General features: G+C 39.2%; 7 protein-coding genes across 9 annotated transcripts in view; 5 read left to right on the top strand and 2 right to left on the bottom strand.

Moving 5' to 3' along the window:
* The first annotated feature begins 704 nt into the window (after window positions 1-704).
* Window positions 705-2,071, top strand: vkorc1 (vitamin K epoxide reductase complex, subunit 1). The gene is made up of 3 exons (XM_079660829.1): window positions 705-965; window positions 1,327-1,436; window positions 1,633-2,071. Exons 1-3 carry the CDS (start codon window positions 796-798, stop codon window positions 1,842-1,844), a joined length of 492 nt encoding a protein of 163 aa, XP_079516955.1. The 5' UTR covers window positions 705-795; the 3' UTR covers window positions 1,845-2,071.
* Window positions 2,072-6,951: 4,880 nt separating this feature from the next.
* On the top strand, window positions 6,952-14,044 carry LOC307024395 (transmembrane protease serine 9-like; the record flags this gene model as incomplete). The annotated part of the gene is made up of 11 exons (XM_079658463.1): window positions 6,952-7,003; window positions 8,002-8,022; window positions 9,986-10,148; window positions 10,262-10,530; window positions 10,627-10,772; window positions 10,854-11,166; window positions 11,850-11,948; window positions 12,053-12,224; window positions 12,310-12,574; window positions 12,664-12,774; window positions 12,873-14,044. 11 exons carry the CDS (start codon window positions 6,952-6,954, stop codon window positions 13,128-13,130), a joined length of 1,869 nt encoding a protein of 622 aa, XP_079514589.1. The 3' UTR covers window positions 13,131-14,044.
* A 312-nt stretch (window positions 14,045-14,356) lies between these two features.
* On the bottom strand, window positions 14,357-33,917 carry LOC307025109 (integrin alpha-M-like). The gene is made up of 30 exons (XM_079659699.1): window positions 33,752-33,917; window positions 31,034-31,136; window positions 30,758-30,861; window positions 29,938-30,008; window positions 29,688-29,802; window positions 28,124-28,248; window positions 27,818-27,966; window positions 27,038-27,188; window positions 26,806-26,953; window positions 26,533-26,606; window positions 26,166-26,286; window positions 25,596-25,732; window positions 25,365-25,511; window positions 25,056-25,274; window positions 24,846-24,979; window positions 24,539-24,681; window positions 24,303-24,457; window positions 24,067-24,192; window positions 23,810-23,883; window positions 18,001-18,142; window positions 17,810-17,908; window positions 17,654-17,733; window positions 17,472-17,558; window positions 17,309-17,378; window positions 17,087-17,185; window positions 16,817-16,897; window positions 16,580-16,690; window positions 15,841-15,954; window positions 15,654-15,764; window positions 14,357-15,279 (listed from the first exon to the last, which is right to left on the bottom strand). The coding sequence occupies exons 1-30, from the start codon at window positions 33,780-33,782 to the stop codon at window positions 15,190-15,192; spliced, it is 3,411 nt and encodes a 1,136-aa protein (XP_079515825.1). The 5' UTR covers window positions 33,783-33,917; the 3' UTR covers window positions 14,357-15,189.
* A 1,689-nt stretch (window positions 33,918-35,606) lies between these two features.
* On the top strand, window positions 35,607-39,740 carry aldoab (aldolase a, fructose-bisphosphate, b). The gene is made up of 7 exons (XM_079659700.1): window positions 35,607-35,755; window positions 36,906-37,024; window positions 37,693-37,959; window positions 38,051-38,211; window positions 38,590-38,848; window positions 38,941-39,140; window positions 39,298-39,740. The coding sequence occupies exons 2-7, from the start codon at window positions 36,913-36,915 to the stop codon at window positions 39,388-39,390; spliced, it is 1,092 nt and encodes a 363-aa protein (XP_079515826.1). The 5' UTR covers window positions 35,607-35,755; window positions 36,906-36,912; the 3' UTR covers window positions 39,391-39,740.
* On the bottom strand, window positions 39,498-50,913 carry LOC307025111 (chymotrypsin-like protease CTRL-1). Its single transcript, XM_079659701.1, has 6 exons — window positions 50,813-50,913; window positions 45,952-45,966; window positions 44,322-44,487; window positions 42,236-42,504; window positions 41,587-41,729; window positions 39,498-41,283 (listed from the first exon to the last, which is right to left on the bottom strand). The coding sequence occupies exons 1-6, from the start codon at window positions 50,865-50,867 to the stop codon at window positions 40,969-40,971; spliced, it is 963 nt and encodes a 320-aa protein (XP_079515827.1). The 5' UTR covers window positions 50,868-50,913; the 3' UTR covers window positions 39,498-40,968.
* Window positions 50,914-55,851: 4,938 nt separating this feature from the next.
* LOC307025579 (uncharacterized protein) lies at window positions 55,852-67,125 on the top strand. Of its 3 annotated transcripts, XM_079660313.1 has the most exons (14): window positions 55,852-55,987; window positions 57,589-57,729; window positions 60,353-60,679; window positions 61,325-61,618; window positions 61,774-62,079; window positions 62,351-62,461; window positions 62,826-62,987; window positions 64,050-64,364; window positions 64,455-64,505; window positions 64,598-64,852; window positions 64,926-65,267; window positions 65,392-65,664; window positions 66,355-66,630; window positions 66,806-67,125. In XM_079660313.1, exons 2-14 carry the CDS (start codon window positions 57,678-57,680, stop codon window positions 66,835-66,837), a joined length of 2,796 nt encoding a protein of 931 aa, XP_079516439.1. In that variant the 5' UTR covers window positions 55,852-55,987; window positions 57,589-57,677; the 3' UTR covers window positions 66,838-67,125. The 3 variants fall into 3 exon arrangements, with proteins under 3 accessions (XP_079516439.1, XP_079516438.1, XP_079516440.1); XM_079660312.1 differs by lacking the exon at window positions 55,852-55,987 and having other exon boundaries at window positions 56,845-57,729; XM_079660314.1 differs by lacking the exon at window positions 55,852-55,987 and having other exon boundaries at window positions 56,849-57,729; window positions 64,134-64,364; window positions 66,806-67,124.
* A 1,064-nt stretch (window positions 67,126-68,189) lies between these two features.
* LOC307024396 (uncharacterized protein) overlaps window positions 68,190-70,546 on the top strand; it is a 6,588-nt gene continuing 4,231 nt past the window's right edge. Inside the window, exons 1-2 of the mRNA XM_079658464.1 lie at window positions 68,190-68,612; window positions 70,105-70,546. The exon at window positions 70,105-70,546 is cut by the window's right edge and continues 3,185 nt beyond it. Of these exons, the coding sequence (XP_079514590.1) occupies window positions 68,556-68,612; window positions 70,105-70,546 (499 nt within the window). The 5' untranslated portion in view covers window positions 68,190-68,555. The remainder of the gene's footprint in view (window positions 68,613-70,104) is intronic.

A 70,546-nucleotide genomic window follows, 5' to 3' on the forward strand; every position in this document is an offset into this window, starting at 1 on the left:
AAAAACTTTAGTTGTTGCGTAAATTAATTATGCACATTGATGGCTAGTACAGTCTTAATGCTTACATTCATTAACTTATTTTATTATCCATATTTTTTGATAGTTTATACTTACAATACTTATTTGACATCTTCATATCCTCTATAAATCAAGAATCAAATAATCAAACTTCTCCTATCACAATAAGGGTTAAATAGTCTATGTATCATGGCATAGCTGGCACTTCAATTTAACACAACTTTAATTAGTAATTTGGTCATGTAAACAGATGTGAACACATAATTTATTAACAAGGTTGACACAACGACCTTTTTGTTTATAATTTGCTCTAGTGATGAAGGCATGTAAAAAGAATAAAGTAGTTAACATTAGTTATAGGCTATGTACGGATAAAAGCGTCAACTAAATGCTATGTAATGTAATGTAATGTACAAAAACAACATTAAACATGTCATATTTTTCCAGCTGATAATATAATGTACTATGTATAACATTTGAATGCAGGCCTGCTACTTTAAATTGATTTTTGGTGTAAATTAGTACTTCTTCCAGCAGTGATTTTCTAACACCAAACAGACTGAAGTCCACATTAAATACACAGTAAAGTTAACAGTCCTCCTGGCTGGTCCGTATCCGGCTGTCCAATGAGAGGCCGAGACAAAAACCACCGGACCAATCAAAACCGAGAACCCAACTTTTTAACACGTCGGTTCCCAGGAGAGCAATTTAGTGAAGTTTGGAAGGCAACCGAATCGGACATCTACAGTCATATCAATAAACTGAACTGTAATAAACATGGCATTGCCGAAATGGGAGAGAAAGACGCGGGTATTTCTCTGCGTGTTCGGTTTGTTGTTGTCTGTTTATGCGCTTCACGTCGAGCTGTCCCGAGAAAGTAACCCAGATTACAGAGCGATGTGCGACCTGGGGGAGTCGGTGAGCTGCTCCAAGGTTTTCACCTCCAGGTATGTTAGCTATTTCTCGTGTGTTTACTCATACCTGCTCAATTGTGCATAATCCCTATAACGCGACTTGTACTTCAGCGACAATTGAATGATTTTGTGCTTTTACATGATCTTGTTAAATCTGCATCTCCAGCCCAATACATTATTGCCACGTGTTAAAATCCTTTAAATGCTTTAAACCCCTTAAATAAGATACTGATCTACAATACCAAGTAGAACATCTTCTTTACATTTTTTGTTTTATAAGCTGCATGCCTGATTGTTTTACAGGAGATATAAACCATTATGTAGGCTATCTATTTACTTTGTTTTCAATATGTCCTTGTTATGTCCTGACTGTCCCTTTTTTCTTTTTTGGCAGATGGGGACGTGGTTTTGGTTTGGTCCAGTTCTTTGTTGCCGCAGATAACCCTCTGAACCAGCCCAACAGTGTGCTTGGCATCATATTTTACACTATGCAGATGGGCCTGGGTTAGTTTGTCATTATCCCCTGCAAATTACAGTGCAGTTTTGAGTGTTTTTGTATATGCAAATGAATGTAACATTCAGAATGTTAGTCAACCATAGCTGCGCCTGCCTCAACATTTTTTAAGCAATCATATAAGTCATGCAGGATTTCAACAACATTACTTATCTAACATATATCTTAACATTTTTTTTATTTCAGGTCTGTCTCTGTCCAAAAAAGCAGCAATGTTGTTGGTCTTCTTCTCCTGGGTGTCTGTGGCCGGCTCACTCTACCTTGCATCTATTCTCACCTTTGTTCTGGCGGATTTCTGCATGGTCTGCGTCTCAACATATATTGTCAATTTTGTGTTGCTCTTCACCAACATCAAACGTAGGAGAGCAATTGAAGGAGTGAAGGAAAAGGCTGGATAAAAAGGGACACTTGTGAAATTTTAAACCTGAAGCCTCACTGGATCTGAAAGCACGTTGTCTTCCACAGTTCTTCTGCATGCTGTTAAGACCTTTCAGAGAAACAGGACTGGATATGCATCAATGAAAATGTTCAAGATGATTTTTAGTACAGAAACCTGTAAGAGCTGCTGTCATTTTTGTATAAGAATGTGCATTTGTGATGATGAATACACATCTTTGAACACTAACTCTTGTCTCATGTGATTAAGGCCTGGCTTGTTGTAAGATCCTAAAAATGGGAATACATGAATCCACATTCTAAAATACTAGGTGGTAAAACAATGAAGAGACATGCAGTTACTCAGTGTACCCAGGAGATAGAGCCAAAGAGCACGAGATAATCGTGGTGAATGTAGAGGTAAAGTGTTATTTTGAAACCACAGTATTCACATGGTTAAACAAACCCATGTAATGTGATATGGTCTTCAGAAATAAAATGGCTAACTGCTTGCTTAACAGGTAGGATTTTTTTTTTTTAAGTTTCTGTTGCCAACTTGTGTTGTTTGGATGGTTAATTATTTGCTATGATCTCAAGAATCTTTTTGAGATGAAGAACAAACATGAAAGCTGCAGGATAATGGGATAAATCAGGCCTTTTGTGCCGAACAAACATAGCTAATGTTAGCTAACTTCAACTGGGTGTAAACTGAAAATTGAGGAGTATAAAAGTAAGTTGATGAGACCGGCTATGCGCCAAGCCAGTCACATTTATCTGAAATGGCACATAATGTAAGATTTTATAATTTTCTGGTTTTGCATCCGTCCAATTTGTTGCCGAAACATTTTTCACTCCCTACAGTCTTACCACCAACACCATTTCACGTCCTATTCAGCAAGTCTAAATTAGTACTGCTGCTATTGATTTTCTGGATGCAGTGAAAGGTTCAAGATGCCCCACCTGTTGAGACACAGCGTAGTTTGTCACTAGTGTTCATTTACTGGGCCAAATTGATTGATTTCGTTGTGGCACAGAATCTGTCCTCCTGTCATTCCATCAGTTTTCAGTCAAACCGTAGGACTTAATTCCTGCTGCCACTGTGACCTTCATCAAACATCTGATAAAGAAAAAATGAAGACAAATGTCATTTTCCACGTGTCCATTCACTTTACAGGTAACTACAGTGTCCAAAACAATACCTTGCTCAATTCAATGACAGCCTAATAGAAACACAAAAGAAAGTGTCAATCCTTTACAAATGTGTAGAAAGGAGAGAGTTTGTTTCACAATACAGTATTGTTTCAGCAGCTTGATTGAGTGAGGACACACTGCGTCGCAAACAGACATTCTTCCTCATAAGAGGCAGCTTCCTTCCTCATAAGGTAGTCTTCTACATTTCTACATATTCTGAAAAGCCAATGAATTAGTCAGTTGTGTTTATCCCATTATTCCTTTGACCATTTTTTTATTTCACATTCTTACTTTTACTTCTTATGTTTATTTAGACATCTTTATTATATTTTTGATCTATATTTATTTCTATGTTTTCTAAAATGGAGCAACTGTGATATCCTCTGATTGATCATTTAACGCTTTAAAACATGGCAGCAATGTTATATGTTAATTTTAACAGTATCCATCCTGCAAGGGTCTAATTATCAAATGTGGTGTTGATAGCTGAAAACCAAAAGACTACACTTCTGTATTTACAAGCCATTCATTCGATGAGCTGGCTGTGTCAAATGTTCAGACATCATTCAAGTTGGACTTCAGCATATTTTCTTCCTTTTTGTTACCTTTATTTAACCAGGATAGGTCTCATTGAGATTAAAATTATCTTTTTCAAGAGAGTCCTGGTCCTGGCCCAAGAATGGTTACATCACAGTTACAGACAATTTTAACACACAATCAAAACACAATCATACACCAAGTTTAGCCAAAGCATTTACAGACACAGCGGCCTGCTTCAATGTCAGTTATGGTAGCTTTTAGTCAGTTTAATGAGACCAGCTCTCTGAGTTTCAGCGCGGTTTGAAGCTGGTTCCATGCTTCAGGAGCAGCGTAACTGAACGCCCTCCTCCCCACTTCAGTACGGACTTTTGGTACAGTTAAAAGGAAAAAGTCCCCGGAGTGAAGCCGATAAGATCCTGTGCATTTTCTGTTCATGTAGATCCTTAGATAAGGAGGAAGAGCACCAAGAATAGCCTTATAGAGCGTATAGGTTGCAGTGGTGCGTCAAGGTTTTGAGGTTTGTGATTAATCTCAGTGCACCATGGTAGACGGTATCCAGCGAGTGAAGGCACTGAGAAGATGCATAAACCACATCTCCATAATCCAGCACAGACAGAAAGGTTGCAGACACTAGTCTATTTTTGACCTCATAAGAAAAACAGGACTTGTTTCTAAAGAAAAAACCTAATTTTATTCTTAGTTTTTTCAAAAGTTCCACAATGTGTGTTTAGAAAGAAAGCTAATTTATATAGCACTTCTGCCGCAGGCACTTGTTTTGTTTAAAACCATAGAAGTTGAAGTTGCTTTCTCTACCACAGAAAATGTAGTAGAAAAACATATTGTGAACTTCAATTGATAGTATGATATTTAGTTTCACCTTCCATTGCAAGAGGCTAAAGATAGGATCAAGAGAGTTACACAGAGTAAATACCATGTTTTGCAAACTGTTAAAGCCACAGATAAAATCTTATTCTACTCTTTGTTTTACCTTTCTCTCTTACCACAGTGGCTCCGGATTAACTCTGCAATGCAGTGTACCAATACAGGTCCATTTAATGTAGGGATGTTGGACTACTTGGTTCTGAGGTCAGTGAATCAATTCTCTATTTGGACAAGAAAATATGTGTGATCAAATCTTGCTTTAAAGTTTGCCGTCTCACTAAGATTGAAAGAAGAAATCCTAATGCAATCATTTAAATTGACTGTAGTTACAGCTCAAAGGCTCTTCTCTGGTGCCAGACCATGCCATCATTTCAGGAATTAGGAAAGCATTACAACTTGGCCTTTTTGGCAGAGAATTTGTAGCAACAAAGATCTGAAGTTGTACAGTAATATTATTTCTAGAGTGTTGTATGTCTTTTAAAAATGGACCTTGATGATGATGATGATGATTACCTGACAAAATGTTGACTTGCCTTAAATACTTTAATGTATGAAACATCAACCAGAAAACATGCATCAATGACACTAAAGCATACATCCCTATACTTCTAATAGATAGACGGATAGACGGATAGACAGACGGATAGACAGACTGATAGACAGACAGATAGACAGACGGAAAGACAGATTGATAGACAGACAGATAGACAGACGGATAGACAGACGGATAGACAGACGGATAGACAGACAGACAGACAGACAGACAGACAGACAGACAGACAGACTTTATGTATCCCAAGTTGGGAAATTGTTTAAAGCTACTGTAGGGTGTTGTGGATAATATTCCCTGCTGTTGGATGCTTTAATAGCACAGTTTAAACCTTTTTGTAGTAAATTATTTTAGTAACTTTTGTGTCCTGACATGACTGTGGACATACATTTAATCCGTTCTGCTGAGAACAATGGTAGAACAATATTAATCAAGTTCACTTCCTGCTGTGTTGTTTTCAAATGTTACATAACTGCCTTCGAAAAGGCTCTTTCTCCTTACTTCCATGACGCATATTTGTACCTAAAGGCTTGACAGAAAATGATGGATTAAGTGTACAGTTTGCAGACCTGACATGAATGTATGTAACTGTGTAGTATTGTTGTTCCTGCGTAAGCCATGTCATGAACTTGTCAGCAAGAGCTATTCATAACTTAGGTTGAGATCTTTACCTTTTGTTGAGATTATTATCGGTGATGAGCTATAGAGTCAAGGTAGTGGAGGAAAGGTTTTTGTTGAAACTCTGGATGACGAATTTCTTCATGTTATGTTTTGATATGAAAAAGCTGCGGCTGAACGACTGATCTTGCCGAACCAACCCAATATCCGGTTTGAATGTATAATATCTTTCTTTTATTATGATAAATAACACCATTGTTTTTCAGATGGGTTGAGAATAGACTGCTTTGGATAAATTGATAGGGAGAAAAAAAGGTACATTTTGATAATTGATCCATTGTCAATATGGCACAAAATGCTGTTTAGACTGCTTTTATCTGTTTTGTATCTAATTATCTTAATATCTTTACGTTTTAGACAGACACAAAAACAAATTTAAAGATATCGCCAAGGGATTTGAGAAAAAGCGATTGACATTTTTCACATTTTTCTGAAATTGTATTGACAAAAGGATTAATGGATTAATAGAGAAAATAATGTTGCAGTTCAATCAACTATGAAAGTAATCCTTAGTTGCAGCCCTACTTTGGGGTACTAAGCAACTATGATTAAAGGACGTAGTAATTATTGCAGCTGACATCGTACTGTAGATACAGTATATGCTTTTTAACCTTTTTTGAGTAGCCTTAATGCTACGTCACATCATTAGCAGGACAATAGCTAGACAGCAGTGTCAAAACAAGGATGGAAGTGAACTCTGAAATACCCTTTTCTTCTACACCAAGTTGGCCAAGGTGATTAAATACATAATGCAGACAATGACAACAGACAGTTTAGTCACATCTTGTAAGAATGTTCCACTGCTGTCGATTTTTCAACTACAAACATGTTCGATCTGTACCTTATCTGCGTTTGCAAAAGTGTAATTCAAGGGAACACAAAAGAAGCGTAGTAGCAATATAGATTTATTCAGATCGATTGGACTGTGAAAGGGGAAGTTCGGTCTTCAAACCAAGTACTCATATTCCAATTTGATATAAAATTGTTTTAATTGTCAAATAAAATTGGAGTAATAATCTTTACTTTGTTTTAATCTAGTTTTTCACTAATAAAACATTACAGATTAAACTATTACAGTTAAGGGACTTATAGTCAGGACAGTGGCCTCTTAACTCTGTATAAAAGGACATTCATGGATCATCGTAGTCATTTATTCACAAAAGTTTAGCAATACAAACAAGGAAACTATAACTATTTTAGATGATGCGGGGGGTGCTTGATGGGAGCGGCAGGTGACAGGTCACAGTGAGTATATAAAGAGTGACAAACAGGAGTCTAGCAGTCGCAAAATGGCTTCAGGAAAGTGGATCTGTGTATTGACTTTTTGCATTTTAACTGCAGGTAAGTCACACTTACATTTGAGGATAGGCCTTATTGAAAAAAAGGTCTTAAAATGATTTAACTTTCTATTAAGATGATTTTTAAATCTTTCTGAACTGTTTGTTACCATTATCTTGTGATTAAGGAACATTCATTTCAACTGATGAACAGTATGATTTGAAAACCTGAATATATTTTAAATTGTAAATTAAGATTAGCCTACAATAAAAACATATGAATAGCTAGATGCGTATCATGATGAAATAGTAATAAGTAGACATTTTACCACTGTAATGTATTTTCAGGTTTCCTCTAAAAGAAGTGCCCGACATTTTGTATTTTGGCATCCATTTCTGTAATTCCCATGAATTTTTGTTACCCCAAAAGTATTTTCTGTGGCATTGTAAATCATTTTTAAATGCCAACTTTAAGAATAAAGCATTGTATTACATTTTTATAATGTATCTTTTTATTAAATGCCATTAAAAAATATTATTATTATATTTTACAGTACATTTTGTTTTGTATTCATGATTGTTTTAACTATAAGGTAGCTGTATTACATGTAAAATAATTGCAGCCAGTTTGCTCAAGTGCTATATAACTAAAGAATGGAATATATATATAAAAAATGGCAAGATCTTTAATGAAGAGACATACTTTAGGACTTTCTTCATTGATAAATCAGATTATAATTGTATATCCTTTCGAATAAAAGTTGTAAGTTATACAATTTAAAATAAAAATGACTTTATTAAAAATAAATATATTTACAATAACATTATCTGTTTAGCTCTGAAATTAGTTCATCAGTAAAAGATAAATCCATAAATCACAAATTGTAATGTTTTTATTTTCGAGATGCATTATTTGACAGTGGTAAATAAACATGACAAATAATTTAAATGTTTTTGTACAATATAAGTAGAATATATTGTTTGTGTGTTTGCCTTATATTGTAATACCCAGTATTTTTGTCCAATTGATAAAACAAGTCGATTTGTTGTTCTCTTTCCCAGAATCACATGCTCAGCTTGATGGTGAGTTCAATATTTAATTAAATCAATTTAATCAGTTTAATTATCTGGATTATCTGCAGTCAGTGCCTCTGCATCAGGTACAGCAAATGTGTTGTCCCTATGTCAACCTAATATCAATTCAGACATCATGACACAATTCCATCAGATTAATGATAAAAACCTGGAGGACATTATTCAACTTCTGAAATCCTCCTCCTGCTGCCTTGATATTATTCCAACAGGATTTTTCAAAGATGTTTTGCCTCTTTACTCAGGTATTTTTCCACAGGCCCTGAAAACTGCAGTCATTAAAACGCTCTTAAAAAAGAATAATCTAGATGCTTCGGTAATGAACAATTACAGGCCCATATCAAACCTCCCATTTCTAGGCAAAATCATTGAAAAAGTTGTGTTTCAACAGTTGAGTAACTTCTCGCATTTAAATAACTGTTTTGATGTGTTCCAGTCAGGCTTTCGTCCAAACCACAGCACTGAGACTGCTCTTGTAAAGGTCTTCAATTACATCCACTTAAACACAGACAGTGGCAGAACTTCAGTGTTAGTATTATTAGATCTCAGTGCTGCGTTTGACACTGTTGACCACAACGTATTACTAGACCGACTGGAAAACTGGATGGGACTTTCGGAAACAGTTTTAAATTGGTTTGAATCCTACTTAAAGGACAGAAACAACTTTGTTTCTATAGGTAAATACACATCTGAGTTGACAAATATGACATGTGGGGTACCTCAAGGCTCCATCTTGGGGCCTCTTCTCTTTAACATCTACATGCTACCACTGGCTCAGATAATGAAGAACAACAAAATAAGTTACCATAGCTATGCAGATGACACACAAATTTAAGTAACAATTTCACCAGGAGACTATGCTCCGATTCAAACACTGAGTGCTTTGAACAAATCAATGACTGGATGTGTCAGAACTGTCTCCAATTAAACAAAGATAAAACTGAGGTAATGGATTTTGGAGCCAAGGCAGAACGTATAAAAGTTAACGCTGAGCTTCAGTCTGCAATGTTCAAAGCAACAGATAAAGCCAGAAATCTAGGTGTCATGGACTCTGACCTGAGTTTCAACAGTCACATTAAAACAGTTACTAAATCAGCTTACTATCACCTAAAGAACATATCTAGGATTAAAAGACTAATGTCACAGCAGGCTCTGGAAAAACTTGTCCATGCTTTTATCTTCAGTAGACTCGACTACTGTAACGGTGTCTTCACAGGTCTCACTAAAACATCTATTAGAAAGCTGCAGCTGATTCAGAACACCGCTGCTCGAGTCCTCACTAACACTAAGAAAGTGGATCACATCACTCCTGTTCTGAAGTCTTTACACTGGCTTCCTGTGTGTCAAATAATAGATTTCAAAAATACTGCTGCTGGTTTATAAAGCTTTGAATGGTTCAGGCCCAAAATACATTTCTGACCCCCTGCTAAATTATGAACCATCCAGAACTCTCAGGTCTTCAGGGACTGGTCAGCTTTCTGTCCCCAGAGTCAGAACTAAACATGGAGAAGCAGCGTTCAGTTATTATGCTCCAAATATCTGGAACAAACTCCCAGAAACCTGCAGGTCCGCTGCAACTCTCGCTACTTTTAAATCCAGGCTGAAGACTTTTCTTTTTGTCGCTGCTTTTAATTGAACTATTCATATCTTAGACTGCACTGTAACTTTTATCCACGTATTTTTCTTTTAATGTTTATTTTATTAGCTTTTCTTTTTAATGACTGTTTTTAAATGCCATTTGCTTAATGTCTTTCATTTTTTGTAAAGCACTTTGAATTGCCTTGTGTTGAAAAGTGCTATATAAATAAACTTGCCTTGCCTTGGATTACCGCATCTTCTTATTTAGGCATTTTTAAAGTTAAACTAATTGGATTTTCTAACTTTTTAAATACACAGACACAAACTCTAAACTGACTTTTTTTCTAATGTATTGCCATAATGATCTGTTTTCCAGTATGTGGCACTACTCCACTCAACACCAGGATAGTTGGAGGTGAAGAAGCTCCAGCTGGAAGTTGGCCCTGGCAGGTTAGTCTGCAGAGATTTGGCAGCCATGTTTGTGGTGGATCCCTCATCAACAGAGAGTGGGTGATGTCTGCTGCTCACTGCTTCTCCAGGTGGGTAACTGCAAAGTATAAAAAGATCAAATGTTCATTGTCTCTGACTACGGTTATCCTTTTAGTCCATGTTTCTCCCAAGCCAATACAAGTTTTTGTCATTTTCAATTTAGTGCGGATAGCTCTGGATGGCGGGTTTCTCTGGGCCGTCAGAACCTGCAGGGCAATAACCCAAATGAAGTGTCCAGCACTGTTGCTGAGATAGTGTTGCACCCAGCCTATGACAGTGACACCAGCAACAATGACATAGCTCTGCTCAGACTCTCATCCCCAGTCAAATTCACAGACTACATCAGACCTGTGTGTCTGGCAGCCGCTGACAGTGTGTTCAACAGCGGCACTGATAGCTGGGTCACGGGCTGGGGTGCAGTCAAGGAAGGAGGTGAGTCTGCTTGTTGCTGACAAAGAGTTTGGTTTCATAGTCTTTATAAACCGTATATGGATTTGTGAGTAATCTCTCTTGTTATTGTTCTCTCAGAGTCATTACCGTTCCCTGAAACCCTTCAAGAAGTGGAGGTGCCAATTCTGGGAAACAGACAGTGTAACTGTCTCAATGGAGTCGGTACAATCACAGACAACATGATCTGTGCTGGTCTTCTGGCAGGAGGCAAAGACTCATGTCAGGTAGGCTGCTTCCTTGAATCCGTCACTTGTTGGTAAAATGTGTTGAGGAAATGCTCAGACGTCTCCTTCAAATGTTCTCAGGGTGACTCAGGAGGTCCAATGGTGAACCAGCAGGGCTCCGTCTGGGTCCAGTCTGGAATTGTTAGCTTTGGTTTTGGCTGTGCTCGGCCCAAACTTCCAGGAGTCTACTCCAGAGTGTCCAACTACCAGTCCTGGATCAACTCCCACATCAAATCTGATAAGCCAGGCTTTGTCCAGTTCAGCTCCAGTGGGCTGGATGCTGATAACAGCTACACCTGTCCTGGTCTGCTACCTCCCCCTGTCACTGCTGCAACTATTACTACTGCAGAACCAGACTCTGCTACTGACCCAGGATCCACAAAAAGCGCTGAATGTAAAGTTCTTTCTCAAACCTTCACATAAACTCAAGTTTCCATTATATTATCCAACCCACATATATTATTATGTTCTGTCGATAATTTAAGACTCTTTTTTAACCAAGGTTCGTCATGTCATTTTTAATTAAGTGTCTATAATTGTTATGATTATATTGTATACCTTTTTAACTGGAGACCCTACATATGAAAAGTGTTCTCTCTTTAAAATAATATGTTTAAACAAGTGAATGAGACAAAATGTTATGTGTCTATAGCGCTACCGCCAACCTTACCAAAGACAAGCCAAGTATTGCAAAAACAATTGTAACCTGTCTTGTATTTCAGACACTTCTGAAGAGCTTTTGTCGTTGGCACCACAAGTTTTATAAAATTATATTTATAAATATGCAATTAAAGCCACATTTAACTTAATATGTTTCCAGCTACCACAATACCTACGACAACCCCAAGTACTACAACAGAAACTGTAACCACTCCTTCACGGGAGTGTCCTGATTTTTTATTATTAAATAATTCAAATAAAATCATACACATTTGGGTTTGTTGGGAGAGACACTACAGGTTAATAAAAACATTTAAAAAATAGGTATGTCCCTTAATTGTCAGTTGATTTCTTAACATTAGTCAATCATTTTTGGTGTTACAATTTGCCTAATTGTACTTAATATGTGTCTTCCAGCTACCTCAACGACTACGCCAACAACAACAACAACAACACCAAAACCAACAACAACAACAACCACAAGCACCACGACACAAACTGTAACCACTGCTGCACGTGAGTGTCCGGAAAAAATACTAGATAAAAATGGATCGTTTTATTTTTCTCTACCTGTCGTTTATTTCAGATTATTTTTATTTCGCAATTTGTTTCTCATACAGCGCCAATGTGTGGCAAAGCTCCCCTGAACAGCCATGCTTCCGGGGACAGTGGTCGTGTACCTGGAGGGATGTGGCCCTGGATGGTTAGTCTCTACAAAAATGGGGTCTACACATGTGGAGGAACCCTGATATCTAAAAACTTTGTCCTCACTTCTGCCCAGTGCTTCTCCACGTAAGTATAAAAGCGTTTTTTTGTTTATAAAAGTTTCATTTAGCAGTGAAATAATGCAATATGTTGCTCTTCATCCTCCTGACAGCTCAAATCCAGATAAGCGTGAGTGGAGAGTGTTGCTGGGCCCGCGCCTAGTGAATGGAAATGAGGAGTTTGTGATGACTCGGGGCGTTAAGAAAATTATTCTGAGCAAATTTACGGGCCCCAATATTGCTCTGCTGAAGCTGACTAAGCGAGCCAGCACAGGAGATTTTATCCAGCCTGTGTGTATGGACGTTAGCAAAGCCCGAAGCTTCCCTGTTGGAACTCAATGCTGGGTGGCAGGCTGGGATAAGGGCATCAAGAGCGGAGGTAAGCTTCTATCATACTTTTTTGCTCACTTAATCTGTATTATTCAGTAGATCTTAATCTTCATCAATACATATTACAAATGTTTTCCGCCACTCAAAAAGCCGGTTTAGGTCTTCGGGATATAGAAACTCAAGTGGCAAGCTGTGGGACTGGGTCTGGTTCTGACAACATTTGCACTTATGCCATGAACCTTCAACAGGTAAATAGAGTTTTCAAATCTAGCAATCAGTTTTCCTTGTAATTGGACAGATGTTTTCAGTAACCCACTGATGATGATTCCTGTTTGTTTTTTTGCAGGGGGATCATGGCGGCCCTCTGCTCTGCAAGTCAGACTCGTCTTGGTTCCAGGTGGCCGTTGTATCTATGAGTGGAAATAAATCAGTCCGTGCTGATCCGCAGGTCTTTGCCAAAGCTTCAAGATTCAGCTCTTTCTTAAAGGAGACAGTTGGGGACATGCCGTCTCCAGCAACAGGAAATGCAGCAAGTTTCTCAATTTCATTAGTCCTTTCTTTCGCTATCCCATTTACCTCACTGTTTCTGGTGTCAGGATGTTAGTACTGTTGTGAAGTAGTTCATTGTTGCACTTAAAAGTTGAACAAATCATCCAAAGCCAATGCATGATCTGTTTGGTATTTTGAAAACAGAAACGTATAAATATACCTGATATAGGTATGGCCCTACAATATATAATTTAAATATAGCATGATAGGTGTCCTTTAAGATACTAAGGTCACTTGTCCAAATAAGTTAATATATTTATAACAACAAATATATTTTATCGTAGTATGATACAGGGAAATGTATTTTTTATAACGTACCTCGCTGAATCCAGTTAAATGAATGACAACTTTGAAGTTCTAATATATTCTATATGCCGTTCTACCGCTTGTGTCTTTCTACATAAAAAATGTGGTGATGGGTCATGTGTGAGTTTACTAAAATGTTAAGACAAATAAAAAGTCATTTTAATCACATGCATAATAAATACTGATGAAGCATAACAAATGTCTCTTTGTATAACATACTTCGATCAATATTGCAGTTTCAATGTCAGCAGTTTAACAGTACAATATGTGATGAACAACAGAATCCAGGGGATCATAATGGTCAACATTAACAACAGCACAGCTTGCAGAAATATAAAAGGAATGTTTCATTTAAAGGACTTTTTGGATAACACAAATCTCATTTTGTAAAGCGTCTTGTCACATTACATCACATGGCTGTACAGTGCACTAAATTCCACCCCGCCATTCAATTTAATCATTGCATGACTATGACCTTTTTTTATGTGGTTTTCACCCCTTAATAAGAACCGATGTCTACTTGTAATTGTCACATGGTGCATGTTAATATATCAGGGACCTTTGCCAATTCAACTGTTACAATTGAATCGTGTAAGATTTTTTAAACTATATATACTTACAATTACCTCCTAAGTCTGATAATCATCAGAATGGTATGACGGATGTCTTCCATAAAAAACATTTACATTACAGATAATACCAAAAAGTTAAAAAATAAAGCCCAACTTTGAGTTATGGTAACAGATAAACTCACATATACATACATACATATCCTGTCTGACTGCAATAATCCTGTCTGACTGCAATAAAATCCTGGATGCAACACAACTTCCTCAAACTCAACAGCAATAAAACTGAACTCCTCCTCATCGGCTCCAAATCCACCCTCAGCAAAACCCCCAACCTGACACTCACCAACGATGGCACCCCTGTTTCCCCCTCCACCCCCCCCCCCCCCCTCTCCCTCGACCCCCACATCCGCCAAGTTGTAAAAACCTCATTTTTCCACCTCCGCAATATCACCAAACTCCGTCCCTCTCTCACCCGCCCCACAGCTGATCGACTCATTCACGCCTTCATCTCCTCCCGCCTTGACTATTGCAACTCACTCCTCTTCGGTATCAGCACAACATCCCTCAACAGACTCCAGCGTGTCCAGAACGCAGCCGCCAGACTCCTCACCCACACCAAATCATGGCATCACATCACCCCGGTCCTCAAAGAACTCCACTGGCTCCCCGTCTCACACCGCATTCACTACAAACTCCTGGTCCTCACCTATAAAGCCCTCCACCATCTGGCCCCCCCCTACCTCACTGACCTCCTCATCCTCTACCAACCACCCCGGTCCCTCAGATCCACCTCAGCCGGTTTGCTTTCAATCCCCAAGGCCAAACTCCGGAGCTTCGGGGACAGAGCCTTCTCTGCGGCAGCCCCGAAGCTCTGCAACTCCCTCCCCCAAGACCTCCGTGAGTCTGATTCCCTCACCCTGTTCCAGTCCCGTCTCAAAACCCACCTCTTCAACTCTGCTTATCCTTAAACCCGCCCCTCCCCCCTCTGAACCAACATCCTCCTGACTGCTTTTCTGTTTTTGTTTGTGTTTTTGTTCTTGTTTTGTTTGTCGACCTTACTCGTAATGTAAAGCGTCTTTGGGTCTAGAAAAGCGCTATATAAATCCCATTTATTATTATACATGTTGAAACAGTTTGGTTTTGTTGCGGTCAGCTGCAACCAGCAAGCTCAATATTAAGAATGTATTAGAACTAAAACAGTGGGTCTCTGTGGGACATTCACTGATGAGATATTTCTTATTCTGGTGCGGGTGCGCCTCCTTCGACCCCAGGATCTGCTGCATCCCCGTTAATCATCTGATTGTATTTGCTCTTGAAAAATCCAGCCTGAAAGTACGAAACAAATAACGTTACATAAAAAGATGCAATATAAATGAATGAACAGATAATACACTTTATTTGCATAGCACCTTTCATGCACAAAGCAGCCCCGAAGTGCTTTACAGAAAACATAACAACAATATTAAAATGAATACAGAACAAGATAAAACATCTACAGTAATAATATGTTAAAATGAAACAATTGAAAGCTAACCCAAATTAAAAGCCATATTAAAAAGATAGGTTTTTAATTTGCTTTTAAACATTTCAAGGGAGTTTGCTGTTCTAAGATCCGTTTTTAAATGTGCGTATTTAAAATAATACCACAACTCAAAATGGCCTTGTTACATAATAATGTGAAACTATGTTCAGGGTCTCACCTTATACAGGCCAGCGGTGAGTAAGGCCAGGAGAGCCAGTCCTCCCAGGGATCCTCCCACAATCTCTTTGGTGAAGTCTGGCTCAGGATACACTTCTACCTCTGCCTCAATCTGAGAGGGGAAAAGTCGGTTCAATTCAAGCTTGTTTAAAACACACATCATTTAAAAAGATAAAACGTGTAGTCACCTTGCGAACAGGAGGGTTGTTGTTGGAGCCCGACGTAAAGAAGATGTACTGGTTTCTGTCGTACTCCAACATGGCTGTGCTGGTCAAGAGGAATTTGGCAGATTTAAGTCCGATCTGTTTAGGGGGAAACATTGGTTAGTAAAATACTGATTGTGGAATAATGTTACCTCAGTTTAGCCAGCAACAGTAATTAAATGTGGATCAAATCGTTTGGGACAACCGTTCCTGTAAAAAATGCGGTTCAGTAATCAAGTTGTCGGATTTTACATTTTGAATATTTTCATACATACAATATATGGAAGGTTTTTTGTATATATTAATATAACACAGTATTAGGAATTGGGAGACATGCAACGCCAAGATGGCTTATGAGCTTATTTGCACAACCCTAATTATATTTTGACGTAAAGTAAACTATCTTTATATACACAATTATTTTTACTACAGCGTATTTGAGTCATACACAGTACATTAGTTTAATTTCTTTGGTAATTTAAAAGCATTTGTAACACTCTCAAAAAACGTCAATAGTGAAGCAATCACTTAGTTCATATTCATTTCATAACGTCAAGTAAACAATAAATAAAATACTTTTTTAAATGAATAATTATCTGCTTTTAGTAATCCTCTTTTATACCTGGTCAGATGTGAAACTATAAGATGTTTCAAATGCAGCACGTGAAATAAACAAGTCAGTTAGTTTATTATTATTCACATTACATTACATTCAAATTATTACCTGCTCTATCCATGCCGAACTAAGGTGTGCAGAAATGTAGTACGTTTGGCTGTTCAGTCTTCCAATGAAGTGACTGCACTTGAACACTCTGCAGCTGGCCACTGAGCAGTCCTGTGGGTCATTAAAATAAAACAGAGCAGAGAAAGCTGTGTTCAGGCCTGCACACTCCAGTGGAATGAAACCATAATAGTTATATCAATCTAAAACGTTGCAATTACTCATAAAGCGCATACTTACCACCAACTTATTTTTCTTTATCTCTGCAACAAAATCTGTGACAGTGGGTTTTTCATCGCTGTGTCTTGTGCAGTCTGGAATCTGAAATGGAGCCGATTTATGGTGCATTAGTTGCATTATTGATATTTGTCCATGTAGATTTAGCAAATGGAGCTGCTGTGATGCAAGTCAAATGTCAGACTTGATCTGTTTAAGTATTATTGTATCGTATAAAATAATCTATTTTTGATAGATATTTGGGTGTTCAAGGACAAGCAGTTTCCGTGTTACCTGCAAACTGCCTGAATCCACCCAGATGTCTTTATCTCCGAGCTTCACCGGCACCCTGATCACCACAGTGAGTTTCAGCGCTCTGAAATCATTTGTAACCTGAAAGAAGAGCAGAATAGAAAACATGGTAGGCATCAAATCATTGTGATGAGCATTAAGGAAAAGTCTGGACTAAAGTTTATGATTTCAAATAGATAACTTGTATTATTATAACTTTTTTACCACAATTGATTGCCGCAATGGTTTCTGCAAATTATTCTTTCCATGAGAGAAGTTGCTGTAGCTGAGGGAACTAAACAGACGTATTAAACATTTGATAGATATTAGGTACTAAAATGCCAGTTTTAAAAAATATATCTTTAGTTTCACATAAAACAACACAAACCTTTCAATTGTAGCAAAAATGCTGTACTTCACATTGATCTCTTTCTTTTGGTACAGTTCACTTGAGTTGGAGTGCTGATTATTCCCACTAGAGAAAGAGAAAAATATATGTGTACAAATGATAAAAGCAGTAATGCACACGTGCCTGTTGGTGTGCTTATAATGCATGTTGCTTAGCAGTACCTGGTAGCATTTGCAGAAACAAAAATCGTCCTTTCAAGTTGACTATTGGTTTCAACCCCATAGGAGACGATGAATAGGACCTGAAATGACATGAATTAAGATCAGATAGGCTATTATATGTCTGTAGCAGTACAACACTCGGTGCAAAAGACAAACCTTAGCATTGCTCTTCAAAATAGGCTTGTCAACTGTGCAGTCTGTTCTTCCTCGCATTAAACCGTCTTCAGTGTCCAAGGAGTTGCACTCAATTCTTCCCTGTAGTTCAAAAGAATTGAAGAAAATCGCAAAATTAAGTGAGAATGGGATGACTGGAGATTAAATGAAGCAGATTTGATTTGATGCCTTACCTGCAGAATTGTAAACTTCCTATAAGAGAGTCCAGGTGGGTATGTGAGAATGACGTGGCTGTTATAAGAGTTTTCCCCACTGTTCTCCATGAAGACAGTGACATCCAGCAGTTCATCAATACCCACTCTGACCTCTGAGGATCTGACAGATTATAAAGAAAAATTAAGGTAGATTACATTACGTTAAGGTGCGTTCCAATAATCATATTACAACTATATGTGTCAATACATGGTAGGCTAATTGTCAAATGCAGCATGCCAAAAATAGCAGGATGTCATACTGCATCTGGTAGCATTTAGCAGTGAGCAGCATACTTTTCTGGCTATCCTCCTGACCCAGACCCGAGGGTTCAAAAAGTTTGTATTTGTAAGCATAGTGCATTCAACAGTACTTTGTACAGGCAGCTACATTAATTACTGAAGTGAAAAGGCATGCTGTTTGAAGCAGCCAAGAGTCTAAAGCTACAGTATGCTAGCAGCTCTGTGAGCTGAGGCACAGCAAGACCACCTAGTGTCAGCAAAAAGTATTACAAATAATGATTACAACAAAATGCAAAAAAATAAAATATATTTTAAGATCATCTTTAATCATCTGATTCGTCTGTACATTGCTGTACATCGCTCTTCGGTCTCACCGGAAGTTGATTTGTCTGCGCAATCTTGAGTAGCGTCCCAATCATAGATATAAACACTAGATGGCTCATGGGAGATTTTCCAGCGTAGCTCACCGGCCGCCATCTTGCTACAGTCAACAGCTACTCTGGTACGCGCTATGGCAGCTGTTGTAAGGTGAGTGATCTGCACAAAAATACTCTTAACTCGCTGAAATCTTGACTGATTTACAAACGGTTTGGTTTATTATAAACATTATTAGCATGGCTATGATACAGGATGCGCGGACATGTTGAAATTGCAGCTTTTCTTTGTGTATGTGGTTCATATTTATTAGCTGGCTAATAACAAGAGGCTGTGAGTGAGACCTAGTATTACAAAGTTGACCCAGCAACTTTAACGACACCAGTGGGAGAGGCAGAACTGCTCTTTCCATTCAACATAACTTAAAGAGCCTGTGACAGCCTCCCAACAACTGTTGTGCAATGACATATTGGGCTACTAGTCATCTCGAACCGTCAGTTTAAAAAAGAAGGTGCGATACCGTTCCGATAAATATCAATAATTTCGAACATCGCAGGGAAATTCTTTCGACTCATTTTGAAGTTTTGGGGGAAGCCGAAAGTGACGTCAATGCGGGAACGCTTCACTGTGCGGCGAGAGAGCCAAACACGGACAAAGTGTGTTGTCATGCGTAGAAATGGTGAACTACTGAGTTTAGGCACGTTAATAACGTTTTAATGAAGTTGAATACAGTATATTCATATTTGTCAGTGCTTTCATGTCAATTCGGCGAACATAAACATAAATGATCGTGGTGAAGATGATGATTAAATTAGGATTACAAATCGGTAGTGAGAGCTGCTGAATTTCCTCCCGTGGGATGTGATATAAAAGCAAATCGATTGTTTTTGTAGTTGTAAACTCAAGTGGATGAAACTACGTTTATTAGTGCTTTCATGTCAATTCGGTGAACATATGATACATTAAATTATCGTGAGGATGTTTGTTTGAACCGATCTGCATTTCCTGATGAGAAAACAAACCGATGCTTTTTGTAGTTGTAGTATAGGCTACACCAACATGGATTAAACGTGTGTTTTTTTTACCACAATGTTGGGGAAATTAATGGATAAAAGGCACAGATTATTATTATTATTATTATTTCCACTCCGATTGGGACACTAGGTCCACCTTTTCCCCACAGCGAGGCTCCCCCTGTTGACAGTTTATGTGGGAGGCAGTGGGAAGTTGCCCTAAGAAGGGAGGGTTTTGTTTCCTCTGGCAGGACATTGCTCTGCAGTGAGCACTTCAGGAGTGAGGACTTTGACAGGACGGGGCAGACTGTCCGGCTCAAAGATGGTGTTGTACCAACAGTATTCAACTGCTGCTATGCTGCTCTTCAAAGTAGGGATGCCAGAAACTGACTATGATCAAAATCGAAAATCAGACAGCCCTGGCGAATAATAATTGATTCCTCCAAGTTTACAGTAAAACAAACTGGTGGTGTGCAATGGCCATTTACAATTATTAATACTATTACTATTATTAGCATTAGTCTATATTTTGGTTGAAATTAAGCCAGGAAAAAAAAATAGTAGGAAGTAGGGATGCCAGCAAATAATCGCTGGCATCCCTACTTCAAAGGGTGTATAATTGGCCAACAAGAATTCAAGGCGTATAAGATTGATATATAAATATGTGATTAAATGTCACACTTTAGTTTTTCTTTCTGCAAGTTTAGGAATAAATAATGTGTTGTGTATTACAGCACATTTTAAACACTCAAAATGTCTTTAATTATGTTTGTTTTAGCCGGAAGCAACAAGAAGCACAACCACTTCTAGAAGAACGGAAGATGACCTGCCAATGGACTTGTCTCAGGATGAACCTCGATGAGGACAAATATGTCCGCACGGAGTGGCTAACTGGAAGCGCTAAATTTCAGCGTCTATTTTGCTGGCCATGTCTTCTTTTTGACAAGGATTCGTGCTCCCTGAGCAATTCTTGGGCAACTTCAGGATTCATCGACCTTGCCAACCTGTCACGGGCTATTGAGAGGTACGGTAAATCCAAAAATCACTTAGATTGTGCTGTGAAATTGAAGCTTTTTGGACGCGTCAGGATTGACGAGGCTCTGGATTTAGCAAAAATAATTAGCACAAAGAAGCACAATGAACAAGTTGTCTGCATAAATTAATAAGTAAAATGCTTAAATTAATAAGACGAGAGAGTTTCAGCTGGAGAGTGGGTGCGGACCTGTCGGTTAGATAACAGGCGTGTGCAAGTCCTGCATCTGTGTGATACAAATGTGTGTAAAATGATACCGGGCACTGTAATCACTCATCTGGTGACGTTATTGACCACCCCCCACCCCCCGACCCAAAAAAATGGGCTTCCCCTACATTTTTCCCCACGTCACGCTACTGGAGAGATGGTCATTGATTTCAGGAGGGTGAGGACGTCTCCTCTACACCTGTGCATTCTGGGACAGGATGTGGCTGTTGTGGAGGATTACAAATACCTGGGAGTGCACTTAGACAACGGACCAGTTACGTGTATTGTTGTTGTTAGCATCTGGTGCTAGCTAGCTGCGCTAACGGATATAATGAGCTGTCAACAAGGTGGAGGAGAGTCCTCTCCTGTCAGACTGAGAGACTGATAACTACAGCTCAGAGTCTTTGGATAGTAACCTTAGTCTAAAGGCCCTGACACACCAAGCAGTCACCAGAGAACTCGCCGATGCCAACGCCGACTGTTGCGTCGCCGTGTTCTCCTGCATCTTGGCCATGTGTCGCACTGGAACACACCGCAAAGACTTCAGCCGAGTACGTACGAACTGCGCATGCGTGAGTGCCAATAACTCTCCTTACCAGCAGGCGGCGGTAGTGTGTATTCATCATTCAAAAGAGGCAACAACCCGGAAGACAGAGAAGAAGAACAGACTACGTGATTTAAACAAACAACAAATAGCGTGTGCGTTCCATTTTCACTCTCGTCCATCGAAAACATGTTTCGTGCGGTACTGGAGCTATCAGCCATTGGAGTGTTGCTTGTGGAAGACATTCTCAAGCAACCATTTCACTTCTCATGCACTGATTCGCTAGCTGAACAGCCAATCAGAGTGATTTCTTTGTCCGACTGCCTGTGGCCGACGCACGGCCGATTCCACATGTTGAATCGGCCGTGCGTCGGCCATGAGAAGCCAAATAAGGCGTGTCACGGCCGACAGGACGTTAGTTTGGGCGACAGGACACGCTTCGTCGTCCGACTAACAAAAATGGCCGATTTCGGCCTGGTGTGTCAGGGCCTTAAGTTCTCTGTGGGTCTCAAACGGATTGGTCACCATTTATGTAAACACATATTTCCATTTGAAGGGGGAGTGATTAGTAAAATACGCATGAATAATAAAAAAAAAGTTAAGTAGGTGAAAAAAGGGAAGGTAAACTTTAAAAACTTGTTGAGAGCTAAGGAGAAGGGGGGAGAGGGGGGAGACAGGTGAGGCTGGTTCAGGAGCCCAGACACACTCACAACTATAAATGAACCAAAAATAAATAAATAAACAAGTTTCAATGTTTTTTCATATTGGATATGGTATGTTATTTGTTATGGCTATTGCCTTGTCCTTTACGCTGCTGTAACTAAAAAATGTTTCTCAAATTGGGATCAATAAAGTACCATCTTATCTTATCTTATCTGCATGTGGAATGTCACTAACAAATGAGAGCATCATATGGCTTGTCATATTAAATCCTTTATCTCCGTGTTACCCAGGAAGGTCTATGATGCACCGTGCTGTGAAGTGGTAACGTATTTCAAAGGTTCTGGATTGGATTTCTGTTTACAAATCCAGAAACTAAATACAAAACTAGGACGATATGAAGATCTCATGTCAAAATAATTGTGATAAATGACACAGAACTGGCCAGGACCTACTGTCCGTGAGATAATTTTATGTTGGTTTGGTTCTTCTGATAAAGGTGTGAATATCTAAATAATATACCATCATATGCTTTTTTCATTAGTTGTGTCCCTGTTCTTCAAGCTAAGGCATTGCTAAATTAACAACACTTGGTTTACAGAGTGGTAACATGAGACTGATTTTTATATATAAAATATAAATATATTTTAATTTTATAATTTATTTTAAATATTAACAATCTAATAAAATAAATGAAAATATATATGTATTTCTATCAACACGTAATGAAATAAGACCCCACGGTTTGATGAGTGATAGGTGTGTGGGCTGTCTTTCATTTTGACACACAGAAAAATGTTATAATAAACATACATGTATACTGTATGTTAAATGGATATATCCGCCTTCTTTCATTTATCTTTCCATTTCCACAACAATATACCTATTTTGGACATAGTTTGAATGGTGATTAATCATGATTAATACATTTTTAAGATGTGATTAATCTGATGAATCTTTTTTTAATAGTTTGACAGTCCTAATATATATATATACCGGTAAACATAAATACCTAGCTATTGCTTTATCTGCTTAATGTTATTTTCATATGAAAGTCCATGATTATAAGTATGCAGTATAATAACTACATCTTTGATGTTTATAAAAAACCAAACCATTTGAAATTTGGTTGAAAATTGAGCAATCTATGGTTATTTAAATAGTAAAGCATAATGTTATGAATGAGAGCACTGCCTGTAGCAAGATGGCGGCCATGTGGCAACGTCGGTCTCCATTGGCCAGCAGCGCGGGTGAGTCATCTAGTGTTTATATATATCTATGGTCCCAATGGCCTTATTTTTGCCGGAGGAGCGAGGAGCGATAATGGAGGAGCTATAATCGAGGAACCACCAGACCATCCTTCGATGAAATCCTCAGACACTTGCCCCGCCCCCTTACTGTGTATCGCTCACTGATTGGACGATGCAATGCATGCACTGATCTGATGCTTCTTGACATGAGAGCAGTTTCCAAGCGGAGTGAAGAAAATACATGAACCTCACGGGAGTCACTCCTCAGTTTATACCGTGTTTTGTTTCAATCAATGTATCATTTAGTTACAAATATGTGATATATCTGAAAAACAAAGTGTGCAATCCAAGGAATGTTAATCTAACTGGGTTTTGATAGATAACATATCTCTTTTTCTTTTGTAGGGGCAACGCAGCATTACACTTACAGAAAACACCAAAGTTAAGCTAAACGTTTGTAACTCACTTGGTAAAGTTGAAATCCACTTTCATGGTATCTACACACACATTGTCCGTGCCGCAGTTGATCTCAAACCCTAACTGTGGAAGAGAGAATGAAGTAAAACACGTTTGTTTAGAAAGATTAGACACCACATTTAAAAGTCGGACATCCATAAAATAACAATTGACTGGTGTTAAGAAGGACACTGAAGCGTTGTTAAAATAATATTCTGACAGACAATGAAGACAATGTGTAAGACGTGTTAGCATCCCTTTACTTACGCGATGAAACGTTGTTGTCTGAGCCTGCAGGGCGAGACTCGGCCTGAGCCTTTGGGCAGACGGCAATCCTTCAAAGGTGAATTTGAGTTCATTGTCCAGCGCATTGAGAGAATCTTCTGGACAAGCCTGCAAGACGAGGGCACTATTATGAAATGTTTTTTGTCAATGCAGCGTGGGTTGAACTCATCGGCATCAAACATGGCATTTGTCAGCATTTTGTATTTCTAACAACTCACCTCAACTAAGAATTGTTCTGTGTTGCATGTCTGCCTAGTCAAGTCGAGAGAAATGTTTCTAGACACCTCTCGTTGTTTCCCAACAACGTAAGCTCGGTTGTTTGGGACTTTGCGGGTGGCATCCAGTGTTAAAACATAATTAATCTTTGCTTGAGCTGTAAACGATCAGAGTTTCATTTAGAGTTTATTCATGTTAACAGTTATTTAAATGCATGGAAAGGGGGAGTATGGGGTACCTTGCAGGACTCCAGAGCGTCTTGTCATGCTGAAGCAGATTTTAGCTTGGATCTCCAAAGGTTTTGTGCAGTCTGAGTTTTGAGTAGAGATTTGGCTTGGGTCGAACGACACTCTAGCTTCTACCATTACTATAGGCTTTGATCTGGGAAATTGAAGGAGCAGGAAAACATAGTTGGATAACTTCCGTCTTTCTGATCAATAGTCCAGCAAATCATATCTTATCTGCCTGATACAAACCATTACTGGTGAAGAGCTAAAATGTGTAACAAAAGGTTTAACTCATCTTTGCAGTAGAATTACACTTACCTGAGTAAGACAACACTGCCCTTTGAACCCACCGCTAAATCGGGCAGATTGTCACTACTTTGGTCAAAAGACGACTGGCTGATCGACATGCCGAAGAATTTTAGTCCTTGTTTGACTTCAGAGCCAGCGATCCTCTAAATAAATGGAAACATTTTGATTAGTTTTTGATATGGCGTAAGCCACAACTACTGGGTCATGTTTCTCGCTCACCTGTGTGTAGGTAGAACTGATCCTTTTCCTTATTCCACCTTCGCCGTGGAAAATGTAGATGCTGCCTTGACCGTCGTTCTCCAAAGGCGCTCCAACTGCCAAATCCCTAAGACCATCTGTGTCCAGATCCGGCAGTACAGCAAGGGAAGACCCAAACCTTCCTCTTTGAGATGCATCCCCTCTCAGTACTGATGGAGAATCTAAGTGGCACTCAACATCCTGGTAGAAATATAGGGATGAGTGTCAATGTTTGCATTGTATTTAAAGAAACCGATTCATTCAATGGCACCAGATGAAACTGTCATTTACCAAACGAGATACGGTGCAAACGTAAACCCTTCCCTCTCGATCAGAGTCAATGTACATTGGGGCGGATATGAGGATAAGGTCAGAGTATCCGTCTTTATTCACGTCCATCGCACAAACAACGGCACCAAAATATTCACCAACCTGAAACTGTGAAAGCAACAAATACATACATAAAACAATAAATTGCTTTCTTTCAGGACTGTTGGATCATTTTGAAAGATAAGCACATACCTGCCATTGAGAGGGGTCAATAGTTTTGTAGTTCTGTTGGTCGTAAACTACCCTCACAACTCCTCGGTGTTTATATCGTGGAGCACCCATAATTGTCAATGTGCCTCTTTTCGTCCTGGCAACAGCCATGGAGTACCCTGAAATTAAAGCTCATTGGTCAAAAGTCTGAGAAAACTGTGCAGATCTTAGTTTTTTTAATTACCACTGCAGAAAATGAATATGCACAATAAATTATTTAGAAAATATTGATCCTTACATAAAAATACTTAATTTAGATAGAGATCACTAGATTACAAATTGTAATCTTTAAACTATAAAGTATCATACATACATAGAGACACTTTATTATCAGCTTCCGTTAAGACATTTGTAAAAACACAATACTGACTTTTTCTGACTGATAATGCTTTTTGAACAACAATAATATTAATAACTTAACAACAGAGAGGACACACATTCGCAGTGGAGCAGTACAAGTACAAGATGTACATTTTGAATTTGTATTTATATATATATATATATATATATATATATATGTGTGTGTGTGTATACTATATGTATTTAGCTTACCCACGTAACTGTCTTCCTCTATCTTGGCCTCAAATGAGCCTGTCTTCTGGAGTGTGCCCATTGAGTATTGCAGGTAGCCTCCCTTCCACACATTCGCCCCAACCATACCGATCTGAACTCCCTTCAATTCAAACAGATGTTAAATTAAACAGGCTTTCCAAAAAAAAACATTCCACTATTTGCTAAACTTATTGAATGAAGTTAAATAAGTAGTAAGTAACTTGTGTCCCAAACATCTCCCAAAAAACATGATGCATATTCTGCTTTCTATCAACATACGCTGATACAACGAGTTACAAAGATACAAAGGCATGTTCATCTATGTATTTGCATTGTCCAGTGAATTTCAAGTGTGCTTTTTTATTACCCCAGGTACATAAACTGCACTGAATCCCTCTTGAGCCATTTCCTTTTTCAGTGACTCTCCACCTGTTTGCGATCCTGTAATGGAAATAATGCATGAATTGGCCCAATGACCTCTCAATGCAGCATGATTCAATGGTCATGTCCTGACTCCTGATACCTACTTATATACAGTTTAATTAAAAAGAGCAGATTCGTTACAAATCAAAGTCCATGCTTTGACTGAAGTTGTATGCAGGTTGACATTTCAAAGACATTTTCACCATCATTACTTTACCTTCAATAGCAAAGAGTTTGGCCTGCAAAGTCGCCCTTATTTTTTCAAGGGCGTCAAAGTTCTGCACTCGAAAAACATTTTCCGTGGGAGAAGATGAAATGGTTTCCAGTTCCTGTTTTGCTGCATATGAGTCAAATGCGGACCCCACCTGGAGATGTTAAAAACAAAGGTTTGAGATATTGTGCTGCGCCAAAGAGTCGACTTAATGCCAGAGTGGAACTGAAGAACTTACTCCAATAGCAAATCGAACAATTTTGTTTCTCTCAGCTAAGTCTGCTGAAGTTTTGAGATTATTCCGGTCGTTTGATTCTCCATCGGTGATGACTATCAAGACCTTTTTTGTATTGGGTCTGGAACCTCGACTTCTTGTGAAAACATTATTGCTGTCAAAAGAAAGATGCAATTTCAATACATGTTTGCATTATGCAGTATCAAATGTTAAATTGGGACAACACAATGCCTTACTTTTAACAATTTACACAGAAGATGTCAGTTTCGGAAAATTTATTTTAATGCAGGAATACTGACCTAATAATCATAATCATCAAATACTATTTAGCTTTGAGAAATGTAAAAATTGCCATCTGTTTTTTTAATCTTTTAGGATTTGGATTACTATTTTATTTGCAGTACTTTTTTTAAATACTTATACTGTAAATGTGATTAAACAAAATTACAGTAACAGCAACTTGATAAAAAAAGGTTCAGACTCATGATCTGTAAAGAGTTAAAAGGTGTTATAGCTATAATACTTTTTAACTTTTACTAGATGAATCACCAAAGATACCTGCTTTTTTTTTTTACCCAATAAACACTGCCACTAAAATGTGCAACACACTCTAATGTGTTTGTAGGTCCAATTTAAGAAATGTTTTTATTTTTCCATCACACAATTCAAAATGCCTAAACCCAATGATGCTTTGACAGACTCAATACATTTTTACAATAAAAGAAAATGAATTCTGGAAAACGTTGCTCACAAATGGGAATTCAACATAATGATGACACTTACACCACAAACTCGATGGCTTTGGCTGTGAAGGTGAAACCTCTGAGTTGCCTAATGTCGTCAACTTTAGATTGCCATGATTGAGTTCCAGAAAAGAAATCATTAAAGTAATAATGTACTTTTGGTTCTCTAGAGAACTGGGAAATAGAAAACTGAGAATAGGAAAAACAAAAATTCAAGTTAATATCACAGTCAACGCATTTTAAAATGTACCTGTCAAATTTCTTGTAGAAATTATTAAGAATAGTTTTAAACTCTGAAAATCACTTCTCTGATTTTGTCATATGGTCAGTGTAAACATAAACGTACCGTTGTGTCAAGTGGCAGGAGTGAGTCGACAACATTTCTCACAAATCTCTTCATTAATTGAAAGTCCGGATTGTTGACGCTGCCTGAACCATCCAATAGAAATGCAATATCTGCTGCTCGGCACTCTGTCAAAGACATTTCAACAAATTTAAAAGTGAGTTTAATTTTTTTTTATTATATTAAGTCCGATAAAAGCAGCAAACTGGGACCCTATTTAATGTATAATAAGCTCTTTATCTTTCTCCTACTGCCTGTGCTGCAGCACCTCTTTTCACCCTCTGTCTGAAACCAGAGCCCAGTCTGCTCTGATTGGTCAGCTGGCCAGCTCTGTTGTGATTGGTCAGCAGCTTAGAGATTTCCCGACCCTTAGCCTATCATGTACAATGTGTTGGAGCGCTAGCTAATAGAAGCGCAGATGTTACATAGTGATGTCATGATGTAACAGAAGTAAACAAAGGAGTCCAATGGAGGTGTTTCAGGCAGGGGGGGGGGAGTTAGTCGGAGAGAGAAACTTCCTCTGGAGAAAATTGCGGATTTTAGCCTTTGCAGACCATTTACATGCACACAAACCTATAACACTACAGGAAATAGAAAACCCCCAAAAAGCCTAATAGGGCCCCTTTAAATAATACATGACTATTGGCTCATATAGGAACTTCTCTTTTGGCATGTGCTGATATTGCAGGTAGCCTTCTTTCCACTCATCACTACCAAAACGGCTATCTCAATTCACCTTTAAAATTACACTGTCATATTCTGCCACTAGGGGTCTCTTACTCAAAACAATTACAAAAGCTTAACAGCTAATCATGGAAGTCTGTCATTTCAGTCTTTCTCCTGTTTAGGATTTTATTGTTCAGGAGGTTTTTACCAGAAGCTGTATTATCCGCAGAGGTCTCCTCCTCTCCAAAACAAACATACCCAATGAGTAAATCTGATAAACCCACTGATTAAATCCAGCTTTTTAAATAAAATCTGTTTCCTGGGTGGAAGCATGAGGGGCTACAAGCTAAAGGCTAATACTAGCTCCGCTGTTAACTAAAGATTTAGATGCCAATGACCAAAACAGTTAGGGCTAGCGGTAAAGGTGTTGTAGTTTGTTTTTGTAATGTGTCAAGTTTGTCCAAGTTTCCTAGTATGCACCGTGACAGGTACAGACAGTATAACTGTATGCTACACCCATAAAATGTAGGAGTTTATTTTTGTTTTATTCTTATATGTACATTACAACCATTGTATGTGTAATTATGAGTGTGTCTGCTGACATCATAAAGGAAACAGACCTTACATCTGAATAAGTGATTTAGAAATATCTGTTCCCATGCTATTAATGGCAGTGTACTAACAATACTTCCATGATTTGCTCTCGTCTTTCATTAACCTGTTTTACAACATAGTCTATGGGTACATATGTCCGTTTTCATGCAGGAAAAAGGATGAATTAAGGGCTCAACACTTTAGAAAAGCCTCTTGGTAAGTTACTACAACGATTCCTATGCAAGTTGTGTTTATTGTTTATGGTGTTTAAGTCTTAGTGTGTCCATGTAGATTATTCCATATTTACCTTGTGCAGTAGAAGGTACAGGACCTTGGATGCCATTAGATCTGTCTATCTGCATGCATATACCGCTGTACATGGTGATACTTTTGCAGTCTGTTGGAATGGTTGGTCCACATGCCTGAAAGAGACAAAGTCCTGATTGATGAGTATTATGTTGCTACCGGTGTTGTCCTTTAATGAAATGTAAAGCAGAGAAAAAAAGATTTAACTGGTAGAATGACAAATAATAAGGATTTTCAGTTTACTTGCTCACCAAAGTGTTGTCTGTGGTTGGATCATTTGTCATTGTTAAACCAAGAGACATGTTGATGGCAAATCCTGGCACTGCATTGAAAAAGTCATGTTGAAAAAATATAATTGATCAACACAACAACAGCCTCAGTCACAAGTCACAACTACAAACCCCCGCTGTCTCATGGAGAGACACCGCAGGTTCCTTCCTTCCTGCAGCGGAAGGAAGGAAAACACACACACACACACACACACACACACACACACACACACACACACACACACACACACACAAAACAACACAGACTATAACACCCCTTGCTGTTAAATACCAACCATACGTGCAATATATATATATATATATATATATATATGCCGTTAATAACTGCAATATATACCTGGCTGCTAAATACTAAAAACTGTTACAGGATTTGTTATTATATCCTAACTTTTCGTTAACTTAGTACTTTTTAATGCATGTAACATATGTAACATTAAGCTGTCTGTGGCTCTTTTTCTGCTGTAACAACGCACATTTCCCCTCTGTGGGACTAGTGAAGGTATTTTGATTCGGATTCTGAAACCTCAGCAAAACTCCTTCCGGATCAAGCAGAAAATAGAATTTGAGAGAAAATCAATATTGTCTCCCAAATTCTATGTTTTGCTTGATGACTTCTTCATCTTTTTCAGAAAAACTGGATGAAAAACTGTTTTTGAGATTCACTAACCAACCTTTTGTTTCTTGTTATTCGTTGTGTAAACAGGCAATGAGAATCCTTTTTTAAAAATATACTATTTATACTTGAGTTTAATATTTATGAAGCGTTTGGCTAGTTTCTTACCTGGAATTGTTAGGGGACTGCATGATTCAGTTTCGGCGGAGCATTTAAATATTTTCCCCCTTTCTGTGGAAGACGACTGTGCAAGAGGAGCACTGACCAGCAAGCTGAGGAAACACAAGCAGACAGACATGTAACTGAGCAGTGTAGCTAAATGGGAAAACATTTAAAATGCTACTTGAGATTCAGCATTGGTGTGAGATACACACGATGGAAAAGCTAGAACACATTCTGCCTTATAGACCCATGTTCCACAACAACATCCATGCTTTGACTTACTCTGAAGGCCTCTGCACCACCTGGTACCCAAAACCTTCGTAAGAGTTCTTCAGGGTCTTCCAAGCCACAGGATCGATGTTGAAACAAAGTGCAGCTTTTAACACTGAGGAACGAGCAGAAAAAAGAATAACGAAACCAAAGCCACTAAATGAAGAATGTTAATGTGACATTAACACTTGTTTTGCATATAGTTAGCTAATAGAAACATGTATTGTATGTGCTGCTTTCCAAGATGTTGAGGCCGGTTTGGTCTCAAAACCACTTTTTTTAACATTTTGATGCATGTTGGACTCTGAATTGTCTTAGTCTTGAGTTTTACGTATAGTAAGGAAGTGTTTTTGGTCATCGACCTTCATTTAACATTGCAACATTTTCTATTTATACCTATGTTGCAACTAATCTGTTGCCTGCATTTACATTAACAGGCTGTGATCACCACTGTGTGGGTGTGATTATGCATGAAATCAATGGAATAACATTGTCAGGACGCTAGGACTCTGTATGCTGTCCCTCTTTCCTCAGATTCGACTGGACCTATTTCTTCAACTTGACTTTGGCTTGATTAAGTTGGTCTTGATGACTAAAGCTCGGCTGCCTTTAGTAGCCTAAATGTAAAAGTGATGTGGATTTATATCTGCCATGTTAACAAACAAAACCACCAGGGAGCGTCAGTGTCATACATTTACAAATAAATTCAACTTCAAAAGTAAAGATAAAGACACAAAGAAACGATTTATGTTTAAAAAATATAATTTCTACATGAGCAGAAAATGAAGTAACCCTTGCTCTGTGTGAGTTATAGTCACATTTAGAGGACCTTCAATTGTAGTTCAATACTGTTTAAAATAAATAACTGACACTACCTAGAGACTATAGGGCAATCTAGGAGGTCTATATTTCATTTTGACCCTCCATTTTACATTTCCTGACTTCGACTGATTTGCGTTGCACAAATGAAGTCTTCCGTTTTTCCTTTTTTGGCCACAACGTGAGGTTTTCTGTACAATTGTACTCACTGGCGTATTACTTCCTCATGGTTTCTCAAGTTTAAAAGAGATGAATATAAATAGAAACAATGTGTTGAACTACCTTAACTTCTCTGATCTTATACATGTGTTAAAGGTAGTAATTTTGGAGAAACCAGCTCGAGTGCGCTAGAATGTGAAAATAGACCACCTGTGAAAATCTGCCACTTCCTTACAGAGCCCCTCCTCCAACAAACACGAACGCGCACATGACCAATGAGGGCACGAGATAAGTTTGTGCACAGATGGAAGGCTGACAGGCAGGTAGGCCATCCAGTTACTTTAGCCGGGCCGGCTCAGATGATTGGTCGTGCTTTTTACAGCGCTACGGCTTCCACAGATGACATTTATGGATTTGTTGTCAAAGCACTTCAGATATTCATTGCTATCGGGATGTTAAGAGCATGGAATATAACAAAAAGTGTATCTCGAGCCGGTTTCTCAAAATTACCTACCTACCTTTAACTTCTCTGATTGTATACTTGTGTTAAACCTCAGGCTAACCCCAACCTCTTGATTATGATGTACATTCAAAAGTCTGACGAAATAACATCATAGTCTTGTTGTCATAGCTTCTAACCCTAACCCATATCATTTGTATCAGATTGAATCACCATAGGTTCTGCTTTTACTTGTGACCAGTATAGCCTTAGTTGGGTAACAGCAGTCTTTGACTTCAGAATGACACAAATACTGCAATATATGTCATGCATTTCGGTTGTGTTAAAACACAGCATTGTGAGAGAACAGAAATTCATTTAGTGAGATAAAAATGTTAGATTGTCACTCAATAAATATAAACAGAACTCTCTATGTATCACCAGAAGCAGAAGCTATCAGTAACGTGGCAGCAGGAAGTGGCCCTGCCCTCCTACCCCCTGCTGAGAATGAGATACTTAGGATAGTGCTGTTTTTATTGCATATTTTTATTACATAATAATTTGCTCATATTATGTCTTGTTCTGCTTCTCATGCCTTCCTGACTGAACTTCTAGCTCCAGTTTTAACAAATGGATACGTTGCTTGGAATTTTTGACTTCTGTTTTAACTGGTGGATTCATTTTGTTCCTTGTTGAGCTGGACTGAAGTTTAAGCTTCTGTTTAACCTGCTTTTGTGAATTTATTTTGTTTTTATTTTATTTCTAGATTAAAAGCGTAGATAAATGTACACCTTTTATCTCAACCCCCCAAGTCATGTTCATTTATAAATGCATAATTAGACTTAGCAGCTTATAGGTCCGACTCATTGGTAAAAGTAACAAATTGCATAAAATGCTGGGGTTTTTTGCCTCTCATATTTCAAATGTCATGCTTTTCTCTGTTTTACATCATCAGATACATATCTTTGGGTTTTGGACTAACAAAACAAGACACTTTAATACATAACAGTAGATTTTTAGGAACTGGGATGTGGCCATTTTAAAAGACTAAACGATTAGTTAATCCAAAAAAGATTATAGATAATGGAAATAATAACTATTAATGATGCCCTTTATTCATATAGGAGGTATTCATCATTTCACCCTGTTCACTTTTACTAATAACATACATACTATAACTTTATGATAATACATTTCTATGATTTCAGCATGCTGTAGGAACATAACAATGTATTAAATGACAGGATTGTTTTAACAGCTGCCTTAAAGATCTATAAAGAGAGACACAATCAGAAAGTATAAACTTGTCTTACCTGACAAAAGAATGAAAATGATCCAGTCCATTGTGTTATTCCCATGGAAACACTAAACGTGTAAAATATTCTGAGCTCATAGACATTTATTGAAAACTTTTTTGCTCTCCGTTTGCCTAGTTACAATTTGTACCACTGCAACTGTCAAAGAGGGGGGTGTTGAAAGCAAAATGCAGAAATCACAAGGTGACAGCTCGGGGGAGGCAGCCACTTAGAGGAACTCTTGTGTAGGAGGCGTTGCAGCATATATATATATATATATATATTTTAATATGAGTCATATGTTGTCACTTGATTGCACTGTTTAATTTGATCCAGTCAATATCCACGCAATCTCACGCCTACACACTTCTAAATAATCAACTATTTTTGTAACTTGGTAGAATAGTGTAGTGTATAATTATCCTTATTTGCATGCAAGGCTGATGAATAATAATTCAAACAAATAATTCAAACCTTACCCTGTCCTTTAATGTGCTGCTAAATTCTTTTAGAAAAAATACTTTTCAACAAACCTTGAACGTAGTTTTATCACTTCAAATATCCACAGTATAAGAAGGCCCGTTCCTTCTTTCTAACAGGGTTGTTGGTGTTTATAAAATGTTCTCATAGAGCATGAAGAGAGGAGGAAGTTACATTTCACATCGTTTGACACATTAAATTCCTTATATGGCCCAACCTCACTGTGATCAATGCGCACACAGTGAACGTTTGCATATAAGCTCACTCTCAAAAACCAAACCCAAAAATAAGAATGTCCATTTCTCCTTTTTGCATGACTTCCTCTGCACTGTCTGGTCCCTGTAAGCCTGTGTTCCAGTTTAATAAGTGCCTAGAATGACAAGTTGGTAGAATAGTATTTGGTCTTTATGTATATACCTGTTCATATATGGATTTTAAAAAAGACAGAATATTCTACATGGTGCCTACTGTGACATTAAAACCAATATATTTATGCACTATAACTTATTCTCAAAAAACTGATAAAGTCGAGCTGCCAGACACATGATAAACCGATGTAACTCAAATGATCTGTTTCTATTGAAATAGCTTTGCGTGTTTACTCTTTTAGCTGCCAGCCGGTTCAGGAAGTTAGCCTCTTCCTGCCACTGCTCACCAAAGATAAAACCAAATATTTAGACCTTTGTAAGGTGCAAAATGTCACATCTTTTTATATGTGTGACTTGTGCTCTGTGTCTACCTATCTGAAGAGATAACATAAAACAGATATAAAGTGCTCTGCAACCTGACTATGTGCAACCTTTGCCAAGCTTTCCAGTTCACCCTTTCCTGTCGAGCAAGGGTGATCGGGAAAGGTCAGAGAAAGGTCAAGGATCAGAGCACTGTGTCGCCGTGTCTGGGTCTGATTTCTAAATTCAGGTTAGCAATGTTGTCACATGCTCTCTGTGTGGGACTGCATGTGTGTTGCACTTAAGTTATCTTGTGTTTCATCCACATACCCTTTGTAATGGCCTCTGGCTGCTGGGAGGCTTTTCCCAGATGAGAAAGCACATTTTTAAACAGAATGTCATAATCAATGCTACATACAATAACAATGCCTTAAACTACAATGCTCAGGGTGCCATTTGAGCATGGAAGAAGAAGCATGCTTTTGCTTGTGGATAACTCAGGAAATTAAGACTTTAAAGTAAAGCAATCTCTCTCAAATGCTCTGGTTATTATTTCCTACCCATCTACTGGCACACTTTACCACATTTCTACTTGTTTATCCCTATACATCCCTCCCTTTCTTTGCCATTCACCGAAACACTCTTTGCCCTTTGACTGGCTGCTCACCACCATGGTACTCCAGCCCAAGTCGCTCTGAATGTCACGAGCCATCTCTGGTTGCGTCCTGTTCTTTTTATAGCCGGGCAGCTGAAATGTGAGGGGTCACAATGCGAGGATAAATACAAGGGCCAGCAGAGTGGAGGGTTGTCGCAGATGAACGCCGGATCTTCTCCCTCCTTTTCTCTTCTCTCAACTCTCCTCCTAACCTCCAAGGTAAAACTAAACTAAACTGAAGGTTTCACACAAATATGAGATAAATGCAATGTTTTAATTGGCTTTTTGTGCTACCTGTTGATTTTTCTTTCTTATAAAGCATGAAGTGCATGACGTTTTCCCTTTTCTATGAAGGCACATTTAACTCACAGTGATGTCCTCTTACCTAACTCTAAATTAGAAGATCATTGTAGAGGCTTTTCTGAGACACTAAAAACTGGAAGTGTTATAAATAATACACTCAGTATTCTCCTTACTTCACAATACTGAAAAGTTTAGTTCGTCTTTTTCCGTGCATCACTGCTGGCTGCAACGCCCTTCTTTATCTGATGGAAACTTTCCACTGCATTGTTTCCGTGTGGTCAGAAGTGACTCACTAATCTTATTAAGCTCTTATTCAAAACTGTTTAAATTTTTCCAAGTCGTCTTTTATTGTTCTTCCTTTACAGTACATGCCCGCTGAAAATAGGGTAGTGAAACTGAACGATTCTCTCTTATGTAATGCCTTCTTGCTGAGCCATGGTGCTTGATAAAGTACACTGTGTTTATATTTAGTCCAGTCAATTGATAGTGGAGGCACAGGCGAGGGTGAACAGAAGGTGTGGGATAGAAGAGCGGAGGGGGGGGAATGGGAAAAGAAAGGTCAGGGATAAGAGGCTAGAAAATGGAATAGGTCACCCGCATGCTTGTCATGTTTTTTCAAGGGTGGTCGGATACAGTATGTGATGGGTGGGGTAGAGGAGGGCTCTCTGATACTGATCCCCTTTGCAGCTGCATATTGTGCTTGGGGAATAGTGCCTAGCCCCAGCTCATAAAGTATTCGGGTTACTGGAGCAGTTATAGCTGCAACAACTGCAGTCTCACGGTCGGGTCACCAGCATGTCTCCTTTTTATAGTCACCAAAGACAGACAGGAAAACATCAAAGCATGTTGTCAGGCCTTTACTGCACCGCTTCCTTCATATAGTAAACCAAAAGTTTTGTTTCCTTTTCATGAAGCAGGTTCCAATGCATTTGAAACTATAACCACAACCCCAAATGTCAGGTTTACACAGCTTGAAATTTCGTTAAACGTTTCACCTTGCACATAGTGGAACCCATCTGACCTGCCTAATATTTTCTTAATTTCTCATTTTTTGTAATTCTCTCAGAGTCAGGATGCCTCACGCATACCCCTTCCTCACTCCTGAGCAGAAGAAGGAGCTCAGTGACATTGCTCACAAGATCGTCGCTACCGGCAAGGGTATCCTCGCCGCAGACGAGTCTACCGGTAAATCATTTTTTAAGACAATGTACTTTTTATTGTTTAAAGGATCTCCTATCATGCACAAATTCACTTTTTTATGTCTTTTATACATAAATATATGTCCCCGGTGTGTCAGGGAACTCAAAGTGTCAAACAAAACCTTCTCTCTTTTCCTCCGTACCCAAATCTCTAAAAACGGGGTTACAACGGAGCTGATCCAGATTTGCTGCCGATATGACGTTATATCGGAAATGTGGGCTGGCCTTACGCTCACAGCCCTATCAGAAAAGTCGCTATCAGAAACAATGCGTGATGTGTTTTGGATGTAATATGGTCTTTGTTTACATTAGCAAGTACGCTAACACTCAGAGCTAAGCTGTACTGGAGAGTATGTGTAAAAAATCAGGATATAAAAAGGTACCCACCCACCTTGTGGTAAACCCGCAAGAGAAAAAGCATTTGAGCCCCATGTTTTTTATAAGTTTTTATATATCTGAGACCCATAATATATGCTTAAAAATAGCATGATAGGAGATCTTTAAAAGTCAATAAGAATGGTGAAAAACTGGTTCGATTATGACTTTGACATTTCTTAGAATTCAAACTTTTCTAATGCAAATGCTCAAACAAACTGTAGTGAAGTGCGCAGATGGATCAAGTCTTCATTCATCATATTTTTCCTCAACTTCCAGGAAGCGTGGCCAAGCGTTTCCAGAGCATCAATGCTGAGAACACCGAGGAGAACAGGAGGCTGTACCGCCAGCTCCTCTTCACCGCTGATGAACGCATCAAGCCTTGCATTGGAGGCGTTATCCTCTTCCACGAGACCATGTACCAGAAGACCGACGACGGCAAGCCCTTCACCCAGTATCTCAAAGAGAGAGACATGGTGGTGGGCATCAAGGTCGACAAAGGTGTTGTCCCCCTGGCCGGAACCAACGGCGAGACAACCACCCAGGGTGAGCGAAGAACCGATAAACAACCAAAGAGTATTTACTTCTTTTGACACCTTTTGTCTAACTTATCTGCTCTACCCTCCCTCTTTCGCAGGTCTTGATGGACTGTATGAGCGTTGCGCCCAGTACAAGAAGGATGGTGCTGACTTCGCCAAGTGGCGCTCTGTGCTGAAGATCACCCCCACCACTCCTTCCAGGCTGGCCATCGTTGAGAATGCCAATGTCCTGGCCCGTTATGCCAGCATCTGCCAGATGGTAAGACACGACAGACAGACGTTGACATCAGTGTAAGGTCTGGACAAGTTCCACGTTGGTTTTATAAGCTACATTCTAAACAAGTTATCAGTAGAAGAAAGAAAAAATCTTCTCAAAAGTCTATGTGGCTATGATGGATTTCACAGTGGCCCCAAAGCTCCATGACCTTCTTCTAAATGCTCTAATTATATCATTAAAAACAATCTGCATTAGTCAGATCAGAAACATGTCGTCTCTAATGCCCTGTTTCCACTGCATGATATGTCTCGGATCTACTCTTTATTTAAACTCAAATCATTATCTCTTATTCCAATGTTAACCTTCTCCCATGTTGCTGGCACAATCGTTTTTGACTCCTTTTGTCTCTGCCATCCTCAGCACGGCATCGTCCCCATCATCGAGCCTGAGATCCTCCCCGACGGTGACCATGACCTGAAGCGCTGCCAGTACGTCACTGAGAAGGTCCTGGCTGCCGTCTACAAGGCCCTGTCCGACCACCACGTCTACCTGGAGGGAACACTGCTCAAGCCCAACATGGTTACCGCCGGACACTCCTGCTCACACAAATACACCAACCAGGAGATCGCCATGGCCACCGTTACTGCCCTGCGTCGCACTGTGCCCCCTGCAGTCACTGGTAAGCAGGAAGCACACAATACTGCCTTGTTGAGTTGCACACATTTGACAACTTTGCTAGCACCGCTAAACACTCATGCTCTTCCTGTTTAGGCATTACCTTCCTGTCTGGTGGCCAGAGTGAGGAGGAGGCCTCTGTCAATCTGAACGCCATGAACCAGTGCCCTCTGCACAGGCCCTGGGCCGTGACCTTCTCATACGGCCGTGCCCTGCAGGCCTCTGCCCTCAAAGCTTGGTGCGGCAAGACGGAGAACGGAAAGGCATGCCAGGAGGAGTTCATCAAGAGAGCTCTGGTATGTATGAATAATATTATTTAAAAGTTTGTACGTCTATAAAAAAGTGTTGTGTTACACAGAAGCCGCAGTAGAGTGTTCATAGAACTGTAAGGACTGCAAGCAACTCCTTTCTGTATTGTGCATTAAGTAATACTGTGCTTTTTGTCTCATACAGGCTAACAACCTGGCCTGCCAGGGCAAATATGCTCCCTCTGGAGCCAGTGCTGCCGGCGCAGACTCCCTGTTCGTGGCCAACCACGCTTATTAAGCATGGACACTCACCGTTTCCCTCTTCGCCTTCTTCCCATTATTAGTACTACCATCACCATGAAAAAGTCCATGTCACCGATTGTGAAAATGCTTTTAAACACCAGCACTCGTACAGGATATTGGTAGAAAGCGAAGGAGAAGACCTTCCATTTGGGTACTGCTGCAGCCAGGAGATTCGGAAAAGATGTTCTGCCTCCATTCCCTTTCCTTTTATTTTTAAAACGTTTAAACCTGTTTTCAGGTGAAGATTCCCACATTGTTTTTACACAACTTGTACGATTTATTTTGAATTCACCAAGTGCAGTATATGATTAATACTGGTACCATGGAATAAAGAATTTGCCCTAACCTGTCGCTTTACTTCCTTTTTGAGTCCTTGCTAAACATTATTTCATGCAAACAACAGTTCAAAGCTGGAGCCTACTTGGGCTTGTAATGTTAGTCTGAAAATGCTGAAAATGTTTAAGGGGTCTGTAGAGTGATAAGAGAGGCAACAAATGCATTGCAATAGATGTGACGTTTCATTTCAGGTTGCAGGCTGACAACAGCACTTTAATTTAAAACTGCAGGTTGCTACACTAATTAATGTGATATTTCATCAACGAATACCCTATATGGAAAGTTTATGTTGCAACAACATTTCAGAAACATCTCTCTCCTAGTGGGAATGCAACGTGGTTTAATTAATCTCTTAAGTGGCTAACACAAGAAAGAAAAGCATGCACTAACCAGATCAACATCTTTAATGAAGAATTTCCCATGACAATGTTTGTCATGGGAAATTCATTCTAGTAAACCACTATCACCACTATGGCCAAAGGGGCCACCAACATCAACAGAAAATTAAAAGATCTTTGTAGTGGCTTTTCTGAAATAAGAGCTATAATTGCAAGTTCATGCTAACTGTATACACACTTCAACATGCTAACGCTAAAATGTGCTAACATGCTTCCAAAACAAACATGTTCATGCTCCTAGCAATACTACTACCAAAAGAAAGCTTGGTTGTGACCCGGCATACAAAGGCACAGTAGCCTACTTTATGCACAACCATGAGTGTAATAAGAAAGCTCAGTTCCCATAGCCCTATTCTTAATTATCATTCACTATAGGAAAGCCATTATTGTGGTATGTTTCATGTCTTGAAGCGAGTCGTGCTCCACCTTGGCCACAATGACTATTCAGTTCCATGGTGTGAAGTTACATAAAACTTAAATATTAGGCTATATTGTTCATATCTGGAATCAAAAAATATAAAGAGGATTGTGACCTTTTTCGATAGAGAAAAACAGACCATGTTTTATTATTTGCTTTAATACAGGGTGTTGCAGTGCAACTGATAACAAGAATGGCTCTATACCATTAGCTATTACAATCATATTTTAAACAAGATGCATGTTGAATTAAGTTTGTAAGTGCAAAAAACCTTTCCACAGAGACAAAACCATGCTCTAAAACTACAGTGATGGAACTGATGTAGTACATATAAGTAGAATGTTAGTCAAACAATTTAAGAGACAAACATAACCCAACACAACAGAAAAGGACATTGAGAAGTTGCTAGCGCATTACAGCACTATGGAGCTACAGTGTGCTGCAGGAACACTGTCCCAACAATGACAATCAATGTAAGCTCAGTAAAAACAGTTGTTGCTGTGGAAGCCGTATTTCGACACTCGAAACTGTTGTCTTGGTCAGTGCCGTCGGAGGTGAAAGTCACAAAGTTGACCTTCGCCCCCGCCACTTTATCTATTATCCAAGTCTCGAACTCAGACACTCGGGCGAAGACTTCAGGGAAACCAGCTGTAGCACACGGTATTCCAAAACTGGCGATGCCAGACTGGATCCATATTGAGGATTGTTTGCATTGCAAAGGACCACCGGAGTCCCCCTGAAAAGAAGGGACAAAACACAAACTGTTAGATGATTGTCGTTTGATTTGGGTGCAACAACATCATATTTCTCTTTAATTTGTTTCTCTCTGTGTCCTCTGGCTGCTTTGCCTCAACTCTCTGTGAGAATGTGGCTTCTTAAGCAAAATTGTTAACTTTAACAAGTTTTTGTTTAAAAGTAATGTCCTTAAAAACAAATGCACAGTCGGGGCAAACAAAAAAAACAACACATCTTATATTGTGTTGCTTTAATAGCAACAAAGAAAATTAGCACAGCTAATACAAGGGATTGTTTTTACAACCTGACATATGCCTTTGTTCTCTTGTCCCGCACAAATCATTTCATTAGTGATGTTAATTTCTGAGCGGTAGATGCAACCGCACTGCTTTCTTCCAACGACAGGAACCTGAACCTCTTGCAGCGAGTAAGCGCTCGGTAAGGCCTCTGTGGGAGAGAGAGTAAAAAATCAGAAGACAGACACACTTTTAATTTTCCTTCTTTTGCACAGTCTTAAGGGATTTTTTTCGTATTCTGGGAGAAGCTGAACAAGACTCAACAAGTCTTCTGATAATACAATTGTTTTTGTACCTCAAACGTTAATAATTGGCAGGGGTGGGACTAGCAAAAAATGTGTACGGTGCAGTGGACTAGTGCGGTGGTGTTCGGATCAGGGGAGCACAGGTTCAAACCCCACTGCAGTCAGCATGTCGTTGTGTCCCTGAGACACTTCACCCCAAATTGCTCCTGTGGGGATTGTCCACAGTATTGAGTATGTAAGTCGCTTTGGATAAAAGTGTCTAAAAAGTCAAATGTAATGTAAGAGGCTGTCTGTTAGCAAGACAACTAGTTTCCAATAGTTCTACCCAACCAAACTAAAACAGAAGTTCTGCTTCAATGTTCATGCTAATGTTTTTATGCTAGGGTTAGCATGTTAGCATACAAATACTCACCATCCTTTCCTAGTTGGCCCCAACCTGTGCCCCAGCAGGAGGTGGAGTTGTGAAACTGGCTGGAGTTACTCGCCAGGCATACAGGTCTGATGTAGTCATTGAAACTGACTGCGCTGCTGAGCTTCATCAGGGCGATGTCGTTGTTCAAAAATGTGTTATTGTAGTCCGGATGGACGATGATCTGGGACACAGTGCGGCTAACCTCATGAACATTAGGGCCGGACTGAGTCTCTCTTCCAAAGTAGAGAGTATATGAACTAGGTGTGACACTGGAAAAGAACGGGGAAATTAATAAAGACTTCTACTGAACACATTTTGACATAAAGAAATGTATGGTTGCACATTGTCAGGGTTTGTAATTTTAAGAGTTGCAGGGTACTTTACACTTGTTTTATGTGAGAAGGCATTTGGTGTCTGGAGGTTAAGGTGGTTAAAAGTCTGTACCAATGGTTACAAAACAACATAATGGTGGCTTGGTTTTTTGTGTTTCTGCATGATGTGGCATTTTTAGAGAATTTTTGTTTTGTTTACCTTTACTCTTTGTTTACTGTTTAACAATAAAGACAGCCTTTGTGAATACCATTGTAAACTCATTACACAGAATAAAACACTACTGCACATGTGTCAAATTCAAGACCCGGGGGCCAAATCAGGCCCTTGGTAGATTTAATTTCGGCCCGCAGGATAATTTCTAATTACTATTAAATCTGGCCCGCCGGTATATTGCACGCACACCTTCCCTCAATCCTGAGGGTTTCCTCAGCTCAGAGCCTGAGCCCAAACATTGATGAAATTGCACCAAAGATGAGATGCTGTTAGAAATTAAAATCAATGTTTTGATGGTATAATGTAGCTTAAACATACCGTCAGTTCAAACGCTCTTTTATACTGAAAAACCAGAAATTCTTGTGCACAAGCAGTTAAGCTTTTATTCTGAAAATCCTTCATCTACGGTTAGCATGTAGCATGTGGTTAATATACGATTTCCTAAAGAGGTGAATTGAGGAGCGAAATGACTTGGTGTGGTGAAAACCGAAACCTACTGATTTAACACTACAACGATAGATGTCGAGATATTACCATGCTGAATATTAAATGAAGGTACAGTTTATTTGAATACATTATTGTTTACAGACGAGTAGCATGTGACAACATCCGGAATGACCGGCAACCAAACCGAGAAGTATTGTTTAGAGTATTGATTACAGCGTTTAGAATGTGTTAAATGAAAAGTGATGAAAGAGAATATGAGGAGAAACGGCGTGTTAAGCATATATTGAATGTGAAAAGAACCTATCCTCTGTTTAAATGCAATAACGGACATTGGAGACGAGGTGAGCCGGCTGGCGGGGAGGAGCCAGCAGAGGATATATATAGCAGCGCCGGAGGAGAGATCCGGTGTCTTCTTCTTGCTCAGGAGAACCGGACCACAGCTGTTTGTCTGACGGAACAATATTCTGTCTGTAACACTACCGCGCCTTTTTTAATTAAAGTATCCCATTTGAATCTTTTCAGAGACTCCATTTAGTCTCATTTTAAAGCTTCTCTCCTGGACGCGAGAATAAAGAACACATTTAACAATGCCAAGTATCTGAACTCACAGAGCAGCACACTGAGTTTCAATGGATGTTTCCTTCTGCACTTTCTTTCTTGCGACAACATGTTTGTTTTTTTCTTTGAGGGGAATTGTTTTTTTGTAGCTGTTGTTGGCCTGTGGAAAAATGTAATCATAAGAAATGATTCCGGAAAAGCTGCAGATAGAGCCATAAGAAATTAATACAACTGATTATTTAATGTTTAATGTTGTTTTTATAGGCAATAATTTAAGCTTTGTTAGTTCTAGGTTTAATATGTGCAGTAAGTTCATTTCAATCAGTTTTGCAATAAATATTGAACCAGTCTGGCCCTCGACTAGTACCGATTTTTTTATTTTTGCCCACTGTGTATTTGAGTTTGACACCCCTGCTCTACTGTAATGCTTATGTGAATCAGGTAATGGCCACCAATTGTTCGAAGCTACGAGTGATAAAGTTTTAGTATAGAGTTGGAAAATGCAATAGATGCAGGTAGTAGGATATTATATTACCTTATAATGCAGTGGGCTGCTGTGAGGACCCACTGGTCACTGATGAGGGTCCCTCCACAGAAGTGACGTCGCCCTATATTGTGCATGCTGACCTGCCAGGGCCATGAACCGGCTGTGGCATTTCCACCACCAACTACCCTTGTGTTCAGGGGTGCTACTCCACAATCTGACAGAGACAACTGTGTGTAATTAATATACATTCAAATTAGGCTAATACATCTGCTTCAGGTGTGTCGGATATTAAGGGCCCCTGCACGAAAGTTCCACTCAAGACTCATTTGACTTTGAATTGGTGAGTTACCATGAATATCTAAGTAGGCAATACGGACCAAAATCTGACTTCCTCACAAAAGTTGGACTTATTAACATAGGGGTCTATGGAGATTCACTCCCTTCTGCATCCGGCCTCTAGTGGCCACTTGATGAACTGCAGTGTTTGGCACTTAAAGGTGACCTATCATGCAAAATGCACTTTAGTACATCTTTTATACATGAATATGTGTCCCCGGTGTTCCAGGGAACTCACCAAGTGTCAGAAAACACAACCCTCTCTATTTTCCTCCATACCCAAATCTCTTAAAAAGGGGCTGCAACGGATCTGATACAGACTGATCCAGATTTGAACACTTTTATGTAGTCACAGAAGTGGCGCTACGGCTATTGGGCCAACTCCACCAATCAGGAGGAGACAGCCACGGACATTGCCGTTCGAAAGCGCTGGAGACGCTGTAGTACATATGCCAGGCCTGTAGATGGTGCTGTTCTCACAGAATCAGCCCATGCAAAGACAGTGTTAAATTGAGCGAAATGAGGAATGGCTAAAATGCATGATCTGTTTGGTATTTTGAAAAATAAAAAGTATAAATATGCCTTATATAGGTATGGTCCTACACTATATTATTCAAATATAGCACGATAGGTCCACTTTAAGCTGCTTGGAGAAAACCTATTATTTTTGTCAATGTCTTGTTATCCTCAGTATTATTTCCTAATTTGGCTCCAGAGGAGGGCTTTGGCTCTATTGCGTAATTTATCCCTTTAAGCCTTCAACTCAATCTTGGCTGAATACGTGAATATTATTGATGAATACCTTAGTTGGGACATTGTTGCTTTCATTAAAGGTGGGGTAGGTAATTTTGGAGAAACCAGCTCGAGTGCGCTAAAATTTGAAAATAAAGAGCCGGATATAATCTGCCTTCCTTACAGAGCCTCTCCTCCAACACACACGAAGGCTAGGCAGGTAGGCCATTCAGTTATTCTAGCCGGGCCGGCTATAATGATTGGTCGTGCTTTTTACAGTACCACGGCTTCCACAGATGACATTTTTTAATGGATTTTTTGTCAAAGCACTTAAGATATTCATTGCTATCGGGATGTTACGAGCATTCCATGGAATACAACAAAAAGTGTATCTCGAGCCGGTTTCTCAAACTTACCTACCCCACCTTTAAGTAGGCTACAAGGAAATAATTTACAGAACAACATTTAGATTTTCGGATGGTTTTAAATTCACTTCTGGATTGTAAAAATATGTTTAGGGACAGAGGAAAATGTGTAGGAATGTCCCAGAAACACCTGGAGGAAATGGAGTGCCGTTTTAGTGTTCATTGTTAAATGTTACTGAACTCACCCTGCGCCTTTGAGCCTGTAGAGACACAAGGAAGAGAGAAACATGAGTTAATAATGTGTGTGTGTGTGTGTGTGTGTGTGTGTGTGTGTGTGTGTGTGTGTGTGTGTGTGTGTGTGTGTGTGTGTGTGTGTGTGTGTGTGTGTGTGTGTGTCATTGTTAGGCCTAAATATCTCAGCAGACTGGTTAGACAGTGTTATGTTAACAGGTGTGTTGACTATGGCTTCTATTACTTTTAATAGTTCTTAATAGCATCTTAGGATAAAGATTGAATATAAACTCTATAAAGACAGGGCTTTGTCTCGTTTATTTTACAGAGAAATTAATTAATGTTTTTGAAATTGTAATAATTATCTTTAATTGATTGATTGTAAATCATAGGTAGGTGTATTCAAGTTTTCAAACAGGTTTGAGAGAATGACTTGCAATAACTTGGTTATTGTCAACTATGGGCTCTGAACAGTCTCATAATACACACACACACAGAAGGATTCAAACTTGTATTTCATGATCCGCAAAAGGATTCACACTTGTATTTCCGGATCAACACTTGTGTTTTTCAATGCACACACAAATGTGTTCCGTTTCATATACATGTAAATAAAATCCAAATACAGAAAAAAGTTTTAAATGTGTATTTTTGATCCACACATATTTGTTTTCCGTTTAAAACCTCTGAACCTGCAAACACAAACCGCTTTATATGCATGGATCGCTGTGCATTCGTGTGTGGGTTTTTTGAGATTCCCCTGACAACAATCTCTCACTCCATAATCGTCCAGGAGTGACGTTCGGTCAGGGTCCCGTCCCGTGGCGTCCAGTTGTGACGCTCCTAGGCTCCTTCAGCTTCATAAAGGGACGAAAATAGCTTTCAACTGATTGCAATGTATTCCCATCTGCTGCGGGATTTGACGCTCATGGAAGCACGGCATTCGTTTGTGTCGGCTGCCCTTAAAGGCAATGTGAGCGTCCATTCCCATTGGATAACGGAGAATTGTACACCCGGAAGTAAGTATTCCCCTTACTGTCGATTGATTTTAGAGTGATATCTGCACTACTCATCGACTAAAAAACACCAGATTATCCTTGTTAATTACACAACATTGATTGGTTTAAAATGTGTGCAATGCTTTTGTATTTTTCCCCTTCGATTCGGAGAAACAAATATTTGTTCGGAATAAAGGATGGCAGAAGACACTACACTACCCAGAATCCCCATCTATCGTTTAGGACTGCACCATATGCTCTGTTTGACAAACCCCGTGATTAGTTCTCAAGCTCTGTGATTGGTTGACCTCCAACTGCATTCCATATGAAAAAAAACATTTCGTAAAAGATAAAATCATACTTTATTCAGCAGTGCTTGCTTTACTCTTTGAAAGTCATCACATGAATGCATTGTAATAAATGGTTTTGCTGCATTAAATATATTAGACATCTGTCGTAGTTCTTTATTTTTATTTATCTACAGAGATCGGACTCAGAATAGACCGGAAAATATTCTTTTACCGTTCAGTTTGAATTTCACAATAAAGTTAGTAGTAATATTTTGTTTTGATATTATTATTTTGTATTAACTACTAGACCGCTGGGTCATGTTAAGACCATCTTTTCTGTGTTGCTGTGGGTTTTTTCCATCGCTTTTGTGTTAAAAATATCAAAACAATAAATAAATATATCCGTTGTAAACTAAACCAGAAACAGCAGTATATTTTATTTTGTTCACACTGTAAACTTGACTATTAATATCTAATAATAAAAATAATGAAATTCAATAACATGCTTTAACCACCAGGTGTCCCTTTCTATCAGCTGTGCACCTTTATGGTGTAAATACAGCCTATTGGATCAAATATAAAATTCAGCCGAATTAGTGTTGATCCTGCAAGGAGACGTGTTGTGTGAAAAGAAATGTAAGATATTGTTTAATTGCTGATATATTTATGATTCACGTCACGTTTTCAGTGTTAGCGGCAGTTCCTCATGTTTGTCTAGAAGTCTTCTCATCAGGGCTCTATAAATAGAGAACTACGGTAGATATGTAATATTTAATGCAGCAAGAAAAGAAACAAGCAAGCACACTCGGAATAAATATGATTCTATTTTTTTTAAATGTTTTCGGTCTTTTTCCGGTATTTGTTAATGACGATGTGATGTGAGATGTGAGACTGGAATTGCACAGGGGAAAATAACGTATCTTTAGATGCGGATTTTGTTAAACTAATACGTTTGCGCTGTGGACCAACACTATACATTGACGGGGAAAGGGGTAGCAATAAAGATAACACCATTAAACAGTTACACAACATAACAGAAATAATATCGATAGCAGCGTCCCTAGCAACCACATTGGTAACAATGAAAACGTTCTATGGACGCAATTTCCTGAAGTAATCTTCGTAATAACTAGCAAACTAAAGATCATGTACATCCACTGCACACATAATCTGAAACAACTCATATTTCTCGCATCAAATGACATCAAAACGCATTTTAATAGCCAAACTAACTTTAAAATAGGCATTTTCCACCGAGAATAAACCGAAGCTCGGCCACGTTTTTTTTTTCTGCAGGGAGAAATTTGATGATCACGTGACAGACGCCAGCCATTGGAATGAATGGTGAAAAAAAACGGGGTTTGTCAAACAGAGCAGGTGGTGTAGTGTGTAGTCCTAAACGATAGCTGGGGATTCTGGGTAGTGTAGTGTAGGATAATCTGGTGTTTTTTAGTAGATGAGTAGTGCAGATATCACTGAAAAATCCATCGACAGTAAGGGGAATACTTACTTCCGGGTGTACAATTCTCCGTTATCCAATGGGAATGGACGCTCACATTGCCTGTAAGGGCAGCCGACACAAACAAATGCCGTGCTTCCATGAGCGTCAAATCCCGCAGCAGATGGGAATACATCGCAATCAGTTGAAAGCTATTTGCGTCCCTTTATGAAGCTGAAGGAGCCTAGGAGCATCACAACTGCACCCCACGGGAGCTGACCAAACGTCGCTCCTGGACGATTATGGAGTGAGAGTGTGTTGCCCCTGACGGTCAGCCGATTCGTACTTGTAATTTTTTCTGTCTATAGACAAGTTTACACGCCAAAACACGGGTAGCGCCATGACACTACACAAATGCACTTCATTTCCGCCGGAAGTCTTTTGCACAGCGTCTGTCGGTGTAAACCGATGTAAACAGTCAGACGGGCACTGGTGTAAACACAGCGATTTCGATGCTAACAGTGATGCTAGCTTGGGAACACGATTCTACTTCTTTGACTGGAGATGGCGTTACTCTCCCCCACCCGAATTCAGTGCAAAACTGGGAGGATAACATGACGACGTGGCCCAGCATAAAACCAAAATAAACTGCCTTATTTAGGTCATGCCCACAGGAGCCAACAGTTGTCTGTTGTTTACATAATGCACAATTTACATGATCTCTTTATGCTGTGCAATATATCATATGTGCCTGTACTGTTTGAGTGAAAATAAAGTTTGATGTAATTTAATTTAATTATTGCACTGTTATTGCATTATTGCATTTCATATGTTCCTTAGAGTGCTACAATTTCTTTTAACACAGTTCATCATTCATATTAAGCTCATACTGTACATAAATAACACTGAATTAATTAATTGTTGAGAGGAAACTAAAGAAATGGCTTCAACAAGAAAGATCACGTTTAATCCTAACAGGTATTACAAATTAAAATATAAAAGCAGCCCACACAATTACATCACTATGAAAATATTCATATATAATATTAAAAAATACAATGCATGCAGTATTTGTTGTGTTTATCTGTATTTAATGAACAACATGGCTGGGTGCTGGGTGCTGGTTTGTGGTCGTAGCACTCTATCTAACCACTCGTTCAGGTGCTTTCTCGAGTGATTGCAACCAACTACCGTACACGTAGTTCCCGAACCACTTTTCTTCATGTTGTAATTGTTATATCCTCTTTGTCTCTGCGATATCAGTGCTTTGTCGGCACAACGGAGCTAGCTAGCAAAACAAACCCAGTCCGCCAAAACGGAAGTGCATTGCATCGAAGGGAGGAGTTCAGGATGTAGAGCGGAAACGGCTCAATAACTTGTGTATAGACAATCAGTTGTGTCCTCAATTCTAAGCCAATCACATGAGCGCGCCCCCACGAGGGTAGATTTATTGCGTTCATGAAACGCTACGCTTCATGTACGCATTTTGCGCAGTCCGGAGCTGACAGATCCATGGAGCCTGCCCGCAGGCGCTAATCTCAGGACACCTCCACTCTCAGTACATTGCCACTTTCCGAACAGGAAATGCACGCAAATACAAGCCTTTATATTATTAAGGTAAAGCGCCACTTTCCAACCATTGATGAATGCTTGTGTACACAAAAACGGCAGGCAAAAAGGGACGCATTTGTGTGTGCATTGAAAAACACAAGTGTGGATCCGGAAATACAAGTGTGAATCCTTTTGCTGATCATGAAATACAAATTTGAATCCTTCTGTGTGTGTGTATTATGACACTGTTCTGAGCCCATAGTTGACAGGTGACGAGCTGACAATAACCAAGTTATTGCAAGTCATTCTTTCAAACCCGTTTGAAAACTTGAATACACCTACCTATGATTTACAATCAATCAATTAAAGATACTTTTTACAATTTCAAAAACATTAATTAATTTCTCTGTAAAATAAACGAGACAAAGCCCTGTCTTTATAGAGTTTATATTCAATCTTTATCCTAAGATGTTATTAAGAACTATTCAACATAATAGAAGCCAGCAAAACATCTACATCCTTAAAACATTACCATGAAGTTGGCTAAAAAATAACCTCTAACACTTGGACAATGGACAATTTTCTGGTAAAAGCTCACCTTGCCCAGTGAGGACTGCACACATCAGGAGCGTCCACACCGTCCAGGCTGCCATCCTGTGCTGTCAATACATTTGTCAGTAAGCGCAGAGAGAGTCCCTATGATTAAGTCTGTCATTGTCACCCCACAGCTGATGTTATACGCCACTCCCTCCTCATAGCTGTTTTTCTTGATTCCTCAGCTGAACATTGAGTAACTCCATCCATAATTTTAAAAAACATGTTAGAGATAACATTAGTTAATATTTCTAGATAACCAATGAATGTATGACTTTATAATTGTCTAAATTATATAAATGCGACATGAGATTGTCTGGAAACCACCAACGATATTCAGGAAATATTAGGTGTTTCTTCTATTTTCCAATCTCTACTCTAAGCATTGTTGTATTGTATTTACCTTTCACCTATGAGAATAGTATTGAACTTCTAATCTAACACTAGGCAGAAGTAATTTTACCAAAATATCTAAATCAACCCTGTGATCCGCCATTGTTGTTGTTGTTGTTGTTGGCGAAACACATCAGCAATGACGTGGGTGACGCGGGGGGAGCAATAGAGGTGGGGAGAGGTGGGGCTATTGTGTCATCGTTATCAGGAAATAATCGTATAGGGCAGGGGTGTCAAACTCAAATACACAGTGGGCCCAAAAAAAAAAATCTGTACTGGTCGAGGGCCGTACTGGTTCAATGTTTACTGCAAAACTTATTGAAATGAACTTATTGCACATATTAAACCTTGAACTAACAAAGCTTAAATTATTGGCTATATTTTTATAGCCAATAACATTAAACATTAAATAATCAGTTGTATTAATTTCTTATGGCTCTATCTGCAGAGTCATTTCTTATGATTACATTTTTCCACAGGCCAACAACAGCTTCAAAAAAACAATTTCCCTCAAAGAAAAAAACAAACATGCCCTGTTGTTGTGAGAAAAAAGTGCAGAAGGAAACATCCATTGAAACTCAGTTTGCTGCTCTGTGATGCTAGTTCAAGCCAGATACTTGGCATGTCATCTTGGGTGCAAGTTCATCAATGTTTGGGGTCAGGCTCTGAGCTGAGGAGACCCTCAGGGTGAAGGTGTGTGTGCAATATAGCGGCGGGCCAGATCTAATAGTAATTAGAAATCATCCTGCGAGCAGAAATTAAATCCACCATGGGCCTGATTTGGCCCCCGTGCCTTTAGTTTGACACATGTGGTGCGTAGACACGGAGCCGTTTGGCCCCCCAGAGCGTTGCGTCTGCAGATCTACCCACCTTGGGACCTGTTATCGTTATCGTTATCTGCGTTTCCCTGTCGGCCTTGTGTGGCCGAACCGTCTATAAGATACTGTAGCGGAAGTAATTAGCATCTTTAGAGAAGACACTTGTGTTTCAAGAACATGAAATAGCTTTGTTTATGTAAAAATGTGGTTGCTACTAACCAGAATGATTTGAAATATGTGTGATCGTCACCCCACAGCGCCACTCCCTCCTCATACCTGTTTTTCTATATTCCTCAGCTGAACATTGAGTAACTCCATCCACAATTAAAAAAAAACATGTTAGAGATAACATTAGTTAATATTTCTAGATAACCAATGAATGTATGACTTTATAATTGTCTAAATTATATAAATGCGACATGAGATTGTCTGGAAACCCCCAACGATATTCAGGAAATATTAGGTGTTTCCTCTATTTTCCAATCTCTACTCTAAGCATTGTTCTATTGTATTTACCTTTCACCTATGAGAATAGTATTGACCTTCTAATCTAACACTAGGCAGAAGTAATTTTACCAAAATATCTAAATCAACCCTGTGATCCGCCATTGTTGTTGTTGGCGAAACACATCAGCAATGACGCGGGTGACGCAGGGGGAGCTGAGGTGGGGAGAGGCGGGGCTATTGTTTTCAGGAAATGATTGTAGGGCGTAGACGCGGAGCCGTTTGGCACCCCAGAGCGTTGCGTCTGCAGGTCTACCCACCTTGGGACCCGTTATTGTTATTGCCTTGTGTGGCCGAACCGTCTATAGAGAACTGTAGCGGATACCCAAGTTCCCATCAGCCAAAACACGTGGGTTTGCTATCCTGGCTCCAAAATGGTGGAATGAGCTCCCCATTGAAATCAGGACAGCAGATAGCTTGCACATCTTCCGGCGCAGACTGAAAACTCATCTCTTTCGACTCCACTTCGAGCGATAGAAATACTAACAAAGCACTTATATACTAACAAAGGACTGGCTTATCTAAAACCAGTTGAGTAGCACTTGAAATGTTTTAGCTCTATCAAACCTGATGTACTTATATGATTCTGTTTTCTTCAAGTTTGTTTCTTGTTGGTCGAATGCACTTATTGTAAGTGGCTTTGGATAAAAGCGTCAGCTAAATGCAATGTAATGTAATGTAACCTGAATGCTGATTGCCATACTTCACCATCCAGGTAAACAAGTTAAGTAATTAGCATCAGAGAAGATGCTTGTGTGTCAAGAACAGGAAATAGCTTTGTTGACGTAAAAGTGTGGTTGCTACTAACCAGAAGAATTTGAAATGTGTGGCCCAGTGCCACAAAAATACAGAAGTATTTTCAAATGTGTTTACCTTCACTATCGTGTGAACCTTGTTTTACACATCGAGCAAACTTTAAGCGAACAGCATATTTATTCAGCTAACCTGATGAGTGTGTAAAGCCAATATTTCCTATGTTCTCCTTAACATAGATTCCTAGTTATTTACTTTGTACCTATAGCAGCTTTACAAAGCACTCACTTGATTACTGTACTTAAGTACAATTCTGAGATAATTATATTTTCTATTTCCATATCCTTCTGCTTTGTACTTCTACACCATTACACTAAAAAAGCAAATGTTATTTGTACTCCAATATAGCCAGCTAATAACTTTAAGATTCAAAGTACAAAATATGATCAGCAAATATCTTTTTGATCCCTTGAAATCAATTCACAAGGTGCCGTGCTCTTGATCAGCTTGCATTGATTAAAAGTCTTAACCTTTGACAAATATACTGTTTCAAATCAAACATTACTTTAAGCATTGGCATTTTTAGAGAGACCAATAAAAACTGTTTGGGATGACCATCCAATTTAGTCTCATTTAAAAAGGTTAAATTATGTTATATCTTACCAATGGAAATGTTCAGTCAGTGCTTGGAGCAAGTTGCTTTGCCATCATGTTATTGTGTCGTGAGTTTGTGTGTTTTTTTCCCACTATACCATGACAGATATATGCAGGTAAAGGGGCATTTCTCAGAAAAGAAATGTAATCAGTCCACATTGTCTGTTTGTTTAGTAAATGCCAAAAACATAGTCAGCAGCTTTGTTCTTTGTAAGTAATATCCACTTCCTTGTTTTTTGTAATAGATTTCATATCGCAGAGGTGGAAAAAAAGTCTTTACTTAAGGGCAGGCCCGGTTCTACGGGGGTGCATAAGGGTGCATTGCACCCTCAGTTAAGTCGTTATGCACCCTCATTAAAAAAAATTAAAGTGAAAAAAAAAAAATTTAAGTAAAAAAATTATATATATTAAAAGTGAAAAATATTACATATATCATAACAATAATAATAATAAGAAAAATATGGTTGTAATAAAATTGTGGTTAAATAACATTGTCTGCTGCATTTATTTGGTGAATTTAAACGGTAAGTAACGTTATTATGTCAGGTGTGCGTGACCTGTGCCGCTGCGCGTTCGTCATCTGCAAGGTGCTTACACAGTAGTTAGTGATGGACATCAGAAAATGGTTAAAACAACCAGCCCTTATCGCCAGCAGTAACACTGCATCTACTGTAGTAGTAACAGTTCAGATGATGGGGACATTACGTTACCCGCAGCCACTGTCGTGGACACTAACGCCCGCCTCGCCGGCTTTGCCCGCCTCGCCCACGGAGGCGGAGCAGCCGCAGCTGTCTTCGTTGCCCCAAACATCGGCAGCCGGCAAGTGCCAGAGGACCTCGGCAAAACAGAGCCTGCCCAGGTATATTTAAAAAAGTACCCAAATCGCCTGTACAGTGGGTTAAGGCGCTTATTTTGCAGCTCATGGTTTCAAAACAGATTGGCTGGAATATTCATGTAAAAAAGATGCCACCTTCTGCTATGCATGTAGACATTTCGGTCTTGAAAGGGGAGTGATTTGTAAAATATCCATAAAGAAAAAGTTAATCTGTTTCCAGTTCTGTTTCATATGGGTGTTGAGAGATGTATCCATAGATCTCTTCATGCTGCTCTCAAAGTGCACCAGATTGATGCTTTTAACTTCAATATTTAAAAAGAAAATCTTCCCGGGGGTGCGTGCCCCCGGACCCCCCTAGAGGAGGTGAGGGCCCCCCTAGAGGAAGTGAAGACCCCCCTAGAGGGTGTTAGGTCCACTCCCAACTTATAAAAATAGCACTTTACCACTGCACCCTCTCTAGTCTCAGATGCACCCTGAGTCATTTTGTTCTGGAACCGGGCCTGCTTAAGGGTATATAGACTTGAATAAGATATTTGCTGTATCCAAAACTAAGTAATAACTTATAGGAGCGACTATTCGATTAGGTCTTTCATGAAATTGTTACGTAAATAGATATTAAGTTAACTGAGTTTAGAACACACTGATGGAAAACTTTATCTTTGGTTCTATAAGTTGTTAGCTACATTCAAACCAAACCCATTGTGTTTGCTGCCCCACCCTATTAATGTGACTGAAGTAGGATAAAAGAAGACAATAATAGTGATAACATAAAACATGTTTTTAAGGAAGTTCTTTAATGAAAGATTCTGAACATTTCACCACAACCTTCATTTAGAGCAGGGGCCGGCAACCCGCGGCTCTCGTGCCGCATGCCCTCTGCTCTGGCTCCCTTGAGATTAGACATAAATAAGAAGGAAAAGTATTTGTAGGACTATTTAAATGTTGTTGCATGGTTGAAAATGTTTCGTATCTTGTATTTTGAGGTGATACTGTGACACATAAATAAAAACCAAAACGGTTTTAATTAGGTCAACTAAAATATGCGTCACATCCTGCTACGGTCCCGCGCCAGCGCCTTTTCTTACAGGTGAATAACCTGACCCCCGGCTCCATGAGCGAACTATGGATAAATCAAAGAAAAGAAAAGTATCGGAGGAACACAGGATTTAATTCCGCGTGGACAGAGTTATATGCTTTCACAGCAAACGATGCTGGTCTACCGGTATGTTTGATATGTAGAGAGAAGTTGAAGGTGCTGCAGCCTTTACGTATCGAGGAAAAAAACGGAAGAGAAAGACAGCTGACGATCTTCAGTCATAATTCAATCAGTTAACTCTTTTTAGGGTGCAGCTATATGTTTTATTTATTTCAAAGTGGGTCAATTTTAATTGTATTTTTTTTCCTTCAAATGTGCAGAGGACTCCCCAAGTGCTGTGTTTTAATTTATTTTAAACCTGTATTTTATTTTAAATTCTCCTTATAAGAGTTATTTGTTTCTTATTATAGGTTTTATAACAGTTTTATAAATAATAAATGCAAAAAAACGGTAGTTTTTGTGAATGATATAACAATAAATACAACTTTATAAGCTATCAAATTATGTTTTGCGGCTCCAGACAAAACAGTAGTTGGAAAAGGAGGCAAAATGGCTCTTTTGGTCAAAAAGGTTGCAGACCCCTGATTTAGAGGTTAACATATTTAAAAGTAAAAAAAGAAAATGACAGCTGTCTCATTAGTCAGATGATTTTTGCCACATTTTATATTAAAAACCACTTAGGTTGGTGAGGTTTTATGGTGTCACATCATCATTTTGGCTCAGCAGTATATATTTATTTTGGCTGAAAAAATACCATACTTTAGAAAAAAGGACTTAGGATGAAACACCTATTTGAAATTGTTTGTAAAACTTCATTTTAATTCACCTTTACTATGGCTTAATGTACAAATTATTTGTAGACAAAAGAAAAAAAGAAACATAGTCGAGTTATTTCCTTTTCCATTAGCTTGTGTTCTTCGTCTAACCCTCATGTCCCTCCTCTCCTCCGACCAACCTGAAGTGCAATCAATCTTCAAACCTAATGAAAAGAATGAGAGTGTCAGGCAAAGAAAGAAGAGAAAACATGACAAACAGAAAGAGCAACAGAGACCAAACACAAACAAAGGGAACACATGAATCAACTCTTTCAAACACTTTAAAGTCTCTCTTTATTCTCCACCTGAAGCAAGAAAGCAGAGAGGGACAATGTAGCTAGCTTATATGATCTCAACACAAGAAATTAACGTGTTCTCTGACTGATGTGTGTTGAAAAGTGCAAAGTCAGGCAATCTAAAAAGCAAATCAAGTCAATGCAGATCAGGATGAAACACCTTTTCTTTCAGACGCCAAGAACGTGTCCTGGCTAAAAATTAACCTCAATCAGAGGATCTAAACAGAGGAAGACTACAAAGATAGACAGCCTACACAGAGCGAGAAACAAGCCTTTTCCCTGTTTATATCCTCTTTTTCTCCAGATTAAACACCACACTAAATTCTCTGCACGATATAAAAGAGTGTTAGTCTCGCCTAAGTGTTTGCCCACATAAGCTCAGTGGGATCACCCTCTCCGTTTGTTCTTAGCAACACTGCACCAATGTAAAGTAGCCCCAACATCTTGGCCGGAGGCCCGTGTGAATTTTAAGTGACCTATTTGCCCACTTGTCCCTGCACATCTCCCTCCTTCTCCTCAGTCCTGTGGGGCTTGCTTATTTAAGAGGACATACACATATCAAGGGCCTCCTTTCACTGAGGCCCTGGGACAATATTTCTTATTTCCCATCTGGCAGGACAAGCCCGCCCCCTGTCACCTTGTTGCTCTATATAAGACAGCTAAAGCACCAGATGATAAGAACCTGATCTCAAGACAAGCCTGGCCATGCGGTGTAAAGTCCTCGTCCATGTCTTCCTCTTGACTCTCGTAAAGCATGGTGAGTATTGTGCCTTTACACTCACCTGTTTACAAAGGCCATATTGTTGTTTCTTCCCCTAATGACCGGGTTTGCACAGGTTTGAGCTGACCAAGGGAAATTGGAAATATTGATTCTGTGCTCTCTCGGATGGACTCTGAATGTGTAGGCTTGTAACAGAGGTTCTTTAAAGTTTTATAGTCCCTTTGTAAATCATTAGGCTGAGAAGATCCTAAAGTGGTTCACTGGGTCGGAGTTGAAATACTTGGAAAAGTACAAATGTTGGTCAGACATGTCAGTGTCAACATTTACTAGACCTTTATAATTTCTTGATTTGTTGGGACCATTACAAGAATCAGAGCATTGTGTAAGAGATAAGATAAGATAGTACTTTATTGATCCCAATTTGGGAAATGTTTGAATTGAATTATTATTTGCATACAGTGTTATAGGCTGTTACAGGATTGCTTCATGCTTTGAATTGGTTTGATAAGACTTTTGTTATTAACTTTCTGTGATATGTCAGGAATGACCCACAACTGCTCATGCAAATCTGGTTATTTTAAAACATCTTTGGGATGTATATGACATGACATGTGGTGACATGAAATGTATTATTGCAGTTTAAAATGCTTTAAAAGACAATTGTATCCCTGTTGCACAGCCCCACGGTCTGATTAAAAGCTAAATTATTATGCAAAATTAAAAGTCACTGTTTACATCCAAAATGGCACACTCTGTAATGTTATTTCAGCTAGAGGATTCAGGGATGGTAAATAGTGGAAAGTATATGATGCATGATGTTTGTTGCCAAATAGTTGGGCCTGAGTTCTTTTATTGCCAAAAACAAACACCTAAGTGTAGCATGAGTCATGTCTGTTTTTAACACTTATTCTTTTCTTTACTTTCACACTGCTATGATCGGCCCATTTATCACACTTCACAAGAGGTGCAACATACACACTTCACCCCACACACACGTTTGACACGATACCAGCCGACAAGTATTTAGAGTACTTGTTACTTATTAAGCTGATTGGGTGGCTAGACAATACTGAAAGGCTTTATATTTACCAGATTCAAGGAGGTAGAGCCTAGTGTGTTTACGGTTTGCGCTGAAAAGAAAGAATGTGGAAAGAGTGGAACATTTAATAAAACTCAAACCCCTCACATCAGTGAGATGTTAAAAAGCAAACTGGACATGAGTGTTTGTTGTTGCTGTTGTGGATCCTGTGTTGTTCTAATGACAGGCCTATAGTCTTGTTGCTCTAATGACAACAACTTTCAACCCAGTCTCACGTCATTTCATGTTATAGTCACAAAATTAATTTAATCTATTGATTCGTGTTCACCAACATGATTTTTCGTGTCACACAGAACAATTAAAAGCAATGTATTTCTACTGGTAGTATATTTTGTGCCTGCACCACGTCTTTTTGTCCGGTCGGGTCTTGGAATACCAGAAGCTGTGTGGTTCATAAAAAAAAAATCTTACTCAATATCTTACCCTAAGCCTAACCCTTTTATTTTAAATTGTATAATGTCGGAGTTTTTTTGCCGTCCGCGAGGATAATTTGTTATTATTTGGTGCAGGCACGAAACATACTACCAATATAAATATATTGCTTCTAAAATCGTTCTGTGTCAGAATACTGAAATCTGTATTTTTTTGTATCTCTTTTCCCTTCAAATTTGTTATTATTTACATTGCTTTTAAAATAGTTCTGTGTGACATGAAAAAAATGCGAAAATCGTGTTGGTGAACACGAATCAATAGATTCATTTCGTGACTATATCACGAAATGCCCTGAGACTGTTGCAACATTACATCATGTGTTTAGATCTTGTAGATTTTCTGATAAAACCACTCAATTGCTTGTCTGTTATCTGTTTATAATTTAGCTAGAAAAAGTGTCATTCAGGAGGTATCTAACTCAGTAATGTCGCCAATATCTATCTCAGTTTTTTAAGTTAGCTAAATTAGCTAAGTTAGCTTAGTTAGCTTACATTTCTGGTCACAGAACAGCAAGTAAGACTGTGAAAGCCAAACTCTTGCATTATTAACTGAACAAAGGTAGGTTTTATTGCTTATGGATTGAAATTATCCTTTGTAAGAGATTATTGTGTAATTCCTTCTTTCAAAGGACACAATTGCTTTGCAAGAGTTACACAATATAACGTACAGATTAGGCTAGTAATTATTACCTGACAGCTGACGCAGAAGCGTCTTAAAAAACTGTTAAAAAAACAAAGCCGCGTTATTTAGGATTATGCTCGAACATTAACCAAATATTAAAAGCTTCATTGTAGTGGCCCTCCTGCACTGATTCAGTGGCCGGACATTGTAGAATAAATATACTATGGAAAGACTGACTTTAAGCAAACATGTATGAAAAACTCTCTGAAAAATAGACTGTATACAAGGAAAAAGAAAACCTGTAAATGTGGCGTAGTGTTGTCCCGTTTTGTCCTCTTTTTTCTATGTATTTGTGTATGTTGTGTATTTGTTAATGAAAAAAAGAGTTTAAAAAAGCTTTATCTAACAAAAAGTAAATGTGGTTTTGCAGAAAAGACAATCAATAAGCGATGTTTAGCAAAGGCTCTGTATTTTCTCTGCATCTAAACTTTATTTATCTGTTTACAGTGTCGTCAACTGAAATACAGGTCAGCCCAAATACAAATGCAGTCCTCCCCTGCAATGTGACGTTCCCTCAGTCTGCAACGGTGGACAAAATTGAGAAATCTCTCATCAATGTCAGCTGGATGAGTAACGGCTCGGACATCGCCTCTTCTAGAGAAAAAGTGACGAAGATAAAGGAAGGCTTCAGTTGGGACATCAATAATTTCGTCAATGGAGACTTTTCACTGACCGTCCTCAGAGCTGGACTCAGCCTGCAGGGGGTGTATGAATGCACCGTCAGCTACAACTCCACAATGCTGCACTCCAGCAATGTTACATTAAGTATTGTTGGTATGTTATTGTTCACTTTTTTAGATGTATTTGCTCATTTAAAGCCAAAGTTTGGGTTGGTTCAAGTGGGATCCTATGAGGTACTTATCCACATTGCCTACAGTCGATGAAAGTCAACATGGCCCTTATTTGCAGTGATGTATGGCTGTGTACAGGAACAGCAGTAAAACATATTTTAGCCATGAAAAAAGGGCTACACAAAAAAAACAACATCAGTACGCTATATTTGGGATGTTTTCATCGCTTTACCTTGCTGACATTGGTGAATCCAGACTAATCAAAGCCACAGAACACTAGAGACAGAAATTATGTTTTTGTCAATGGAGTCTGGCTTTGATGAGATAATATTCAGTTTAAAAATGGCTTTCTCACAGCAACTTAAAGCAGGGAAAATATTCCATACATTTGCTTTAACTGATATTGATATCTCAGATGGGCCTTTCTTGCATTGCTGTGCATTGCTTTGCTTCTGTGCTTTTACTCTTGTTTGTTTCTCCAATCTGTGGCATGCATCCTGCCAATGGTTGTAGGTTTGCACCTTATACAACCTCACTTTAATCCCACTAAACTATCCCTTACAGTGCTTTTTTGAACGGAACAAATCAGCACTTTTTACCTCAATTTCTTTCACATCTTCTCCTTTAGCTTCACCGACCCTGTCAGTCCCTCAGCAGTGGGTGGTGTTGGAAACAGAAAGCCAGCTTAAATGCCACGCAGATGCTTTCTATCCTCCTCCTGTGTCTTTCTCCTGGACCAGAGATGGGCAATTGGTTCAACCTCCCCACCAGGTTGAAGGTGAACTGACGTCAAATGGGTTTTACACGGCTGTGGGCAACATGACCTTCTACCCATCCCGCGAGGACCAGAATGTGACCTTCGGCTGCAGAGTGTCACATAACAGCAGCTTTCAAGAGCTTGATTTCCAACTCAACATCACTTGTGGGTGACACAAGGACACATCACATTTTTATTTCATGTAAAACCAGAGTAACTACTTCAGTCAATTGATACACTTCAAACTATGCGAACAGTTAAAATGTAATTAAGCCTACGATGAAGCCAAAATATTTGAGGAATGTTTTCTTTCTCTTCAGATCTTCCAGCTGTTAAACTTTCTGCCGTGTCCTCACACTCCAGCAACATTCCCCTCACTCTTTACTGTGACTTGGAGAGTTTCTACCCAGAGGAAGTGTCCGTGTCCTGGCTTCAGAACGGCACAGTGCTCCCTCAGCCCCCCGACACTGAGCAGAACCCCGATGGGACCTACAGAGCCAGACACTACTACAATTTGAGCCCCGAGCAGAGGGGGCAAGGGGGGAAGGTGGAGTGTGCAGTGAACCAACCTGGGGTGATGCAACCGATCAGTGGCTCGGAAAACCTGGAGACACTGGACCCCAAAGGTATAAGATTTTCTACATTTGTATAGGTAGAGTGGATTCAAGGAACAGGTCACACCCATTTGAGACAAGCATTCTCTCTTTGGAATATGGATGGTTAGATGGATTGTAATCAGATGCCGGAAACTGTAAAAAAAAAAATTAAAAAAAAAAGCATGGAAGTCTTGCTGCCCAGTAACTACACTTTTGTGTTTTTGAGGCACATTTTGCAACTTTTTTGTCTTTTTCTTGGTTTTATTTAAAATACAAATTTTCTTCTTCTCATTTCTCTTAGATGATAATCCCGTTTTAAATAAATCTGCCAAAGCATCTGTGGCTATGATGAGTATTTCCATCGTGCTGGTGTTCCTGCTCTGCTTTGGCTTTTCTTGGAGGAGGAGGGATGGTGAGACCCCACTGTGACCCTTTAAATTATAACATTATGATATGAACATGTTTTTTTGTTGATTTATTTGAAGGCTAGAGAGCCAAGAAACTTTGGGTAACATAATCATCTTGTTACCACTTACTGTGATCCATATTGAAACCCCGATGTGGGGAGAAACACATATTTAGTAAGTAAGGTTATTCCAAAAACACAGGTACTTTGTTCTTAAAAAAGGAGCCCTTGCCCAGCAGGTAGTGAGTAATGAATGCCTTGAAATGATATTGCACAGTGTTGAAAGCAAACCCTGCAAATTATTGCATGATTGCTGCTACCTCAGCCCCCCTTTCCTCCCACTGACTTCTGTATATTTCTTCCCCTTCAGAGAAACAGAAGTCTCTGAGTGTGTCAGGCATCATCCTCCCTCCACGTGTGATAGTGGGTCACAAGGGCAGGGTGACAGTGAGCATTCAGGGTAGGCGGGTGGACCGAGTCGAGACAGTTTGGTTCCTCAATGACACCCCGATTTCTGACACGTCAATAACAGGTACAGTATGAGAGATTACACACGTCCAGATAAAGAGCGGTTACTTGGAAATCCTACTTTGACCCTGTCTGACAAAGTTTGCCAGCACAGCAGAAGTTTCTGATTATTGATTTACTCTAAAGAAACACTTTTGGGATATGTGCTTTTTTACTGTCTTTTTGAGAACTAAAATACCACACCAATGTCTCAATTTGAGGAAAATATGATGCAACCGGCAGCAGCTTTTACCAAACGCTCACTGGTTGGCATATGTATCTTTATCTATTTATCTAGCACCAAACCGAAAACAGTAAGACAACAAACTGTGTTTTTATGTATGTGCCAATCTATCTTGAATTGGAATTCCTATGAGGTCATCCAGCAGACACATACTTCACATGTGTTTTGTACAGATTAAACAAACAGATAAAACCTGTCTAGGGGGTTATCTTTTTAATCTTTGGAGGTAGCCAGCTGGTTCTCTCTGTACCCAGTCTTTATGCTAAGCTAACTCTTTTAAAGTGACCACAAAATAAAAAAAATCGAATAAAAAAACGAAATCTCACCTCTAGTGCTGTTTATCAATCTTATGGTTTGAGTTATAGAGTGCTGGAGATAGCAGGAAGTATGCATCTACTCATGGATGTTAGGCCCTGACTGTACAAGGTGTGGCATCCTCTTCCGTTAAGCAGTAAAGTTAGTTCTAGTTTTCCTGCTAATTCAGGGAAGCCCATTTGCCATGAAGAGATGCACACTTTCTATTGTGCTGTGATACAGTAGGCCTATAAGAGAAAATACTTCATAAACGAAACTACTCTCAATAAAGACTGTTGATTATCTTGAGTATAAGGTCATGATTTCTGAAAAGAGATATTGCTGTTGAGTTTGTCAAATCTATTGTTTCCTGCTATGAGCACCTCAAGCCTCTTGCAAAATGTAAATGTGTTGAAGTCAAAATATTACATTAAAGTGAATGATGCCACACAAAATATATTTTATTTGAGTGGCAACTTCTTTTAAAACATGCTATGTTTTCTCTTTTACACATAATTCTGCTAACAATTGACCATATTACACACATAGGAACCTCCAAAGCTAACTTTAACTGCCTCTATAACCCGCTAACCACCATCCATCTGCCCTACGGTCTAACTCTCACGTCCACAGCCTCAGAGAAAGGCCCTCTGCTGTCCCCCAGAGGAGAGATGGGCTACTACAAGCTGCACACTCAAGGACCCCTGCACTCATCTGGAAGTGATACTCAACAGCTGATCTCCTCGCTCACCTTCATCCCCCAAATTTCCATCCACAAGGGTGCCGTTTTGAAGTGTCAGGTGTCCTACATGGGCAAAGACAAGATCGTGGTGGAAAGGGTGTCAGAGAAGTTTACAATCCTGTGTAAGAAAACACTTTCTTTTATTCATTTTATCTCTGATTTTCTATAATGTCCACCATTTATGGATGTTTTTGGAAAACTTTGTCTTTTAGCCGCCCCAGAGGTTTCAGAAATCCAGCTTGCAGAGACACCAAATGACTCTGGTAAAGTTTTTCCTTCTGCTGTTGTTCAATAGGCTATGTGTAAAATATTCCTGGTTGTGAGAAGATACATGCCTGTAACTTCTGTCTTCCAGATGTCATCAGTATGACGGTAAGGGCTTCACATTTCCATCCGGACGTCATCACCTTCCGCTGGTTCTGCCAGGGGAGTGAGCTGAGACCCGTGGCATCCCAGGCTTCGTCCTCCCCTCAACCCAATTCAGAAGGCTTCTTCTCAGCCTCCAGCCAGTGTAAACTGCCCCAGAGTGAACTGGAAAAAGGAGGCACTAAAGTGTGGGTCAGTGTCCACCACATCGCCCTGAAGCAACCAGTCACCCGTGAGACCAGGGGTAAGAAACAGGAAAAGTAACACAATTAAACAATTAAAAAAAAAAAAATCTTACATCTCCACTTTATCTCCAGGCTTCATGAAAAGGCCGTGTGTGTCTGAAATCGTCGGCTCCACGTCTTCCCCAGAGCCGACCCTTGGATGTGAGATCACAGATTTCTACCCCCCGAACATATCAGTCACCTGGCTGAAGCTCAGGGAGGGAGAGCAGGATGACAGAGAGGAGGAGGTGATAGAGGGAGAAGAGATGTGGGGCCCCGTTCAGACTCATCCGAGACTCTACAGGGCCACAGCCACTTTGAAGAGAACGGCAACAAATCAGGACAAAAAGAAGAGACAAGGAGGGATTATTTGTAGAGTGGAGCACTGTTCCCTACAAGAGCCTATTGAGAAACTCTGGAGCAATGTTGACATTGGTATGGATCATTATAGGCACTTGTAATGTCAACAACCTTTGATGTTGTATGGAGAAAGAAGAAAAGAATAACACCTGCTTTTATTCTCTCTCATTCACTTCCACCTATGTTTGCATTCCCTCAGTCGCTCCCGCCATTCCTCCAGCGATCTCGGTCTGTTGGAGCAGTGAAGGGGTCGGGGTGTTCTCTCTGCTGTTGAAGGGAGGTCACCCTAAGGTCAAGTTACTCTGGGCGGCGGGAGGATCCACTCTTTCACCGCTGGTTTCCAACGAGACAGAGGAGATAGGAGACGACGGACAGAGGGAGATGAAAAGTGTGTGTGCCCTGGAGAGGTCCACAAGCCTGGCCATTCAGATGAACAAACAGCCTGAGAGAAGGAGGAATGGACATGCACTAAGTACGTGTCATTACTCTTTTTAACATATATAAAGAATTTATTCAGAATTCCTTTTCTCTGGTGCCATTTGCTCTACTTGCCCAAACTTGCCAATGCAGTTCATCAAAAATGTGTTATACAACAATCTTATAAATCAAAATGAGTTTACTCTACATAAGGGGTCCATCAATTCTGTCAAAACAGTTGTCTTTTGTGGCTTTTGAGAATATTGAGAAGCCTGGGGAAAGTATGCAAGTTTTAATAGTGGGCTATTCTACAAAGTTGTGGATTGGGCTTTAAAGATAATTTTTTGAGAAGATCTAATGTAAAAAGCTGTCCCCGATGCATAGTCCACCCACTGTTGTTGACTTTTTACCTTACTTTTATTGATCTTTCTGTACAAGTGTCACAATTTCTATTTAAGTGTCTACTGGTGGTAAAGCGTTGAGTAGTTGCAAAAAAAAGGCAGTAATAATTCAACAGAAAAGTTTAAAACATTGTGCAAGAGAGGTTTGTAGACTGAATGGATTATAAATCTCCTTTTTGAGATATCAGAAGTCATACTTAAAAAACAAAATTGATAGTTAAAACAAAGATTGCATAATTCATTAAAGTTTCATGATTAAGCAGTAATACAAAATGTATAGCAATGTACTATTTCCATCGGAATGCTGGCTATTTTCGTCTATAATCTTGTTTTACCGTTTACAGAAACTAAAGCTGCCGTCACAGACCCTGACGCTGAAGGAATAGAGTACATTGATGAAAAAGTGGATGTAGAGAACAACAACATAGACAGGGACGAGGACACACAGTCAGAGGTGGACGAGGACAGTGACAAAGAAATGGAGGAAGACCCGGGAGCGCTGCACATCAACAGGGTCAGCGTGAGCAAGACTCCCAGAGAAAATGAGAGGGCACGTTTGAGAGTCAGCCTGGAGATCACACACCCTGCACTCAAGCTTCCTGTTTATCGAACCTGGACAGGTAAAACACTGCAAAAAACACATTTAAATGTACATGCACACATCATAGAGACTTCAACATTTAACAAAAACACAAAGCAGGAAATCTAAATGAGCCAAACGTGATTTTAATGTAACAGGAAGTTTGTACATGGTCTTTTTTTAAACTTTAAATCTTGTGTCTTCTCTCTTTTCAGAGCCCAATGAGGAAATGTCATCTTCCGCATGAAACCTCTTATAATGCCTCTCTATTTTATAATGCATAATATATATAATATAGAACTTTAGTAAGGTAGTAATCAAGTTTTATGATATCCAACTGTCTGATGAGGTGTTTTTTATTTATTAGTTTGTATAGTCTTAATCAGTCATCCATTACTTGTTTTTTCTACATCTTCATGATTTTTTAAAATGTTCAAATTTTTGTACAAAGTATTTTACAAGAATAATCAATTTCTGTGGATTTAGTTTATAAATCTGCATAGAAAAATAAAACAATTTCTAGAAGAAATGTTTCCTTGGATTTTGTTTTTGTATGAAAAGATTCAACAGGCAGAGATACTATAGTGCTCTCTGTTGTTGTTCAACCAATGAAATGACTTCTCATTTTAAAAATACACTTCTGTATTTTTTCTGTTGCACTCCGACCACAGGCTGTCACTTCACTGCGAGCAGAGGAGGTACTGCGTGGTTGACCCGAGTATTTAGATATTGTTTAGTTTAGAACTTCCTCTTCTCGGAATATCAAATACGTTTACGGTTGTCGATAAGTGGAAACATACATTTCACAAAATACACGTTTTTATTCTTGGTATATTGAATACGTGTTTGCATTTTGTGTCCTGTAAATTCTAGCAACTTCCAGAAATAGTAAAGTGTCATGTTTTTCTTTCTTCTAAATACATATGCTACATGACCAATAAAAAGCCATCTTGTTGTCATGAACAGACAGTTATAGTACAAAATAAGATATCCATGACATTCTAAAACAAATAAAGGCCAAATAAAACTCAACAATTATGATTTATTGATGTCACAGGGAGAGATTATTAAATAAATTGAAATGTAAAGTAACTAAGAGGAGTAAGCCTTTTGCAGAAGAGTTGCAACACGTGGCAATAATCATAAATGCTTGAAGGGTGGGCAGCTTGTGAAAAACCGTTGAGCAATGCACCCCTGTGACATCATAGACCCACAATGGAAAGTTTTAAAAATGGATCAACAGATATACCTGGTCATTCTTATATCAAACATCAACCAGATCTATCTGGATCTATAAAAGGACTGATTCAACTATTCCCACATATATTACCCAACATCCGTAAACCGAAATTAAGTTAACTTCAGCCACCATGAGCTGCTAAGTAAGTAGTTGGCAGCTACTTATTCATTAAACTTTGTTTTTGTTAAAGAAAATTATTTCATGTTGAAATATGTCAGACTGCTTTGAGCACATCTAAAGGCTACAGTTGTTACATCTAAGGAATGTAATATCAACGGATGTTAGCAAAGATTAAGATTTGTTTGTTTAGGGAAATTGGTCCTAATTGGCTAGGCTACAGCCATAGCTTCTCATGAGTTCCTGTGTTTTTCTACCATGATTGTAACTGAGATCAACATTCACCCCTGCTGTTGGTGAGCACAGCTATATTGAAGAAATCCTCCGTGTCTCACGTGCACACTTGCATGACTCATTATTGGAGTCTCTTTGCACATCCGTAAACTCTGCAGCATTTAGTGCAGTGGCGACTCTCAGCTGTGTTGATCTCCTCTTCCTCATAATAATGATACCCCGGACGTATGTCTGTAAACGGAACTGAGCTATCAGCGGAGGAGTTCGATGGAGTCAGCTGTCGTGTTTTAGGTAAATTAAACCTCCATAGCGGTCACATCCAGAGGAAACTGAGTCAGATCTTCAGAGACTGAAACGAGGAGGAAGTTTGAAAGATGGACAACGAAGACAGTCCCATCGCCAGGGTGGAAAGGACTCTCTGGACAGTCTGGGTGAGCTGCTGCATCTTCTAAATCTCAAACGTGGGATTTGTGAAGTGCTTACATTTTAATGTCAGGAGAAGTGAAATGTGTCGGCAAAGTCTCTCTCTTCCTGTGTCCGTGAACGTCTCTCTCTACCCCTCACCCTCTCTCTCTCTCCCTCTTACTAAAATTCAAACTTTATTGGCATGAACATGTATCAGAAACATGATACAACAGTAAAATATTAAACAATATTGTACAATGAAAAGTCAAGGAAAGAAGCTGTATGGGCATTATCAACCAAATCAAAATGATGATAGTGAAAATAATATGTTGTATAAATAAAAGTTCACTCACACTTATTCACTTACACAATGAAAAAATAAAATGAAATTCCATCCTTCACATTATGGATGAAAAACACATCAAACTAATGTAATATAAATAGTGAAGAACAAGTATGAAAGCATAATTAAAAATCTCTCTCTCTCTCTCTCTCTCTCCTGTGTGGGTCATACGAGGCGTTAAATGTAAACCCGAGTATGATGTACACAACAGATCCAAATTTGGACACCCAAACATTATAACCCTAATGTGCTCTCCACAAGCTTTATTTATTTATTTACAGGTCTGTTAATTCTTTTTATAATTTTTCTGACACTTTCACAAAACGTGAATGGAGAGAAGAGTTCGCTACCAATTTCAGGGCATATAAGCAGCTGCAATCCCGAATGATTGCAAACTGAATTTTGTATATATATTGATTTGAATAGTTGCTTGTCACTCATATTTTGCGTCATCAGCTGATCTGCTGTACACTGATTTAAAAAGAGTTTTTTTCCAGGGAAATAATTAGGAATGAATGGACCTGTAAAATAAAACATTACTTTACTTCCCTCATTCAGCCACTAGAGGATTAGTGACCTGTTGTTTTGGTTGATAAGGCCTGCACTAAACCGCAGACAACATTAGCAAAGAGCAGCTGAACTACAGCAGCATTTAGTTAACATAGAGACGGTTAAAGAGGAGTTCAGTTTAGTGAGAAAAGCAAATGAGAGCTAAAGGGAAACTCACATTCATCAGTTCTCTTGAGAGATTACACCACATAAGTGCTAATGTTTCCGAGGTGCAATGTGAGGTTGAGGTTTTTGCAGGCCGGGGGAGATCTTAACACCAAACTCAGATAACCATTTATAGACATTGCTTTGTGTATGGAGGCATTGTTATGTTGAAACAGGAAAGGGCCGTCCCTAATCGTAGCTGCAAAGCTGGAAGGAAACTAAATAGCCTTGTATAGTGTAACATTAAGATGTCCCTTAGCTAGAACTAAAGGGGTTACCCCATACCATGAAACACAGCCTTAGGCCAAATGCATAGGAAGGTATTCAAACAGGGGGGGTCATATTTTGATTACAAATAACAAATGTTCATGATATGCATAATGGGGACAATATGTGTGGATTCATCAAAAACATAAATAATCCATCAAATGTGTCTTATTTTGTCTCCTTGTTGTTCTCAGAACTATATAACTGGGGCTGTGAACAGATTCCTCAGGCCAGACCCTGCTGACATCTCCAACAACGACCCAAATTCCATTAATGAACCTGAGGTTGACGGGGGGTCCGCTCACATTGATCACACAGATATTGAAAGCGGGGTTGATGAGGAACAGTCTCTTCCCTCAGCCTCTCTGCTAAGCTCATCCCGACCACTTGTTGCCTGGGATCATTGCACCACAAACATCGACCTTAGGCCTGATAAAGAAAGCGTGCGGTACAAAACCCAGTCCAGCAGAGGCAGCGAGAGTAATGACTCTGAAGAAGGTCAGGGCACGAGAGAGGAACCATTAGAACAAAAAGGAAATGACAATGCAAGGCTGCAGGGCACAAAAGAAGATGGACAAGAAAAAGACGAAGATCAGAAATTGCACACTCATGGACAAGATGAGACGCCGGAGAATA

Source organism: Notothenia rossii, assembly GCF_949606895.1.
Source record: "Notothenia rossii genome assembly, chromosome: 11".
In the NCBI taxonomy this organism is placed as follows: Eukaryota; Metazoa; Chordata; class Actinopteri; order Perciformes; family Nototheniidae; genus Notothenia; species Notothenia rossii.

Coding starts and splice junctions, on each gene's coding strand:
- vkorc1 (XM_079660829.1), top strand. CDS start 796: ATGGCATTGCCGAAATGGGAGAGAAAGACGCGGGTATTTCTCTGCGTG. Junction 966..1,326: donor TCCAAGGTTTTCACCTCCAG/GTATGTTAGCTA, acceptor CTTTTTTGGCAG/ATGGGGACGTGGTTTTGGTT. Junction 1,437..1,632: donor CACTATGCAGATGGGCCTGG/GTTAGTTTGTCA, acceptor TTTTTATTTCAG/GTCTGTCTCTGTCCAAAAAA.
- aldoab (XM_079659700.1), top strand. CDS start 36,913: ATGCCTCACGCATACCCCTTCCTCACTCCTGAGCAGAAGAAGGAGCTC. Junction 37,025..37,692: donor CGCCGCAGACGAGTCTACCG/GTAAATCATTTT, acceptor CTCAACTTCCAG/GAAGCGTGGCCAAGCGTTTC. Junction 37,960..38,050: donor CGGCGAGACAACCACCCAGG/GTGAGCGAAGAA, acceptor CCTCTTTCGCAG/GTCTTGATGGACTGTATGAG.
- LOC307025579 (XM_079660313.1), top strand. CDS start 57,678: ATGCGGTGTAAAGTCCTCGTCCATGTCTTCCTCTTGACTCTCGTAAAG. Junction 61,619..61,773: donor TTTCCAACTCAACATCACTT/GTGGGTGACACA, acceptor CTTTCTCTTCAG/ATCTTCCAGCTGTTAAACTT. Junction 62,988..64,049: donor TTCTGACACGTCAATAACAG/GTACAGTATGAG, acceptor TTACACACATAG/GAACCTCCAAAGCTAACTTT.
- LOC307025111 (XM_079659701.1), bottom strand. CDS start 50,867: ATGGCAGCCTGGACGGTGTGGACGCTCCTGATGTGTGCAGTCCTCACT. Junction 42,505..44,321: donor GCAGCCCACTGCATTATAAG/GTAATATAATAT, acceptor GTTCTTTTCCAG/TGTCACACCTAGTTCATATA. Junction 41,730..42,235: donor GGGCCAACTAGGAAAGGATG/GTGAGTATTTGT, acceptor TCTCTCCCACAG/AGGCCTTACCGAGCGCTTAC.
- LOC307025109 (XM_079659699.1), bottom strand. CDS start 33,782: ATGGACTGGATCATTTTCATTCTTTTGTCAG. Junction 28,249..29,687: donor TGTACCTTCTACTGCACAAG/GTAAATATGGAA, acceptor TGTCTTTGACAG/AGTGCCGAGCAGCAGATATT. Junction 27,189..27,817: donor AAAGCCATCGAGTTTGTGGT/GTAAGTGTCATC, acceptor TTCTTTTGACAG/CAATAATGTTTTCACAAGAA.